This window comes from Lepidochelys kempii, chromosome 18 (genome assembly GCF_965140265.1).
Source record: "Lepidochelys kempii isolate rLepKem1 chromosome 18, rLepKem1.hap2, whole genome shotgun sequence".
In the NCBI taxonomy this organism is placed as follows: Eukaryota; Metazoa; Chordata; order Testudines; family Cheloniidae; genus Lepidochelys; species Lepidochelys kempii.
Genome location: NC_133273.1, coordinates 4,422,725 through 4,494,635, shown reverse-complemented (window position 1 = coordinate 4,494,635; position 71,911 = coordinate 4,422,725). Strand labels below are relative to the sequence as shown.

General features: G+C 45.0%; 1 protein-coding gene across 2 annotated transcripts; it reads left to right on the top strand.

Moving 5' to 3' along the window:
- The first annotated feature begins 36,506 nt into the window (after positions 1 to 36,506).
- YBX1 (Y-box binding protein 1) lies at positions 36,507 to 52,569 on the top strand. 2 transcript variants are annotated; one of them, XM_073317012.1, is made up of 7 exons: positions 36,507 to 36,834; positions 37,234 to 37,297; positions 46,552 to 46,585; positions 50,662 to 50,751; positions 50,992 to 51,294; positions 52,123 to 52,205; positions 52,292 to 52,569. In XM_073317012.1, the coding sequence occupies exons 1-7, from the start codon at positions 36,678 to 36,680 to the stop codon at positions 52,536 to 52,538; spliced, it is 978 nt and encodes a 325-aa protein (XP_073173113.1). In that variant the 5' UTR covers positions 36,507 to 36,677; the 3' UTR covers positions 52,539 to 52,569. The 2 variants fall into 2 exon arrangements, with proteins under 2 accessions (XP_073173113.1, XP_073173114.1); XM_073317013.1 differs by having other exon boundaries at positions 36,510 to 36,834; positions 52,304 to 52,569.
- The last annotated feature ends 19,342 nt before the right edge of the window (positions 52,570 to 71,911 follow it).

Here is a 71,911-nt window from a genome sequence, read left to right as displayed (position 1 = left end):
AAGACCTGGCTCAGAAGGACAGGGTGAGGGAGCCCAAGTTGGTGGAACAGGCGGGCTCAGTGGTACCCCAGTACTTCATGTGGCATCCTGGACGGGGCGCGGGGGGGTTTCAACCTCTTACACTCACAATCAACCTGGAGAAAACTGTGTTTTTTGCATGTCATCTTCACCACTCCATGCCATATCCCCCAACATGTCCATTAGTGGAATCCGACTGAAGCAATTATCAGTTTTACCTATCTCGGCAGCAACACCTCCAATGATGGCTCTCTTGACAAAGAGATCGCAAACAGGATACAGAAAGCTTCTCAGTCATTAGCAAAGTCCTGAAATCTCACAACATAACCCTCTAAACAAAACGTCATAGTGCTTTTTTGGTCACAGATCTCTTCTACGGCTGTGCAACCTGGACACCATACAAATAGCATCTCAAACAGACCTTCCATCACCGCACTCAGCACACCATTATGGGGGTCCCCTGGCAGGAAAAAATTACCAACCTGGAGGTTCTCCAACAGTCAAATTCCAGAAGCATTGAGACCATGTGGATAAAAACCCAAGTACGCTGGGTTGGATACCTTATTAGGATGCCTGAACATCAACTCCCCAGAAAAATTTTCTATGGAGAATAGGCACAAGGACATCGGAATCAAGGCCTACCCAGAAAGCGCTATAAGGACAGCATCAAGAACAGCACACACTTTAGGGCAATAAAAGTGGATGCTCTCGAGAAGGCTGGGTTAAATAGCCTGGCAACACACAGCACTCAGAGCTTTCCAAGCCTTCCAAGAGGACAGAAATAATCGATTGTTAGCTACAAGGGAAAGCATCATACTACAACTATAGCTATCAAGACTCTCACCAATGACTTTGTCTGCCCACGAGTATGCACATCATGCTTTGGACTTCAGAGTCACTCTAGAATCCACAAAAAGAGAGAGCATGAAAAGCTCATCGTCAAACACATGCACTATGCGGGAGATAAAAATAATACGCCACAGCAGTACTAGTCAAGAGAGGAAGGGCGAGTCTTGGGAGTCAGGAGATCTATGTTTATTTGCTAGCTGTATCTCGGGTGCCCTGTGTGACCCTGAGAGACTCACTGGCACAAAAAGAGATAGGCAGACAAGTCCCAATTTTGGCTTCACTGCGATGCACAAACTCATGCTGAACCCTGTAGGTGCTTAAAAACATGCAGTGCCCAAGTTTGGCTATAACAGTTCCCCTGGCACCTATGTTTCTGCCTCTGAGCATGCACAGTGCTGCCTCCCTCTGGGCTCCCAGGCAACTATCTCTCACCTCTGCCCCAAAACTAGCCATCCACAAACCAGAGAAGGCATGTGTTCGCCAAGCCATCTCGCACATCGGGCTCAATCCGATAGGCATACTCAGACCGCACCTCCCAGATCGGAAGACTCCAGCTAAGGGGAGAAGGGATTTGAACAGGGCTGTGCCAGCTCTCAGCTGAGTGCTCAAACCACTCAGATATTCTGATGTGAGATTCCCTCAGTCCCTCCTATTATCTCGCCAGATAAATAATGAAAGGTGTCCCATCTTCCAAGTGAATGCTCTAAGCAGCAGGCTTCAGAGTCATTCTCATGCCTGTGCTCGCTCTCTCTGTCTCTCTGACCCAAAAATATATATATGTGTGTCAGCGAGAGAGAATGACCCTCTATAGCAGGCTAGAGCATCCCAAGCCGTGAGTTAGCTAATCATTTCTCATTCACCCATCAATAAGCATCACGTCCACGACACTACAATGATTTTAGCACTAGTGTCAGAGATGTTAAGGACAGAAGTAGAAGCTGATCCAAAGAAAATGGGGATTTGAAAAATGTGTCCCTTTTTCCACAGAAAGAAATGTAAGCCAGGAAGGGACCGTTGTGATTTTAGTCTAATCTTCTGCAGAGCCAGGGAAGGAAACCTCACTCAGGGACTCCTGTAGCCATGCATAAGCAAGGGCAGCACTTTAAGAAAAAAATCAAATCTCAATTTAAAGCTTTTTCAACCATTAAAAAAACAAGAATTTCCAAAACCAGGAAACAAATAAAACTAATCCAAACCCCTTCCCTTGGAGGGCAATTGGTTCTGCCTTCATCAATGCAACACAACACCTGCCCCAGGGCTCAACTCAAAGTGCTGCCTTGGCCAATATTTATGCAGGGATAGCAAATCCTTCCTGACTCCCCAACTCCACTGTGGCTGTAGCCAATATTCCATTCCCAAGGCAAAATGCTAGGTCCCAACATCGCTGCAGGCCAGGGCCATCGCCAGGCTTCTAAGACCAGGAGTTCTGTTACAAGTGCATCCTTCCACCTCCAAAACCCACCTGCCTGAGGTGGCGGAAATTGAATGTCACTTCTAACTACTAACAAAGCGTGCTCTTAGTTTAAAAGTCAATGACTTAAAACACTATGGAGTTTGTTCTTACCCTCCAGCAATCTGTTCCAGTGCACAGGACAAAAAACAGAAGTCCCAGCCCTCCTACTGCCATCCCCAGTATATCCACGGCCCCTGCGGTGGTTGAGATTTCCATCCTTGCTCAGCAGGAACTATTCCTTAAGAAAAGCCCTTCCACACAGCCAGCTAAAGGGAATGCTAAGCCGCAGTTCACAGTAAATCGTCTCCTGCTGTACTGACAGGGAGCTTGCTGAAGGCATAAGAGCCCTTCTAGCGGGATAGCAAATATACATGCAAATGTTACACCAGTCAAAAGCCGAAGACTTAAACGCCCTTCATTTTGCTTAGAAAGGGCGGATCAGTGGTCATAGAAATCATTATGTACTGCTCTCTGAGTCCCTCTGAAAAGGTGGGTAACTACCATGTTCTTCATTTTCCAGGGAGCACAGCAAAGTTAATACAAGTCATGCTGCACCCATTGGGACACACTGCGCTCTCAACTCTCATTCTCTATAATTCAGACAGCGACTCTGCTCAGGATTATCAGTATCAAACAAAAAATCTTTTGTTAACGGGAGTTCTGACTGAGAAAGTATCAGTGGCTTAAAGTCAAGAACTGTAAGAGAAGATTGTTGAAAAGCCCAAACAGCTAAAACCTGGGAAATTAGAAATGAGGATTAAACTGCAAAGAAAAAAATAGCTTTTGAGGATACAGGCCTTTCCAGGGAAGGGTCCTTCTTGCCGTACAATATGAATTCCATCCCTCTTAGCTCGTTCGTAGTTCAACCCCTATTCAGGTGCCACGTTGAGTCAGTGAAGGGCAGTACAAAACCTGGATTTGTGCTGGAAATGGCCCACCTGATGATCACTTTAGATAAGCTATTACCAGCAGGACAGTGGGGTGGGAGGAGGTATTGGTTCATATTCTCTCTGTATATATAAAGTCTTCTGCAGTTTCCACGATATGCGTCTGATGAAGTGAGCTGTAGCTCACGAAAGCTTATGCTCTAATAAATTGGTTAGTCTCTAAGGTGCCACAAGTACTCCTTTTCTTTTTGCGAATACAGACTAACACGGCTGTTACTCTGAAAAAAGTACCATGTGAATTTCACTTAGGACTCATGGTCAGCTCTTTCAGGGCCATGATTTTTGTGTTGGCTCAGTGGTTTCTGGCTCAGCTGCTGCTGAGAGTGAGGTTTCCTCAAACCTCTCAAATAGCCCTCATTTGGAAGAACTGCTCTCATTTCAGTCCCAACGTCACCTCTGTTCTACACAAACGTGGTGTCCGCGCCTTACTTTTGCTCTTGTATCTCGTGATCTACATTAGCAATGCAGGCTTGTTCTCAGTCAGGCATGGACAGCTTGTAGTAACAAATATATGTACATGTTACAAAATCATGTTTGGTCTGGAAAAAGTGAATAGGGAACTATTTATCCCTTCACATAATTCAAGAACAGGGTGGGGGGGTCACCTAATGAAATTAACAGGCAGCAGGTTTGCAACAAACAAAAATACATCTTTATAAAACGCACAGTCAAGCTGTAGAACTCAGTGCGAGAGGATTGTGTGAACACCAAAAGTATAACCATGTTCAAAAAGAATGAGCTAAATTTAGGATGATAGGGCCATCAATGGCAATTAGCCAAGATAGTCAGGAATGCAACACAATGCTCTTGGGTGTCCTTAAGCTTTGACTGCCAGATTTTTGGACTGGATGACAGGGGATGGATTGCTTGCTAATGTCCTGTTCTGTTCATTCCTTCTGAAGCACCTGGCATTGGCCACTATCAGAAGACAAGAACTGGGCTAGATGGACAATTCTTCTGACCCAGTACGGCCGATCTTACGTTAAACTATTTCGATTTAAATGCAGCAGCACACAATAACTGGAGCCTGCTGTCTGCAGCAGTGTGTGTGTAAGCAGTGTCAGGATGAGCTCCACCCTGACATCTGGTGGTGAGGTGTGGCAAGTTGTGGAAAGGAACTTCAGGGGCCGATCTCATTTGCAGAGGCACACCCACCCTGCCTAGAATGAGGCCATAGCTGCCCAAATGGTCACTTTGGCTGTTGTGGGATCCCCAGTGTCTCTGTTATTGGGGCAGGAAGAATAAATTGTTATTACCCTGATTATGGGAACTTTGCTTGGAACTGTACTTGGCCTTTTGTTATGATGGAGGGACTCACCATCAACTAAGTAGCACTCGCTAGGCAAAGGTCATGGGTTCCAAAACTCTGTGAATTGGGAGAGGCTTGAGACAGGTATTAGTACTTGGTGGTATGGGCCCCTTCGTGAGGGCCTGAAACACCAATTGCACCTCTGTCTCTCTCAACTGTGGAATGTCAGAGCTAATTTTGGGTCTATTAAGAGTCTTGTTACAGGTACTGTGCTGAATTCACTTTGGCCTTATGGTGTACCAGCACTAAGGCTCCCACTACTATGAGCTGAAATCACTGAGCACTGTGTCACGTAGAGGGGAGCTGGAAGATCTAGAGTGCAGTGGTGCTGTTCGTGGATAGGCTGGCGGAGCGTTCGTGAGACGGCGAGGTGAGCTGTGCAGAGCGGAGCTGTTCGTGAGACGGCGAGGCAAGCTGTGCAGAGCAGAGCTGTTCGTGAGACAGTGGAGTGGAGCGTTCATGAGACGGCGAGCTGTGCAGAGCGGAGCTGTTCGTGAGGCAGCAGAGCGGAGCCCTGTGGGGCAGTCAGCTTCAGGTCACGTAAGGTGCCCCTTGCCTCTTTCCCCCACACACAGGCACATTTTTTAGCCAGACTGGGGAGTAACACTCTGCAGACAAACTTTTGAACTCTGGGGCTGGACTTTTTGGACTTTGGGTGATTTGTGGATTGCTGGACTTCAGAGACGTTTGGGTTCTGGGACTCAAGAACCCGAGGGAAAGGACGTGACCCAATTTGCTGGGGTGGGTCTTTGCTCATGGTTTGGTTAATGAACACTAGTGGTGGTGTTTCCCCAATTTAATGCTGATGTCGTTTACCTCATGTTATTAAAGATTCTCTACTACACCAAGACTCTGTGCTTGCGAGAGGGGAAGTATTGCCTCTTTGAGGCACCCAGGGGTGTGTGTAAGATTTTCCCAGGTCACTGGGTGGGGGCCCGAGCCAGTTTTGCATTTGCTTTGATGAGGGGGAACCCCTGTGTACTGAACCCGGCCCTTGCTGCTATCAACTTGGCCTGGCAGAAGGGTTACACGAGTGAGGTGGCAGCCATTTTGACCCTCACAGTGAGCTTGAATCAGGCCTCCAGAACTAAAAATATAAGCTGTTAAGCACTACAGATGGAAGTATAACAGACAGCCTCAGTGGATCAGGCACAGTGGGTCAACGCGACCAGTGGGTTATACACACGGAGGTTATGAAAGCAGTGACTAACGCTTAGGGTAGATATCCCTTATCCCAATGCCATTTAATGAAGAGAGTTTTTAGAAAGAAACACCTCATGTATGACAGTGTCCGAGATGGTATTAATTATTAGAATCCTTCATCTAATTTCAAGCCTAAACTTCTTGTGGTCCTCAGATCATCCTAGTAGCCCTTTTCTGCACCTGTTACAGTTAGAATTCATCTTTAACGTGGGAGAGCAGAATTGCACAGTATTCCAGGTGAGGTTTCACCAGTACCTTGTATAGTAGCACTTTCTCTACTGGAAATACCTTGCCTGATGTATCCTAGGACTGCATTAGCCTTTTTCACGGCCACAATAACATTGGTAACTCATAGTCATTCTATGATCAACCCATGTTTTTCTTCTGCACTGTCACTTCCAACTGATAAATCCCCAGTTTACAGCAAAAATTCTTGTTAGTCACTAAATGCATGAATTTGCATTATTAAATTTCATCACATTTCTATTAATTCCATTATTCAATGTTTTCCAGCTCCTTTTGTATGCCATTCCTGTCCTCCTCTGTACTTGCAATGCCTCCCATCTTTGTGTCAGCCACAATTTTTTTTAGCACACTCCTACTTTTTGTTCCAAGGTCATTAATAAAAATATGAAATAAGACTGATCCCTGAGGAACTCCATTAGTAGCCTCCCTCCAGCCTGACAGTTCATCACCTGTTTTAGTCTCTGCTTAAACGTGTACCTTATCCACCTTTCAGTGCTCATATTAATCCCCGTCTTCTCCAATTTAACTAATAATTTTCCATGTGGAACTGTATCAAATGCCTTACTGAAATCCAGGTAGATTAGTTCTAATATATTTCCTTTGTCTACAAATCGCTTATCTTCTCAAAGGAGGAGATCAGGTTGGTCTGGTAAAATTTACCTTTTGTGAAACCATGTAGTATTTTATATCAATTATCTTTCACCCCGATTTCCTCAACTATTTTCTCTTTCAAAATTTGTTCTGGGACCTTGCATACAATTCAGGTCAAACTTACAGGCCTGTAGTTTCCTAACATACATCTGATCCCTCTCTTAAAAATAAGAACTTATCACACGGCCAAAAAGGGTTAAGCAGGCTAATTGACCAATATTCAACCCGTAGAGTCATATTAGTAGTTAATGAGTGTGTTAAATTTATTATATATTGTTAGAGACTGACAATGTAATCAAACAGTTCCTGTGTATGCTGTATTCTGTTAATTAAGAGACCAAAAGAAAATTTTATCATTTAAATGAACTGTATATATACATATATAGTGATATCACTGTCTCAATTTCCCTTTGAAGTATATAGCAAATCACCTGTAATTGGTGGAACATAGGCAATTGCCTTATGTTAATCTATGTAGCTAATGCTTAGGAAATAGGTTATTTTAAAACTATATTGTTCATTCAAGGACTGGTACTGTCATAAGGCTGAAAAAAACCTCTATAAAGTCTCTTGGGGCCTCATTCTTTCATCTCATTTCTGTTTAAGCTTCATTCAGGGGAAGGTTGAGTCGTGAGACTGAGATCTCCAGTCCCCTGTGCAACGCCCTGACAGTGAACATTGGACTGTAACCTGATGAACTGATTCTAAAAAGGACTTTGCAGTTCTGAAGCACCAGCTCTAAGATGATATTGACCTAAGTATTCTCGCTCTCTCTTCTTTTTAATAAATCTTAGCTTAGTTAATAAGAATTGGCTATAAGCGTGTGTTTGAGTAAGATCTGAAATACTCATTGACCTCGGGAGTAATATACCTAATCTTGTGGGATTGGTAGAACTTTTAAAACAATGAACAAGATTCTCAGTAATCCTCATCATATTTGACTTGGCTGTCTGGGTGGGAGCCCAAGAGAACTGTGTTTTTGGCTTCTGGGTAACCAGTAAGGCATTGTAGACGCTGTTGTGTGTGGCTTGGTGAATGTAAGTACTGAAATAATCACCAGAGTTGGGGACATTCTTTGCAGTTTGCCCTAATTGAGTAATCTCAATGTGCACCCCCAGTCCCCGAGGACCCCGGTCACAGAACTATATTAGCAATTCTCCAGTGATACGTACGACCTTTGAGTTTATAGACGAATTAAAAATCCTTACTATTGAACGTGCCATTTCATGTGCCAGTTACTTTAATATTCTTGGATGGAGATTATCTGGATGCTCCGCTGCACGCCTGTCCCCCCCACCATTTAGTCTGATTAAACTGAGTTTGACGTCCAACTTGGATGTGGTAATTTCTCATTCCACGTGTAGTGCCCCCTATCCACCTCGTTACCTGCTTTAGCACCTTATTGGTTTTGACGGACAGGCCTGGGTTCTTCTGGATCCCATCACTCACTCAGCAGGGTGTAACATTTTCTTCCCATGTGAATTTTTGGAGGAAAATTCTAATCACAGGGTAACCCCCGCTTCTTAGCCAGATTGTTTTATTTTTTGGAAGTCTTCAACTAAAACATATAAAGTATTTAAAACAATAATTATATTAAACAGGAGATAAATATAACATAGGGTAAAACACTATTCTCAGGGTCAATTGGCCCCATGTTGATACCTGTGAATTTCCTCAGTCGCGTGATCTGATATAGCAAACATCAAATTAATATCCGGTTGGTATGCATACTTTGCTGGGACCCTTGAAGACCTGTGACGACCGTATCTTCTGTGCAGTAGTTAACAATGTGGTTGACTGGGTACAGTACAGCCTAAAGGACTCACAAATGAGATAAGGTGGATTTCTTTGTTACCTCAAAGCGTCCTGACAACAATCTAAAAGGTAAAACAAAATCTAATGATAAATGTGTACCAGTATCATTGCAATGTCATCACTCCCGTGACGTTTCCAGTCAACATATCACTACTGTGTTAATCATTATCTCTGCCATAGAGTTATGTACAGAGAATATTGTTCTGACTACAGAGACAGATGATTGTGCAGTGACCCGGGACTGGTACAGGCACAATTATGCTCAGACAATGGTGATCCAGTATCTTATCTTATGTGCGAAAACATCCAAATCTTTCTTTGCTGAGATGCTTTTTTAACATGTTCTTCAGAACTGTCCCATTGGCCTGGTCGAAGTTCGGCCAGTGATTTTTCTTTTTTGGTGGCTAGATTGAGGCGCAAGCAATACAGGTTTCTGCGACTCCTTTCTTGCTCAGGTCACACAGCATTGCTACTAATGTCCTTACTGTAGTAATTGTGGCACTCTGACATTCTCTCCCAGTTTGACAATATCTCTGAAGCACTAAGATCCATTCATGTATAGCAAGAACTATGTTGCAGAAATCAGGAAGGAGTGTGTCACAAACATGGTGTCATGGTGCCTGTTTCAATGCACGTTATCTTTGCTCTGTTTTTGGAAGGCATGAACAGGAAGGGACAAAACGTCGGTGTCAGGTGACCTAATTATTATGGTTCTTTGACACCAAAAGACCCAAAAGCCATATTGGTACACACAGCAAGCTGAAGAATGCTTGAATCTGCTTCCTCTTAAGTACTGTACTTAAGGCTTCTTCAGCACCTCTGCTGGTGATGGACTTTGCTATTATTTGCTATTTACCCACCACACAGGGTGTTCACCAATCTTTTGTTATTTCTGGTATCCAACATTAGATTGTGTCCGATGTGGTCTTTCTGAGATTTTCATTGAATTACTGTTGTATCTGTCAATGACTTTAATGCCACAGTTAGCTTTGTCAAGTCCTTTTGGGACCTTGCTCAACTACTCATCAGCGAATTCATCAAATGTGTGGGATTTAGCTACAGCCGTCATTTGTATGACAGCCATGGCATCTCCGATGTAATCTGTGGTTTATTTTTTTGCATGCTTTTAGCTCATGGGTTCCTTCAGCTTGCCTTCGAGCTTATGCCCTTATTCAGTTTTGTCTGTTCTTCTCATTGTTCTATGAACATGGAACAGGGACATAGGCACATGTCCTAGAGACTGACTAAGAACAGTTGCTAGTGAAACATAGCCACATCATGCAAAGGAAAGGACACTGTGAAAAGCAATTCCTGGACTGATCGCTGCTGTGATTGTCCCTTCCTTGCCATACTTAAATTTGATGAATCAATGTTTTGATACTAGATTTCTTGATAAGGCACCTCTCACAATCTCTTTATTGGTTCATCAACAGCTGATATTTTCAGTGGAGACTTTTGTACATATGATTTGAAAAGCACTCCTGTAGATAGGTTGAAAAGCACTTCTGGATGTGATTCATGGTGTACCTCAGTGGAACACCCAGCACCCTCATAGTCATCCATGTAAAATGACTGTATGGTATCCAATGCATAGTTTATCATGTCAGATATCTTCGGAAGGCATATGATGCACTGAGCACTGCTGTTGTAGTGACGTTATAGTAATCGTTGTTACAGTAATGTTATAGTAAAGTTGAAGGTTGTAATTTTGTGTAAAATGTGTCCCCATGGCTTAAACCAAGCCCAGAAAAAAGCTCCCAAGAGCAGAGAGGCAGCTCACACCTCATCAGGGTATGCGTGGGACAATCCCAGCCCAGCATCACAGGAAAAAAGGACACTAAACTAGGCAACAACAAAGGTGCTGTTGGAGTCTCGAGTGAGTCGCCCACATTCCTTCGGCCAGTTTGGATCTGTGATGAGATAATGCTAACCTGACTGGGGGGCGGGGGAAAGCCAAGATGGAAGAAAGGACATGATAAAAAGGAGAGCTGTTTTCCAGGTTCTTCCTCTCTCTCTTTCACCTCCATCTATACACATCACCACCAAGCAACTGACGTGCAACCAGCCTAGCTGAAGAGCAACTAGCGTTGTGATGAGACGCATCTAAATTTGCAAGGATACCGAAAGTGTTAAGATCAGTTTGGAATGTGTTTTGCTTTTATTTCATTTGACCAAGTCTGACTTCTTGTGCATTAACTTATAATCACTTCAAATTGACATTTGTAGTTAATAAATCTTTGTTTATTCTACCTGACGCAGTGTGTTTGGTTCGAAGCATGTCAGAGACTCCCCTTGGGGTAACAAGCATGGTAAATTTCAATTTCTTTGTTAAACTGAAGAATTCATATAAACTTGCCGTGTCCAGCAGTCATAACTGGACACTGCAAGATGGAGATTCCTAGGGTTGTGTCTGGGACTGGAGGTATTAGCTTCTGTCTTTCAGTTGCATAATCCAAGGAGCAGCTTACATGCCAGAGGCTCTGTGTGAACAGCCCAGGAGTGGGGGTTCTCACAGCAGAGCAGGGTAAGGCTGACTCCCAGAGTCAAGGATGGGAGTGATCTAGCAGATCACCGGTCCAGATAACACCAGAGGGGACCGTCACACATGGTCAAATGGGTTAGTAAGAGCTGTAAATACGCTCTTCATCACACTTCAGTGCAGAGAAAAGGACTTTGGTTGTGGAGTTTACGACTTTGTTTTAGGCCACGTGTTTCTGTCATATCTTTTGCATACTCATAATATGAAGCTGTGTATTGTCATCACTAACATGAATACTAACCTCTGCATAAGTGTCACTGAAATAAAAAGCTAGTTTCTACAGTATTTCAAGGGCTAGTACTGCATGAATAGACAATTACAAATGAAAGCCTGCTACCAGGTAGGCTACATTACATTATAAATTCAAGTAGATTTGTATCTATGAACTATGCAGTAGAATCTAGGGACACTAAGTCTGCCACTACAGCTGCTCCACCTTCAGCGTGAGACTGTCTGGTCAGCAAATGTCAATTGAAAACGTAGAAAACGATTAACAGTGGTGAGATACATTGAGACTTGGGTATATGCAATATGCAACCATTCCATATTAGTGTATCCCAAAATGTTGATATTGGCCATTTTTCAGCTTCAGCATTCTTGGGAGAAAAAATAAAATTTGCTCAAGCAAAGCCAATATAAATTTGTCAAGTGGTAGCTTTGACCAATAAATCCCACATGAAGGTATAGAAATTAACTTAAACAGTAATAACTATACTGATAGTCATGTTGCAGTGTTTCTGGCACTGTGGGGAAAAAATTACACTTTCCAGTGTTGGGTAAAATTGTCTAACCTTGCTTAGAACACTACTTAGAGCTCCACATGAGACCTCATCATATAAAATAAGCTATAAAAAGGTATGTATCGTGGATACACTAAACTCCAAAATATGGAGACTTGCCGCACACCTATAAGAACTGATTTCCTAATAAAGTATATCCAGAAGAACTGGTAGTGCATAAGAAAACAGTTTACATTACTGGTTAATCGTTCTGTTTGCGAAAGAGCAACTTGACAGAGTTCAGAGCGTTTTGATATTTATATCGTAGTTGTCATTGCAATACCATTTCACAAGCTGTATTTTTATTTCAAATTGTATGCAGCTAAGTCAAAGATCTACTGATTCAGCTTAATCAATAGCCTAATTGCAAAGCACTCTGGTCCAGTTTGGACAATTAGTGTTACGAGGCATTATGTGTTTTAACTTTGTTGACCAAAACTATCTCTTCTGCTTTTAAAATTGTCCCAATTCATTGTTCAGTCTCTTGGGAATTCTTGTGTCATCTGTAGCTACCTTAGAGTGGAATGACAGAGCTGCTGAGCTGCTACCCCAACAGGATTCCACAGGATTCCAGTGACTAGATAGCTAGCAGCGCACACAGAATTATTCACTAACAGCTCCCCTCCAAGGCTAAATAGGAAACCAGAATGACGATGCCACTCCCTTGTCAGTTGGGATTCAGGATCTCCAACACCAGACTTCTACTCTTTGAAGCAATGTAGCAAGTAGCGAGCTCTTAGTCTTTTATGTAGAATATCCATGAGAGGAGAACTCCATGTGCACCCTCATGGAGTTCTCAGTCTTTTACCTAGAGGAAGTATGGATCGATCACACCCTTCTGTGGATAGCGGCAGATTCAACAAAATCACTTCTACTACAGACACATTTCAATCAGTCCCCAGTAACACGAACTCACATCCATCGTGGCTCTTGAAAAGATTAAGCTAATTGTCTGTGCGTGGCTATAATATCTGCAGACTCAGTCCTGCACGGCATTCCAAGACACAGGAATTTGGCTAGCAATTAAGTTCGGTAATTCCATGTCTGTGTAGTAAATGAGGTAGAGAGCTGCACAAAAGCAAAAGACTTAGACCAAGAAGAGCTGGTGTTTAAGGCCTGGCATGACAAAGCCCTGGTTGGGCTGATTTAGTTGGGGTTGGTCCTGCTTTGAGCAGGGGGTCGGATTAGATACCTCCTGAGTTCTCTTCCAGCCCTAAGATTCTGTGATTCTATGATTTCTGGCTCTATCAGAGATTACCGAAATTCACTTCAAGTTTTGGTTTTTATTTCTCAGTGCCTTAGCTTCCTCTCTGTAAACCATGATTAGGGTGCCTGTGTCGCTAAGAACTGTCCATAAAGACCCACATGCCCCTTTCCCTCCCCTTCTGAGTGTGAGGCTATAAAAGGGGGCATTGCTGTGTTTGCCACCTCAGTTTGTTCACAATACTGTTCTCTCAAAAGCCTGATTATTTACCACACAAGTCTTTGGTGATGTTACCACCACCTCCACCACACCTACTGGGTCACCTCTGTCTTGACTGTTTTGGATCCCTGCCTCAGTGGTATCCCCAATTATTTCATTGTCGGATCTGGGCTTGGATCCAGATTGATGAACAGGCGGATCCAACGGTTCATCTGGACCTGCGACCTCAGGGCAGTTCTTTTGACATGAACTATCACAAATACATGTATTTCCCTAACTATGATATGGTACCAGACTGGACAAATTGGCAGGAGAGGCAAGAGACTTTTCTAGATGTCTTGGCCTTATTGTTTAACTCCAGATTTTCCATATCAACCACCTTCAAGAGCTAGAACCTTAGTTCTGTAGCAAGGCAGAGATGTTTTCAGAGATCAATGACATTAAGATCCCAGACACTCTGCTCCTTCACCAAGTGATGAGATAACAAGAGATAAGTCCCCTACACTGATCCAAAAAATCTTACATGATAAAGAAGTGCAAGCTGATGCATCTCAAAAAATAAAAAAATAAAAATAAGTGTTTTGATCAGAAGCAGGAACGTACAGCCAACTCCTTTCCAGATGGAAATCATCAGAGGAGCCTCAGCTCCCTCAGCATCTGAGGACGCTCCCATTTCCAAGAGTTAGTCAGCAAAATTGTTTCTACTTTAACTTTAACTCATCCTGTTTTTAATATTCTTGGGTATACCTCTACAAAGTTTCTCTGCCCCTTCTGGAGGGTCTCCAGCAGGCAGAAAAATCCTTATGGAATACTTCATCTTCCTGTTAATCAACAGCTAAAAAAGCAGATAAGCTTTATCATATCCCTTAGAGGGTTTTCTTGTTTCTACGTATATCCTCCTCCTAATTTTCTTGTGGTAGTTGCAACAATGCAATTCTACTCTCAATGACAGAGGGCAAACAAAATAGATTATCTGGGAAGTAAAGTTTCTTTTCATCGTCTGTAAACATTCAGAGAGCAAACTACCCCAGATATCATGGCTAGATATCAGTTTCATCTGTGGGAAAAGGGGTCACTCTTTACCTAGACTATTCCTTATGAACACTGCAGTCTGATTAATGCCCTCTTTAAGGCGGACCATAATTTTGCTAAACACACACTGTGAGTGTCCTCTGATGTCTCAAATACATCTGCAGGGTCAATAGCTGTAGCAATAAATCTTGAACATATGTCTGGTTATGCTCCTTCTCTACTCTCCATGAAACAAGGTCAGCGAGTGAACAAGTTCCATTTTAAGGAGGGGGGCTGTTTAGTTCTAAACTGACAACGTTCTAGAGAAAAGAGCTAGGTCTCGGGTCTCTTGCAGCCTCTCAAGAAAAGTATTTCTACACCTGCTTTCAGCCAGCAGAGACAATATTATCCACCTTCTTTTTCATCTATCAGAAAACACTACCACCAGCAGCAAGAGCAGTCGTCTTTTTCTCAGTAGCAGCATAAGAGAGTCCTCTAAATCCAAGATGAGGCAAAAGAATTCATCCGACACTTCTTCTTTACCTGCGTTTAGACTGTAGGTTTCACATGATGTTTGAGAACAGAGAACTGACTTTGAATTCTGTTCCCTTAATATTTATGCCAATGTTAAGCTGAGTAGCAAAAGATCATCATGGGTAGATGGGTTCTAGACACCAAAAAGGATGGTTATTTCATTCAGTTCAAGATGCTCCCTCCAAACCAACCTCCCGCTCACTCCCGATTCAGGGACCCTTCTGACAGAGCAATAGAGGTGTTTCCAGTAAAACTCAAGAATCAGGATTCCTACTAGTGCTATTTCCTAATTCCCAAGAAAGATTGAGATCTTCATCCAATCCTGCACCTGAGGACAGGTTCACTTCAGAATGTTAATTTAAGGATCTATTATTCCCTTCTTCTCCTAGATAGGTTTACTCTTTCAACCTTAAAATAAAATCCTATTTTCAAGTTTTGGTAAAAGGGTCACACAGGAAATACATTTGATTTGCAAGAGGACAAGACCATTCCCAATGCAGGGTCTTCCTCTTTGGCCTTTCCACTGCACCCAAAGTCTTTACAAAATGTTTCTCTGGAGTAGTAGCTTTTCTGAGAAAACTGGGGATTTTTGCTTTTCTGTATTTAGACAATTAGCTTGTAAAGGCAGCTTCTAAAGACTAACTGAAGGGATTCATGGAATTCTCATGCTCTCTGCTCCAAAGGTTAATGTTTTTGATCAACAAAATAAAATCCTTACCTACCCCAACACAAAATATCCTTTTCATAGGAGCTCTTCTTGACTCCAGAATGGCGAGGGCTTACATGCCAGAGGAGACATGCCTGAAAATGAAATCTTTACTTCTGAGTCCATTTCAGAAAAAACGGTTACCTACCTTCTTGCAACTGTTGTTCTTCAAGATGTGTTCCATTCCAAATAGGTGTGTGTGTGCCGCGTGCACAGTTGGAAGGTTTTTTTTCCCCTAGCAATACCTGTTGGGTGGGCTACGGCACCCCCGGGAGTCACGCCTCCATGGAGGTTTATATAGGTCTCTGTGGACCCGAGGCCTTTTCAGTTCCTTCTTGCCAGATAAACAGAGGGGAAGGTGGGTGGGTCTTGGAATGGACATGAGGAACACATCTAGAAGAACAAGAGTTATGAGAAGGTAGGTAACCATTTTTTCTTCTTCATGGACTTGCTCATGTATTTTCTGTTTGAGACGTTGTTCATGAGAAGGGTCCCTGAAGAGGGAAGGGGTGGGAGGGAGGAAACTAACAGTTTTGGACAGAATATCTCAATTCTACCATGTATAAGACCCATTGGTCCGAAGTGATCCAGGCCCAGCCGTGGCAGAAATGGGATAAGATGTTTCAGAAAATGGGGGAAAGGATCTGCGATTCAGCCTGATGTGTCACCCCCGGGTAAACCTTCAAAAGTTTTGCTTGCAGGCTAAAGACTCCCTTGTCGAGCCGTGGCCTTGGTTGGAAGAGGGCTGCGAGACTATTATCTATTACTCATTCATCTTGTCTGGGATGAGCACGGTAGAAGCGTGGTGGAGGCTGAGATTTAAAATGCTCCCTCGGTGGGTATGGTTTATGGAGCCCCAGAGATTTCAGTGCTGCTCGCGAGTCCTTGAGACTATGGAGCATAGAGTCTGTTCCGAGACCAAACCCGAGCCATTGAATGGCAAGTCTCAAATTGTTCGTTGGACCTCATGCAGGAGGCTTTTGCAGTCAACACTCATGGCTTTTGCAGTCAACACTGTGCAGGTCACCAAGTCCACCGAGTCCAGTGTAGCTTGCAAGGAGGTCCTTGCGATTACCTTCCCTTCTTCAAGGACGGCTCTAAAGTCGGACCGAAAATCACCTGGGACTAACTCCTTGAAATTGGACAAAGCATGCCAAGAGTTACAATTCCAGTAGCTGAGGACAACTTGGTGGCTGGCAATCCGAAACTGGAGCCCTCTGGTGGAATGAGCCTTACAACCAAAGAGGTCCAACTTTTGTCTCCTTAGGTTTGGGTGTTGAGCCCTGCTGTCTTTGTCTCTCTTTTTAGTTTGCCACCACCACAAGAAGAGGAAGGTACTCACCTTGTGCAGTAACAATGGTTCTTCTTCGAGATGCGTCCCCGTATGGGTGCTCCACTTCAGGTATCTGTGTTCCCTTGCATCTCTAATCGGAGATTTTTGGTAGCAGTGTCCTGTTGAGCCCGCGCATGTGCTCTCCCTCCCTCGTGGTCTGCCTCAAGGCTATTTAGCACTGCTCGGGCAAACCCCCCTCACTTCCTTGTCTATCGCAGAGCCCTATAGAGAACTCCAAAGTAGAGGGGAGGAAGGCGGGTTGTGGAGCACCCACAGGGACACACATCTCGAAGAACCATCGTTACTGCACAAGGTGAGTAACTTCCTCTTCTTCTTCGAGTAGTGCTCCACTTTAGGTGACTGGAGGCTGAGACTTCGGGGCGGAGTCTTTTACTACAGAGAGTACTGTGGAGTCGAAGATGGTGTCAGCGGCCAAAACTTCAGTGATCGCATAATGTTCTGCAAAAGTATGGACAGCAGCCCCAATCATTGCTCTATAGATTGGGGAGAAAGGGGTATCCCTATGGAATGCGATTGAGGTAGGAACTGATCTCATGGACTGCGTATGGATGGAAGCAATTTGCGCCCTTGCTCAGTGATTAATGCCACTAGAGACCCATTTGGATCTGAGGAGATATTACAGGGCTTTTGGATCTTTCTGTGGACAAAAGGAAGAGTTTAGGGGATTTCGTTAAGTCCTGAGTCCTGTCCATGTAGAATGCTAATGTCCTTCTAATATCTAGCGTATGCACAATTGTCTTCCAGTTGTCACAATGTGGTTTTGGGAAAAAACAGGGAGATGGATCTGTTGATTCATATGGAAAGTGCAGAAAAAGTAGGGAGAAACTTGGGATATGGCCTTAGAGTTAATGTTTTTTAATTTTTTTTTTAATTTTAACTTTTTTTTTATGAGACAGGCCGTGATTGATGGGTGTGCATTAAGGCTGCTATTTCGCCTATGTACCTAGCTGAGGTGATGGCAATTAGAAATGCTGTCATCATGGACAGATGTAAAAGAGAACAAGTTGCCCCGGACTCGGAGAGAGGTCTAGTCCAAGCCCTGAGAACTAGATTAAAGTCCCAGGCTGGAGCGGGTGGTGTCACATTGGAGAAGAGAGTCCCAATGCCCTTAAAGAGTTTACGCATTAGTGGTTGAGCAAACTCCAAGGAGGAAGCCATTTTCGCCATGAGATGTACCTTAAGGGAGCTGAGTCAGAGTTTAAAATGTAGTGCAAAATCAGAAGGAGGAAAGATGAGATTGGGTCTGTCCGTTTGGAATGGTACAAACGTGGAGTCATTTCCATTTTGTAGATGGGTATGTGGAGTGGTCAACTTGTGGTTGTGTTGCAACATGTGTTTCAGCTTGTCAGAGCATTCTGCTTCTAAGCCTCGGAACAAAGAAAGATCCAAGCCTGGAGGAGGAGGACCCATGGTTTGGGGTGAAGGGTCAGCCCATTGTTTTCAGAGACCGGGTGAGGAACGGGCTGACGTCAGAGGAACAGGAGGGCATATTGCCATCTGCGTCAGGTAAGGGAGCCAGACTTGTCATAGTCAAAAGGGGCAATCACAATAACTGTAGCTTTGTTTCGTTGAATTTTCAACAGAATCTTCGATAGGATAGGAAACTGGTAAAAGACATACATGTGGGCCCTGTCCGCTGGGAAGATGAGGGCAACTGCCAGTGAACGTTTCCCCAAAGGGTGGCTATATCTTGAAGCACCTGTGAATTCAATATACACTCATTCTCGTGAGAAAATTCCAACTGAAACTGTTGGTTATCCCATTCTCTACCACTTGTAGACAGACAGCTGATGAGCACATTGTGATGGGTGCATCAATTCCAAACTTTGAATGCTGTCTTGCAGAGGGAGGGAGCTCTGGCAGCTCCTTGGCAGTTTATACAAAACATACAGGTCACATTAAGTCCATCATAACCTTTGTGTGTTGTTTTTTGATGAAAGGCAGAGTTTGTGCACAGGCACTTCTGACAGTCCCTAGCCCCAAAAGAGTGATATGGAAGGTCATTTCTGTGGAAGGCCATTTGTCCTGAACCTTGTTGTTGTGTAGGTAAGCTCCCCAGCATATTAGGGAGACATGGGTCCCAGGGTGGTGAATGTGGGTAGTGAGAGGAGCGTTCTTGCTTGTACTGCATCAGGTTGATGCTGATAAAGTCCAGTCACTGTACCGGGGTCAGTATGCCACTACAATGAAGTGAACCTTGGAGACTACCCTGTGTGGAGCAGTCTGTACCTTTCATGATCCTGCCCCAAAGGTAAGCAGTAGGAAATCTCCTGTACTTTGGTTGTATTGTGGCTCAGAACAGCACAGAGATGGTGAGTATTGAAAAGATTGTGATCTCTGGTGTGGTTGAGAGGTATATATTCTCTTCTTGTCCACAGTGTAGCTTCCTAAAGAGTGTGGTGCAGTGCGAGAATCCTTCAGGATGTGGAGAGAAAAATCTGTCTTCTCCGCAAAGTGTTTGGCCCTTCATATTGGAAGTCTGTAGCTCTTTGGGCAATCTAGAGAGGTGTAGTGAACAAAAACAAACAAACCCATAATCCACCTCAGTACAACTGTCATGGAGACTGGGTGGGCAGCAGTTAGAGCTACATCCAGTGGCTAAGACTGGTCTGGCTCTAGGACTGGTCGGGTATTAACTGACCTTCTCTAAGAATGGTCTGAATCTGTTCTTTTTGTGTTTCCAGTAATATTTAAAAAAAACAAAAAAAAATAAAAACAAAACATAGAATCTCAGGGTTGGAAGGGACCTCAGGAAAATCATCTAGTCCAACCCCCTGCTCAAAGCAGGACCAATCCTCAATTTTTGCTCCAGATCCCTAAATGGCCCCCTCAAGGATTGAACTCACAACCCTGGGTTTAGCAGGCCAATGCTCAAACCACTGAGCTATTCCCCCCATTTTGGCTATGACAGTTTGGTAATTTATGACTCTAAACAGTAATGCTGCTGATGAACATGCCATCTTGCGAAGCCTGATCATGGTGTTGACTTAGTATTATGTTGCTTGCTTCATGCATTAACAGTCTTGCCTCACTGAATAGAGATGTAGCGTTGGTTTTGTTTATACTCCGTTGCTGGTTGGTGTGATGGAGGCTGGCTCTGCCAGATGATTTTGGTATGAGCTAGAATCAGCTCATTAATTGGGAGGACAGTTCTAGATGACACGGTAATGTGCAGAATTTCCACCAACTTGTGATGTGTATCTGCCCACCTCCTATAAGGGAATCTGCAGCTCATTTGCCACCCTCTTGGTAACATCCAGAAAGTTCTTAAATCTTCACCTAGTGATGATGGGTGTGCAGCACAGTCTCATCTGGGAGAGATTAGGAGAAGTGTACTGAAGAGGGAGCTTTCTCTTCAGGTTTGTTTTGTTTGTCCCTGTCATGGTTCCTTCCCCACTCTGAACTCTAGGGTACAGATGTGGGGACCTGCATGAAAACCTCCTAAGCTTACTTTTACCAGCTTAGGTTAAAACTTCTCCAAGGTACAAATTAATTTTATCCTTTGCCCTTGGAATTTCCACTGCCACCACCAAACTTTAACTGGGTTTACTCGGAAACATAGTTTGGACACGTCTTTCCCCCCAAAATCCTCCCAACCCTTACACCCCACTTCCTGGGGAAGGTTTGGTAAAAATCCTCACCAATTTGCATAGGTGACCACAGACCCAAACCCTTGGATCTTAGAACAATGAAAAAGCATTCAGTTTTCTTACAAGAAGACTTTTAATACAAGTAAAGGAATCACCTCTGTAAAATCAGGATGGTAGATACCTTACAGGGTAATTAGATTCAAAACATAGAGAATCCCTCTAGGCAAAACCTTAAGTTACAAAAAAGACACACAGACAGAAATAGTCATTCTATTCAGCACAGTTCTTTTCTCAACCATTTAAAGAAATCATAATCTAACACATACCTAGTTAGATTACTTACTAAAAGTTCTAAGACTCCATTCCTGTTCTGTCCCTGGCAAAAGCAGCATACAGACAGACATAGACCTTTGTTTCTCTCCCTCCTCCCAGCTTTTGAAAGTATCTTGTCTTCTCATTGGTCATTTTGGTCAGGTGCCAGCGAGGTTACCTTTAGCTTCTTAACCCTTTACAGGTGAGAGGATTTTTCCTCTGGCCAGGAGGGATTTTAAAGGGGTTTACCCTTCCCTTTATATTTATGACACTCCCCCCAAATCACAGCTAGGGTGAAACACTGGCTGGGATTTCTTCCTGGAGATCTAGGAAAAACAGAGTTAATAAGACACATGCACCTCTAAATATACTACCAAGTACATAAATACTAACAATATTTTCCATATCTCAAGGACGATTTTAACCAGTTGAATCTGGGAAACTTTCACGGGAGAGTGCATCAGCCACTTTTTTAGAAGCTCCTGAGATGTGTTGGATGTCGAAATCAAAATCTTGGAGACCTAAACTCCACTGAATAAGTTTTTTGTTATTTCCCATGGTGGTATGAAGCCACTGTAGCACAGCTTGGTCGGTTTGCAGGTGGAAACGCCGTCCCCAAACATATGGGCGTAGCTTTTCCAGGGCGTAGACAATGGCGTAACATTTCTTTTCACTGGCTGACCAGTTGCTTTCCCTCTCAGACAGTTTTTTGCTGAGAAACACTACAGGGTGGAATTCTTGATCAGCTCCTTTCTGCATTAAAACTGCTCCCACACCATGCTCGAACGCATCTGTGGTTACTAGGAACGGTTTGTCAAAGTCTGGGGGCCTTAGTACAGGGTCAGACATGAGTATCGCTTTAAGTTGGTTAAAGGCCTTCTGACACTCTTCGGTCCACTGAACAGCATTTGGCTGTTTCTTTTTAGTTAGGTCTGTCAGTGGGGCGGCGATTTGGCTGTATCGCGGTACAAATCGTCTGTAATAACCAGCCAAGCCTAAGAAGGATTGAACCTGTTTCTTTGACTTTGGGACAGGCCACTTTTGGATAGCATCCACTTTGGCCTGTAGGGGTTTGATAGTTGCTTGACTCACCTGGTGTCCAAGGTAAGTCACTCTGTTTAGGCCTATTTGACACTTTTTAGCCTTAACAGTTAGTCCTGCCTCCCTTATGCGCTCCAAGACTTTTGGTAGATGTTCCAGGTGTTCTGCCCAGGAATCCGAAAATATGGCCACATCGTCAAGGTAGGCGACTGCATATTCTCCTAATCCCACTAGGAGACCATCTACAAGTCTTTGGAAGGTGGCGGGTGCATTCCGCAGCCCGAAAGGGAGTACATTAAATTCATACAGCCCGAGATGTGTGGTGAAGGCTGACCTTTCCTTGGCGGATTCATCTAGTGGTACCTGCCAGTACCCCTTGGTTAAGTCCAAGGTAGAGATGAACTGGGCCCGTCCCAGTTTCTCTAATAGTTCATCTGTGCGTGGCATTGGATAGTTGTCTGGGCGAGTTACAGCATTTAGCTTATGGTAGTCCACGCAAAAACGTATCTCCCCATCTGGTTTGGGAACTAGAACTACTGGACATGCCCATGCACTCCCAGAGGGGCGGATTATACCCATTTGTAACATATCCTGGATCTCCCGTTCTATAGCAGTTTTAGCTTGAGGAGACACCCGGTAAGGTTGGACTTTAATTGGGTGAGCATTACCTGTGTCAATGGAGTGTTATGCCCATTCAGTCAGTCCTCGGGTGGCTGAGAACGTCGGCACATAGCTAGTGCACAGCTCCTTGATCTGTTGTCGCTGCATACACCCAACGGTCATGGAGAGGTTCACCTCTTCCACACCACCAGCACTTTGCTCTTCGTAGTAGACACCTTCAGGCCACTCAGTGTCATCTCCTCCCTGGGCTGTAAACTGACAAACCTTTAATTCTCTGGAATAAAAAGGCTTTAGAGAATTAATATGGTACACTTTAGGCTTTCGGTTGGAGGTGGGGAATGCTATGAGATAATTAACAGCTCCCAGGTGTTCCTGGACCATGAATGGTCCTTCCCACAATGCTTCCATTTTATGGGCCTGGAACGCCTTTAAGACCATGACCTGGTCCCCTACTTGGAAGGAACACTCTCTGGCATGTTTATCATACCAGGCTTTTTGTTCTTTTTGAGCATCCTATAGGTTTTCTTTAGCAAGGGCTAGAGAGGTTCGGAGGGTGTTTTGTAGGTTGGTTACAAAGTCCAGGAAGTTAGTTCCTGGAGAAGGTGTAAATCCCTCCCATTGCTGCTTCACCAACTGTAATGGCCCCTTAACCTCATGGCCAGATACAAGTTCAAATGGTGAAAACCCTAAACTGGGATGTGGTCAGTTCTGTAGGCAAAGAGCAACTGCTGCAACACTAGGTCCCAATCATTGGAGTGCTCATTTACGTATCATGGCCCCCAAAGTTCCATTAAACTTTTCCACCAGGCCATTTGTTTGATGGTGGTAAGGAGTGGCAACCAAGTGATTTACCCCATGAGCTTCCCAAAGGCTTTCCATAGTTCCTGCCAGGAAATTAGTTCCTGCATCTGTGAGGATGTTGGAGGGCCAACCTACCCTGGCAAAAATGTCTGCTAGTGCCTGGCACACATTTTTAGCCCTGGTGTTGCTTAGAGCTACTCCTTCCGGCCATCGGGTGGCAAAATCCATGAAAGTCAGTATGTACTGCTTTCCTCTGGGTGTCTTTTTCGGAAAAGGACCCAGAATATCCACAGCTACTCGCTGAAATGGAACTTCAATGATGGGGAGTGGCTGGAGAGGGGCTTTGACCTGGTCTTGGGGTTTTCCCACTTTTTGGCATACCTCACAAGTCCGGACATAGGTAGAAACATCCTTGCCCATTCCCTCCCAGTGGAATGACCTCCCCAACCGGTCTTTGGTCCTGTTCACCCCAGCATGGCCACTAGGATGATTGTGGGCTAAGCTCAAGAGCTTGATCTGGTACTTAGTTGGAACTACAAACTGTCTCTGAGGATGCCAGTCTTCCTGGTGTCCACCAGAAAGAGTTTTCTTGTATAAAAGTCCTCTTTCTACAACAAACCTGGATCAATTAGAAGAGCTGAGAGGTGGTGGATTGCTCCGTGCCACTGTTCAAGCTTTCTGGAGGCTTTCATCTGCTTCCTGTTCGGTCTCGAACTGTTCCCTTGATGCTGGAGACATCAGTTGCTCATTGGATTGTAGACCTATGCTTGGTCCCTCTGGAAGCAATGTAGGGGATGGGGCTGTTTCCGTTGACTTTGAACCGCTCTCCGCTGATGCACTATGTTGGGGTTCAGGCTCCGGCTGAGCCTCTTGGTTATCGGCTGCTGCCGGTTCAGGTTCGGTGGGGTCCTCTGGTGTTGGGGTTGCAAATACTGGATTCAGTGCGGGCAAAGGGTCTGGTGCTGTTTGTTCCGCTGGTTCCGGTTCTGGGACTGGCTCTGTCTGGGTCTCTGGGACTGGATCCACTACTGCTGTTGCAGTAGTAGATCCATTGGCCTGGGGTCCGGTTCCATCACCTCTGACTGGGTCCTGGTAGAAGTTTCCGGAACAGAGCTAGGCGTGATGGCTTGTTTAGCCTGGCTGCGGGTGACTATTCCCACACTCTTGGCTCGCTTCACATGATTGGCCAAGTCTTCCCCCAACAGCATGGGGATGGCATAATCATCATAGACTGCAAAAGTCCACGTTCCTGACCAGCCCTTGTACTAGACAGGCAACTTGGCTGTAGGCAAATTGAAAGAGTTTGACTTGAAGGGTTGAATCATCACTTGGATCTCTGGGTTGATTAAACTGGGGTCCACTAAGGAAGCGTGGATAGCTGACACTTATGCTCCGGTGTCTCTCCACGCGGTGACCTTCTTCCCACCCACACTCACAGTTTCCCTTCACTCCGAGGGTATCTGGGCCTTAGGATCTCTGGGGTGTTTCCGGTGCAATGAACTGTAATCTGTTGGGGTTCTTGGGGTAGTTGGCCTTTCCATGCTCCGGCTCGTTACATTTAAAACATCGTCCAGTTGACAGGTCACTGGGGCGAGGTGGGTTGCTGGAGAACGGTGTGGCGGGACGATAAGGTGTCTGGAGGATTCCTTGGGGGGTAGGTGGGGCCTTGGGCTGCCCCCGGTAGTAGGGTGTGGTCTGAGGTCGTCCCTTCGGGTATCCACTCCAACTGCGACCAGTTTTTTTCTTCTCTGCCACCTCCACCAATTTGGCTCCAATCTCCCCCGCCTCGATTACAGTTTTGGGCTTCCCATCTAGAATGTATCTTTCTATTTCCTCAGGAACACCCTCTAAGAACTGTTTCATTTGCATTAGGAAGGGCAAATCTGCTGGAGATTTAACACTTGCTCCTGATATCCAGGCATCCCAATGTTTCACAGTGTGGTAGGCATGTCGGGTAAATGACACGTCTGGTTTCCACCTTAGGGCTCTGAACCTCTGACGAGAATGCTTGGGTGTTATCCCCATTCTGACTCTCACATTGGATTTAAACAGTTCATACTTGTTCATGTGTTCTTTAGGCATTTCAGCCGCCACCTCAGCTAAGGGTCCACTGAGCTGCGGCCTCAGCTCTACCATGTATTGGTCTGTAGAGATGCTGTACCCAAGGCAGGCCCTTTCGAAGTTTTCTAAGAAGGCCTCGGTATCATCGCCAGCCTTGTAGGTGGGGAACTTTCTGGGATGGGAAGTGGTACCTGGAGAAGGATTGCTAGAGTTTGTTGGTATATTCTGCTGAGCCTTTCCCTTCTCCATCTCCAGTGCATGTTTCCTCTCTTTTTCCTTCTCCTCCAGTTCTTTGACTCTTGCCTCCATTTCTCTGTCCCTTGCCTCCATTTCCCTCCTGTGGGCAGCCTCCATTTCTTTTTCCCTGGTCACATGTGCATCCATCTCCATCCGCATGAGTTCTATTCGTCTTTCATATTCCTTTTGTTTTTCCTCAGCCTCAAATCTGGCTAATTCCAGCTTTTGTTGAACCGTGGAGTCCGTCATCCTAACCTCTCTGTTTTTAACTAACTTTACACCCGAGAGTTAGAAAGAAAATCAAAACAAAAAAAAACTTGGCTTGTAAAATTTTGCTGTGCTGTCCGGATACCTATGTTCTCTGATAGTGATTGTCAGCCTACAGAGAAATCCTAAAAAAAAACAAAAAAAAAACCACCACCTAACACCTTTGTCTCCAGGCAAATAGGCAGAAAACCCCTCTAGTTGCTCTTAGGTTAAAAAAAAAATCTTCTTCAGGTCTGTGAAGACTGGTGAATTTCCCTGCAGGAGGTTAACTACCCTGCCTTTAGGCAGAGAAAACTCCAGCTCACAAAAGACAATTCCCTTTTGTCTCTGCTCTGGCCCCAAAGCAAAGAAAAAAACTCCAACTGCTTCCACTTGGAAACCTGCTTTCCAGCAGCCCAAAGGGAAAAAAAGAATTCCCTTTTAAAATCTGTTTCTGGTTCAAAAAATCTCAAATTGATCTCAAAATGATTTCAAGTTAATCCCACCGCTCTGCCACCATGTCAAGGTTCCTTTCCCACTCTGAACTCTAGGATACAGATGTGGGGACCTGCATGAAAACCTCCTAAGCTTACTTTTACCAGCTTAGGTTAAAACTTCCCCAAGGTACAAACTATTTTACCTTTTGCCCTTGGACTTTCGCTGCCACCACCAAACGTCTAACCGGGTTAATTATTGGGAAAGAGCCATTTGGAAACGTCTTTCCCCCCAAAATCCTCACCAAAACTTTGCACCCCCCTTCCTGGGGAAGGTTTGATAAAAATCCTCACCAATTTGCATAGGTGACCAGACCCAAACCTTGGATCTTAAGAACAATGAAAAGAAGCATTCAGTTTCTTACAAGAAGAATTTTAATAGAAGGAAAAGTAAAAAGAATCACCTCTGTAAAATCAGGATGGTAAATACCTTACAGGGTAATTAGATTCAAAACATAGAGAATCCCTCGAGGCAAAACCTTAAGTTACAAAAAGACACAAAGACAGGAATATCCATTCTATTCAGCACAGCTTATTTTCTCAGCCATTTACAGAAACCAATCTAACGCATATCTAGCTAGATTACTTACTAAGTTTTAAGACTCCATTCCTGTTCTGTCCCCGGCAAAAGCATCACACAGACAGACCCAGACCCTTTGTTTCTCCCCCCCTCCAGCTTTGAAAGTATCTTGTCTCCTCGTTGGTCATTTTGGTCAGGTGCCAGCAAGGTTATCCTAGCTTCTTAACCCTTTACAGGTGAAAGGGTTTTTCCTCTGGCCAGAAGGGATTTTAAAAGTGTTTACCCTTCCTTTTATATTTATGACAGCTAGCTAGTATTTTTCAGTTAACCAGTTGTTTTAATCAATTTAATGTGTACCATGTTGATTTTGTATCTTTCCAGTTTCTTAATCAAAATGTTGTACCATACCAAGTCAAATGCTTTAGAGAAGGCTATACATATTACAGATGCTCCCCGGGTTACACAAACCCGATTTACGCAAATCCGAGCTTATGGAAAAACTTGCATAAGCGAGAAATAGGAGAGGTTTTTTTGTTTGTTTTTTGTTTTGCATAATGGCTGGAGATACATTTCCGACTTACACAAAGTGTTCCGGAACGGAACACTTTGCGTACGTCGGGGAGTGTCTGTACATCAATACTATGACTTTTATCAACCAAACTTAGTATCATAAAAAGCTATCAAGTTAGTGTGCCAGGATCTATTTTCCATAAACCATCTGAAATGGGGACAAACCATCCCGATGAGTCGAAAGAATAGTAAATATGGCAGGCGACCAGCTTGGCTTAATGGTGAAATCCTAGCGGATCTTAAACATAAAAAAGAAGCTTACAAGAAGTGGAAGGTTGGACATATGACCAGGGAAGAGTATAAAAATATTGCTCGGGCATGTAGGAATGATATCAGGAGGGCCAAATCGCACCTGGAGCTGCAGCTAGCCAGAGATGTCAAGAGTAACAAGAAGGGTTTCTTCAGGTATGTTGGCAACAAGAAGAAAGTCAAGGAAAGTGTGGGCCCCTTACTGAATGAGGGAGGCAACCTAGTGACAGAGGATGTGGAAAAAGCTAATGTACTCAATGCTTTTTTTGCCTCTGTTTTCACTAACAAGGTCAGCTCCCAGACTGCTGCGCTGGGCATCACAAAATGGGGAAGAGATGGCCAGCCCTCTGTGGAGATAGAGGTGGTTAGGGACTATTTAGAAAAGCTGGACGTGCACAAGTCCATGGGGCCGGACGAGTTGCATCCGAGAGTGCTGAAGGAATTGGCGGCTGTGATTGCAGAGCCATTGGCCATTATCTTTGAAAACTCGTGGTGAACGGGGGAAGTCCTGGATGACTGGAAAAAGGCTAATGTAGTGCCAATCTTTAAAAAAGGGAAGAAGGAGGATCCTGGGAACTACAGGCCAGTCAGCCTCACCTCATTCCCTGGAAAAATCATGGAGCAGGTCCTCAAAGAATCAATCCTGAAGCACTTGCATGAGAGGAAACTGATCAGGAACAGCCAGCATGGATTCACCAAGGGAAGGTCATGCCTGACTAATCTAATCGCCTTTTATGATGAGATTACTGGTTCTGTGGATGAAGGGAAAGCAGTGGATGTATTGTTTCTTGACTTTAGCAAAGCTTTTGACACGGTCTCCCACAGTATTCTTGTCAGCAAGTTAAGGAAGTATGGGCTGGATGAATGCACTACAAGGTGGGTAGAAAGCTGGCTAGATTGTCGGGCTCAACGGGTAGTGATCAATGGCTCCATGTCTAGTTGGCAGCCGGTATCAAGTGGAGTGCCCCAAGGGTCGGTCCTGGGGCCGGTTTTGTTCAATATCTTCATAAATGATCTGGAGGATGGTGTGGATTGCACTCTCAGCAAATTTGCGGATGATACTAAACTGGGAGGAGTGGTAGATACGCTGGAGGGGAGGGATAGGATACAGAAGGACCTAGACAAATTGGAGGATTGAGCCAAAAGAAATCTGATGAGGTTCAACAAGGACAAGTACAGGGTCCTGCACTTAGGACGGAAGAACCCAATGCACAGCTACAGACTAGGGACCGAATGGCTAGGCAGCAGTTCTGCGGAAAAAGACCCAGGGGTGACAGTGGATGAGAAGCTGGATATGAGTCAGCAGTGTGCCCTTGTTGTCAAGAAGGCCAATGGCATTTTGGGATGTATAAGTAGGGGCATTGCCAGCAGATTGAGGGACGTGATCGTTCCCCTCTATTCGACATTGGTGAGGCCTCATCTGGAGTACTGTGTCCAGTTTTGGGCCCCACACTACAAGGAGGATGTGGATAAATTGGAGAGAGTCCAGCGAAGGGCAACAAAAATGATTAGGGGTCTGGAACACATGACTTCTGAGGAGAGGCTGAGGGAACTGGGATTGTTTAGTCTGCAGAAGAGAAGAATGAGGGGGGATTTGATAGCTGCTTTCAACTGCCTGAGAGGTGGTTCCAGAGAGGATGGTTCTAGACTATTCTTAGTGGTAGAAGAGGACAGGACAAGGAGTAATGGTCTCAAGTTGCAGTGGGGGAGGTTTAGGTTGGATATTAGGAAAAACTTTTTCACTAAGAGGGTGGTGAAACACTGGAATGCGTTACCTAGAGAGGTGGTAGAATCTCCTTCCTTAGAGGTTTTTAAGGTCAGGCTTGACAAAGCCCTGACTGGGATGGTTTAACTGGGAATTGGTCCTGCTTCGAGCAGGGGGTTGGACTAGATGACCTTCTGGGGTCCCTTCCAACCCTGATATTCTATGATTCTATGATTCTAACCCATGTTGATTAGCATTTAATTCTTTATTAATGGAGTTCTGTATCAATCATTCCATTATTTTGCCTGGCATCACTGTCAGCTGCCAAACCTATAATTTTCCAGGTCATCCTATTTATCCCTTTATTTGGTGGCACTCTCTCTCTCTCTTCTGTAGAACATTGCCTACCTCTGTGGTCCCGGGAGACAGGAATTTGTCTAGGTCCCTCTGTAGCCTATCCCTACCCTCCAGTGTATCTACCACTCCTCTCAGTTTAGTGTCATCTACAAATTTGCTGAGGGTGCAATCCACACCATCCTCCAGATCATTTATGAAGATATTGAACAAAACAGGCCCCAGGACTGACCCTTGGGGCACTCCACTTGATTCCGACTGCTAACTAGACATGGAGCCATTGATCACTACCCATTGAGCCCGATGATCTAGCCAGCTTTCTATCCACCTTATAGTCCATTCATCCAGCCCATACTTCTTTAACTTGCTGGCAAGAATACTGTGGGAGACCATATCAAAAGCTTTGCTAAAGTCAAGAAATAACACGTCCACTGCTTTCCCTTCATCCACAGAGACCATTATCTTGTCATAGAAGGCAATTAGATTAGTCAGGCATGACTTGCCGTTGGTGAATCGATGCTAACTGTTCCTGATCACTTTCCTCTCCTCTAAGTCCTTCAGAATTGATTCCTTGAGGACCTGCTCCATGATTTTTCCAGGGACTAAGGTAAGGGGCCCACACTTTCCTTGACTTTCTGGTTGTTGCTAACATACCTGAAGAAACCCTTCTTGTTACTCTTAACATCTCTTGCTAGCTGCAACTTCAAGTGTGATTTGGCCTTCCTGATTTCACTCCTACATGCCTGAGCAATATTTTTATACTCCTCCTTGGTCATTTGTCCAATCTTCCACTTCTTGTAAGCTTCTTTTTTGTGTTTAAGATCAGCAAGGATTTCACTGTTAATCCAAGCTGGTCGCAAGGATTAAACATGGGCCTTCCAGAGCCACCGTTCAGCCTTTTAGCACCAGGAGCCTAACACACATTTTTGCAATGAGTTATACAGCTAGCTATTGGCTAGACAGAAGTAGAACTTTGGGAAGCAGGATTCCTGGGTTCTATTCCTGGCTCTGGGATGGAAATATTTATTAGGGGCTAAAACAATGGTTACACACAGGCTAGCCACATAGTCAGTACAAAAGGCAATGTTGATGAGATCTGGTCTCCCCTATTAGAGATCTGGGTTCTGTTCTTAGCTCTAACAGTGATGACTGAGAGCAATTGTTCAGTTACCTTATCTGTAGAATGGAAACAATGATAATTGGTTTTGCATGCAGCATGGAACTATGAGGCTTTGCTCAGTAATAAGGGTTGGAAAGTTCATAGGAGTAACAGCCGCCAGTGGAAGAGAAGGCTTGAATTCACTGATCTATGTTTTCAATATGATACATATTGCATCTGAGCCTCTGCAGTGAAAATACTGTTGCCTGAAATCTCTCTGTGCCACCAGAGGATAAAACAGCTGATGAGCAGTACAAAACAGAAGGCAAAACTGGATGCTGGTGTCAGATTCTGGGGTGCAATCCAGACCAGCGAGGGGGTCTGTCACCACCTGCCTCACAAACTTGGGTGCCTCACAAAGCTTTGCTGTTGTAGCTCCCAACCTAGGCCACTCACAACCAGCCAAAACGCATGCAGGTCAGACCCTGAAGGTCTGTGTATAGCTGCAGCCTTGGTCCAGCATCTCTAACCTCAGCAGCCTGTCAGCAACACTCCAGTCAAGCAGCCTTGGTTACTATTGGTAGGGTGACCCCAACACACTCCCAATCCCGAGTTTTCCGCAAAACGTTTGTTCTGCACAGTCCAACCCTCTCCTGGACAGTTCAGATATTAAGATCTGTTGCCCCTGTCCTTACGCTAGTCAAGTTTGCTATTTTAACTAGAGTTACCAAACAGTTCAGTTTAAACACCACTGGATTGGTTTAGATTGAAAATAAAACAAGTTTATTTAAAAAAAATTGGATTTTAAGTGAAATCACATCTCAGAGAAAGTTAGAAATGGTTACAAGCAGATAAAAGTGAAAATGCATCTAAAAGTCTAAAATTTTATCGAGCAAGTTCTGGTTCAAGACGTTGTTTAAGATGACCTTTCTCACCCACAGTGTTCCAGCACTTTCCTTGGTCAGGATCTCTCCCAGAGACCCCAAGGTGCTGGTGCCTTTGTCTTCTTAAGTGAAAGAGAAAATTTGGGATTCTGCACTTTTTTATAGTCCAGTGAACCTTTGTGGGTTACCATTCAAAGTTAGGTTTATTCAAACAGTAAAGAAGGTGATATGGAGTCTGGTGGTGAAGGGGAGGCTCCATGCCTTTTCTTCCCCACCTGTGTTTGCTGAAATGCAAATTTGCTATGTCTCCTGCCATCTCCTCCCCCTGCTGTCTGAGGACCCTGTTTACTACTTATATGTAAACTGAGGTAAACACACATGCCTTTGTTTAGGATAGACCTGTTTAACAACTTTTGCATAGGCAGGATTATGTGGTTTTGGACATGTGCTAATAATATCATACTGGGGGATTTCATGATATTACATATAATATTGCTACATACATTTCACTATGATATTATTGATCAGTGAGTTATTTGTTTTCAAATGATACCTTACAAGCCATATTTTGCACAAAGATTATTACAATAGTCATGTAGGGTGTGAATACAGAGATGCTTTTAGTCATAGCTGGTTGGTAAAAAATGCTCCCCTATCAGATCTCAAGGAAGATAACCAAGTATAATCCTGGTCTTTAATATCCTCTACGGAAGGAGGGAGTATCAACTTTATGGGAAATTAGTGTTCAATTAAATATTCCCTGTTCCACAACAAATTGAAAGGGCCAAGTCTGCACTAGTCAGCCAGACCCTGTAACACACTATCGTCTTGGCCCCAAGACAATTTCTCTTGAAGAAGAAAGGACTTCTCAGATCTTAGACTGTGAACTGGTTACACAACATTCTCCTGTCCCAAGATGACTGTTATGGGGTTCCCAGGGTGCAACCTGAACTGTGGGATCGCTAAGCCCTCTCTCCCACATAAGAATGAACATACTGGGTGAGACTAAAGTGCAGGCGCCAACTTTTCAAAGTGCTGGGGTGCTCAACCCTTTCCTCCAAGGCCCCACACATGCCCTGCCTCTTCCTGCCCCTGCTCCACCCACATCTGCCTCTTCTCATCCAGTTCAGTGCCCTCCCCTGTGTATACTCTATCCTGGCTCCTCCCCCATTCCCCAACATGCTGCGAAACAGCTGTTTGCAGCAGGAAAGGGGAGGAGGCGCTGAGCTGCAGGGCCTGCTGGTGGGTGGGAGGTGCTGGGGTGGGGGTAAGGGGGAGCTGATGGGGGGCTGCTGGTTGGTGCTCAGCACCCACCATTTTTTCCCCTTGGGTGCTTCAGCCCCGGAGTACCCACACAGTCCACGCCTATGGATCAAAGGTCCATCTATCCCAGTATTCTGTCTTCTGACACTGGCCAATGCCAGCTGCTTCAAAGGGAATGAACAGAGCAGGTAATCATCAAGTAATCCATCCCCTGTCGTCTATTCCCAGTTACTGGTAAAACCGAGGCTAGGGACCCACCAACCTGAGGTATCCTTCACACTGTGATGCTGTTGGCAAGCTACAAACCTCTAGCAAGTACTGTACTTACATAAACATCCACAGGCCGGGGGACACTCAATTGAGTTACATGAATGCTTCTCCCAGCCACTCATGAATCAACAATAGAGAGGCCACAGCCAATTCCCCCCAGCTCCTCAGCCTTGTACTCCAGAACTGTGCCAACTTGCCTTAGTCAGAAGCCTGACCAGTGTAAGTTCATTACCCAGTCTGTCCCCCCTCGATATGCAGAGGACACACACTAGCCTTTGTAATTGAGCTGAGATTTCCCAAGCACTTCAACCAAAACACATGGTTTTGGATAAAATATAAAACAGACTTATTAACTACAGAAAGATAGATTTTTAAGTGATTATAAGTAGTAAGCGTAGTTTCCCCACTTGGTTAAGCATTCTCCATTGTCTCCGTGCTCTCTCTGAGAAGTCTCCATTGTATACAATTCTTGGGCTAGTGGATTCTCAGCATGTCTGGCTACTCCACTGTTGTACCTGAAAGGCTGGTTGTGGGTGTTCCCAACCTCACAACCTATTTCAGTTGCGCACACATAGCAAAACTTTGTTAACTCCACATACAACAATAGCACATACAATCCAATAGGATATTGATGTTCAAAGATCAAGACTTTCAAAATGATACCTCACAAGGCATACTTTATACAAAACAAATCATAATTAAATGACAGAAGTGAATATGGGGGTTCCAGGGTGCTGATTTGAAGTACAGAGTGCCACAATGACCTTTGCTGCACTTGTCAAATGACTCCTAACTTGCACATAATCACAGACTTGTCTGTTGATATCTCAGAGACAGAGACTTGCTGTGATTGTACAGACCGATGCCTGAGAGGTTAACTGAAGAGAATGAGCGTGCTGAAAATCCCTCACAGTTGGTGTGGTTTGAGATTCTCTCCCAAGTATATACAGAATAATGGGATTTTCAGAAGCACTTAGTATGGGCTGGATGAATGAACTATAAGGTAGACAGAAAGCTGGCTAGATCGTCGGGCTCAACGCATAGTGATCGATGGCTCCATGTCTAGCTGGCAGCCGGTATCAAGTAGAGTGCCCAAAGGGTCGGTCCTGGGGCCGGTTTTGTTCAATATCTTCATTAATTATCTGAAGGATGGCATGGATTGCACCCTCAGCAAGTTTGCAGATGACACTAAACTGGGAGGAGAGGTAGATATGCTGGAGGGTAAGGATAGGATACAGACGGACCTAGACAAATTAGAGGATTGGGCCAAAAGAAATCTGATGAGGTTCAACAAGGACAAGTGCAGAGTCCTGCACTTAGGACAGAAGAATCCCATGCACCGCTACAGACTAGGGACTGAATGGCTAGGCAGCAGTTCTGCAGAAAAGGACCTAGGGGTTACAGTGGATGAGAAGCTGGATATGAGTTAACAGTGTGCCCTCACTGCCAAGAAGGCCAATGGCATTTTGGGATATACAAGCAGGGGCACTGTCCGCAGATTGAGGGACGTGATAGTTCCCCTCTATTCAACATTGGTGAAGCCTCATCTGAAGTACTGTGTCCAGTTTTGGGCCCCACACTACAAGAAGGATGTGGAAAAATTGGAAAGAGTCCAGCGGAGGGCAACAAAAATGATTAGGGGACTGGAACACATGATTTATGAGGAGAGGCTAAGGGAACTGGGATTGTTTATTCTGCAGAAGAGAAGAATGAGGGGGGATTTGATAGCGGCTTTCAACTACCTGAAAGGGGGTTCCAAAGAGGATGGATCTAGACTGTTCTCAGTGGTAGCAGATGACAGAATGAGGCATTACTCTCAAGTTGCAGTGGGGGAGGTTTAGGTTGGATATTAGGAAAAACTTTTTCACTAGGAGGGTGGTGAAGCACTGGAATGCGTTACCTAGGGAGGTGGTGGAATCTCCTTCCTTTGAGGTTTTTAAGGTCAGGCTTGACAAAGCCCTGGCTGGGATGATTTAGTTGGGGATTGGTCCTGTTTTGAGCAGGGGGTTGGACTAGATGACCTCCTGCGGTCCCTTCCAACCCTGAGATTCTATGATTTATATGCCAAATGCAAAAGTGAGGTCCAAAACAACTTCCATCTCCTAGAGCACACAACAGTTGGATGCATGCTACATGTGCTGCAAAAGCACTTGCGTCAACCTAGTCCTGATGCTCACAGTCTAGGTCTCAGATTCCACTGCCAACACCAGCCTCTACCGTGGCCTGACATCCCATCTGAAGCCACATTCGACCTCGTTACGGAAACCACCTCCCTTCCAAGCCTGGAGGAAGTGCTCATGCCTCAGGGGAGTCGCCTCAGAGTGGACTGAGGGTGTCTCTTCATGGCAGTGCTTTAATGTGGCTATGTAGTCGCTCCCCAGCGCTGTAAAAAACCCACGCCCAGGAGGAGAGTAGCTCCTGCTGGTGCACTGTCTACGCTGCCACTTTACAGCGCTGAAACTTGCATTGCTCAGAGGGGTGTTTTTTCAGAGCTATAATACGCCAGCGTAAACAAGGCCTGATGCCGAACTGCCCAGAGTCGCAGCAGGGCCCTCAGCGACGCGTGTGTGAACGGCATCGGACCGGCGTGAGGCTGGTGAACACCCTGGGGTGGGGGGCGTCTCTGTGCCGGGCTGGGGGACACCCGGGGGGGGGGGTCTCTGTAGGCCCTAGGTACCCCCACCTGCACGCCCTATCCCAGCCAGGCGCCCAGCGCTCACACAGACCCAGCTGTTTCCCACCTAAAGGAAAGCCAGGCCCCTTCCCCGCAGACTGGCCAGGGAGCAGGGCAGCCCCAGGGGAACACCAGTGAGCTCTAGCTCACAAAGCTTCTGCTCCAATAAATTGGCTAGTCCCTGAGGCGCCACGAGTCCTCCTGTTCTTTCTGCACATACAGACTAACAGGGCTGCTGCTCTGAAACCAGTGCAAGCCAGGGCACGTGCTGCGGGCCGCCGGCTCCCCACCCCCTGCTGTAACCCAGCGCTCTCCCACCCCGGCCTTCTCCAGGCGGCGGAACCAGCGGCGCTGCTGCACCAATCACGCTCCGCAAGGGAGGAGTAATGAAACTGGCCGAAAAAAAGGCCCGGCGGCGCTGATTCGTACAGCCAATGGGTGTGCGCGTTATATGAGAGGCCGGCTCTGCGGCCAATAGATGTTAGCGAGCTGTGTGTGCGGGATAGAAGCACCCAATAACTGAGAGCGTTCGATGAGGGGCAGGCGCCGTATCCAATGGGTGCGTCAGTGACCGCGTGGGCGGATTTTTAGAAGCCAATGAGTTTGCACGTCGCGTGACGGTCAAGCTCCGCAGCCAGTGAATGAGCTAGTGGGCGGTGCATGCGGGGTGGCTAGCCGGTGCGGGCCGCCATTGTGGTCAGTTCGATCGGTATCGGGAGCGGAGAGCGGAGCCCAGCGAGCCCGGAGCAGGGAGCAGCCCCCCCCACGGCCGGCCCCAGTCACCATCACACCGCGGGAGGCGGCGCAACAGCCAGTCACCACCACCGTCCGCACCGAACAGCCGCCGCCATGAGCAGCGAGGCCGAGACCCAACCGCCCGCCGCCCCTCTCCCCGCGGCGGCCCCCACCGCCCCCGCCGAGTCCAAACCCAACGGCGGCACCGGCAACGGTGGCAGCGGCCTGGCCTCGGCGGCGCCCCCCGCCGGCGGGGACAAGAAGGTCATCGGTGAGGGGGGGTGATGTGGAGGGGCTAAAGGGGAGGGGTCTGTGGGCGTCATCTCTCCTCCCCCACAGGAAGGCGCGAGACCCCTTCCTGGTGCGCGCGCAGTGGCCGTTAGGCCCCGCGCGCCGCCTGAGTCGTTGGGCCCCGCGTGCGGCGGTGGATGGGGCGGGGCTGGCGCGGAGAGACTCAAAATGTCCGCCACGCGTGGCCTTTGTGTGAGACCCACTTAGCCACGTGCCCTCCCGGGACCCCAGCGCGCAACGCTCCGTGAGGCCTGGCCGTCCTGGAGTGCGCTGGCCGAAGGGTCCGGCCGGTGGGGAGGGGGCCGAGCCCGTCTCACTGGCTCAGCTGCCCGGAGATGGGGGCGATGCGTCATGTGACATGTTCGGTTTTTTCTTTCAGCAACGAAGGTTTTGGGAACAGTAAAATGGTTCAACGTAAGAAACGGCTACGGTTTCATCAACAGGTGAGGAAGGAGGTGCCATGTGCTCGCTGACCAGGCGTTCAGGGGCGGGATGGTGTCCTGAGAGCTGGGTGGGGACCGTGGGAACACTTTAGACAGAGTCACTGTATCTGTCACTCTGTTCGCTGACCAGGCCTCATCTGACACATCTACTGGCTTTCAGATGAGTCTTTACGAAGCTTTTCAAGTGGCTTAGTGCTGAGATGACTAGCCTGGGGAATGGACTGAGACTGGGTTGGTGGGTTTGGTGGCTGCTGCAGAACTTCCCCAGGGAGACGTTTTGACTATTCAAGTACATTGTAGTCATGGCTTTTTTTCTTCCCAACACTACTCACATTAGGTTTATTCTTTCACATTTTTCTGTCTTTAGTTTTCCACCAAACCAGGTAAGAAATCCAATCATAGTAATTCCCTGTGTCCCTGCCTGCTTTCCCTCAGGACAGCAGGACTAGAGCAGTGGGCTGTCATCACAGCGTCCTCCTTTGGTATGTGGCAAGACGCTTGTCTGCAAGTGTTGTTTTGGCTGATGTTCTGGATATTTCCAAACAAACATTGGACCCAAGTGTAGTTACAGTTTCAATAACATTTTTGGGAGCTGTAGGGAATAATGTGTGTGGATCAGGTGTGACCTGATCACTCTGTCTCATGGGGCTTTTCACAGAAGTGGTAAGTTGTTAATGCAGGTATCCCCTCTGTATTCCACTTTTGTTCTCTTGCAGAGTTTTCAGTAAAGTGGTTTTAACAGGGATATTTAGTCAGTGTTGGAGGTAGTTGATTTTCATATGTAGTGATTTGTGTCTTTGATCCTTTGAGATGAGGTTTAAATGTAAAACAGGTTCATGCCCTGTGTTAATACTTTTTTGATTCTAAGCTGTGTTTAAATGTACAAAAGTGATAAACCTTAGTAACTGTTTTGCATTAGGTATTGATACTTGCATTGGTATTTTTGAAAGTCATTTGACTATAAGCATAGTAATTTATACTGAACCTAGTTTCATTTTTAATTACACCACTCTCAGAAATGTCACTTCTAGAACAAAAACGGAGCGTATCAATGCTAACTGAACTACAAAGAGTACACTTAGTAAAATGGTCTGGTCAATAGTTTTATTTTTTAAACTCGTTCAGTTTGCCCTTCTATGCAAAGTTAGATAATTTTTAAATGATCTGTTTTAAACCTGTTGCAGGGAACTTCTAAGATGTCTAACAAATTAGAATTTTTTTCTCCATTTGACAACACTTTGTGTAAATTCCATTTTCACTGTTTGCTCTGTGTTGTCAGTTAGAAAGGGAGACTAACTGAGAAGTCTCCTGTAAAAATACCTCATTAGATTAAAAATGAGCATAAGGAGTTTTCTGAATGAATTTTAAAAAGACCAGCTATATTTTCTAAAGTGTTCGCTATCAGAAAATGAGCTACTTCCAGTTTTTTAAAATATACTAATTTAAAGTATTCCTTGTATCTTGGATTATTTTAATAAGAGCTATGTTTGTTAATACTTGAGATGGAATCTCTAGCCGTGACTCAGTAGAGGTGCTTAAATGCTGGTTGCATTTTAATAAGATGCCAAGTTCCTTTACAGCTCAATTCTGGAAGCCTTCTGCGTGTAGGACTCTCATTGAAGTCAGTGGGTGTTTTGCAAACAGAGCTTGCAAAGAGCCCTTAGAGCAGTAATATGGAGGCAAAGAGAATAACTATGTTGTTAATCCATGTATTGCTTTGAAAGGTGTACAGTAGAACCTGCGTTATCTGAGAGTCTCAGAATACCTGCCCTCCCCAATAGGGTAATGTGAAATAACACAATGAGCAATTATAATAGACAACAGTTAGTTTTATTGTATAAATAAGATGTTTATTTACTCCTCTTAGTGAACTAGAGCACACACTTCTGCACCATACCACTTTTTGACATCCTAACAGGTTATTGTCTCATTTTTCCTCCCAACACTCCCAATTGTTTTTGCTCTAATTTTTCTTAATAGGATATGTAGGAACTAGTGTTGACAAAGCAAACTACTTTGAATTCCTTATTTATCCAGGAGGGCGCAGGTGTAGGCTCTGATGTGTTCATTCATAAAATTGGCTGGATCATGTAAAAGGTCTAGTAGATTATGTTTAATTGGTTTTGCACATGTATCATTTAAATGTCTGGGCATTCCTATAGTTCAAGTGTAAAACACTTCTTATGTACAGCCTTTTAATTCTGTGGCTGAATCTTAAACACCAGACCAAGGAATAGCTGTTTAAATTGTAAGTGCTAGGAACTCTTGACCGTTGCAAGTTCAAAACAGTGGGTTATACATTCTACTTGTAGGGAAAGTATTTACAACTACATTCATTAAAGAAAATTTCACTTAAAAAGAAAATGTAAGTTAATCAAGGAAATTACAGCACATAATATTCTGAACATTCAGATGCCTTTTAACTAACTAATATGAATTGGGCAGCTTCTTCGTCCCTGGAGCTGCTAGTTTAATGAGAAACCCCGCATGATCACATGTTACCAAGACAGGAAGGTTAAAGTTGCAAAAACTAGGAACTTCATGACATTTCCACAACTCTTAGAACAAGACTGTTCTTTCTGGGATCTCTCGTTTACTGTAAGAAAAACATTTCATAAACAGAGCACTTCAGCTATTGCTTGTATTTAATTGCAGATTTTGTTTTTGTAACTCTGATCATCCGGTTTTGATGCAAATATATGTTAGCTTAATGACAGTATGGCTGTCTATTTTATATTTAGTGTTTTACTCTGCAGTGTCATCTTGGGTTCTAAGGATCTTATCAAATGTTTCTCTGTTATAACAGCAATTAGGTCTTCAATGACAGAGGTTGCCCCATTGCCTCAAATGGGGTTGCACATGTATCTGATGATGTATTTGGAACTCCATAGAATTTACTTTGAATACCCACAGGGAATAGACCTCTTAAGTAAGAAAGTGCCACTTCTAAACAGTATCTGGATTGTGTAGTGCAAAGAGGAGATGTACACCATAATTAATGGTCTAGAGAACGCAAACAGAGTACTCAGACTTTTAACAAAAACACAAGGCGACTTCAGATTATACCAAAAGAGAAGTTTAAAATTGTAAAATTTGTTTACACAATGCATAATTGTGGGGCCAAAAGAAATCTGATGAGGTTCAATAAGGATAAGTGCAGGGTCCTGCACTTAGGACGGAAGAATCCAATGCACCGCTACAGACTAGGGGCCGAATGGCTAGGCAGCAGTTCTGCGGAAAAGGACCTAGGGGTGACAGTGGATGAGAAGCTGGATATGGGTCAGCAGTGTGCCCTTGTTGCCAAGAAGGCCAATGGCATTTTGGGATGTATAAGTAGGGGCATAGCGATCAGATCGAGGGACGTGATCGTTCCCCTCTATTTGACATTGGTGAGGCCTCATCTGGAGTACTGTGTCCAGTTTTGGGCCCCACACTACAAGAAGGATGTGGATAAATTGGAGAGAGTCCAGCGAAGGGCAACAAAAATGATTAGGGGTCTAGAACACATGACTTATGAGGAGAGGCTGAGGGAGCTGGGATTGTTTAGCCTGGAGAAGAGAAGAATGAGGGAGGATTTGATAGCTGCTTTCAACTACCTGAAAGGGGGTTCTAAAGGGGATGGCTCTAGACTGTTCTCAATGGTAGCAGATGACAGAACGAGGAGTAATGGTCTCAAGTTGCAGTGGGGGAGGTTTAGATTGGATATTAGGAAAAACTTTTTCACTATGAGGGTGGTGAAACACTGGAATGCGTTACCTAGGGAGGTGGTAGAATCTCCTTCCTTAGAGGTTTTTAAGGTCAGGCTTGACAAAGCCCTGGCTGGGATGATTTAACTGGGAATTGGTCCTGCTTCGAGCAGGGGGTTGGACTAGATGACCTTCTGGGGTCCCTTCCAACTCTGATATTCTATGATAATTAACTTGGTCTCATTGCCAGATAATACCACTTGAGGTAGTTATTTTAGGAGTTAAAGTATTAATGTTTATATGGATAATTAGCAGATTTAGAATTACATTAGGATTTGCAAAAAACTTTTATAAGGATATAAATCTTATACTTCAGGGTGAGCAAACTTCAAAGCAGTGGGTTAGGAAGAAATTTTCCCCAAGGGGAGATTATATTAACTGTCAGCTACTGAATTTCTTGTGGCTTCTTGTGAAGCATTTGGAACTAGCCACTGACAGGATATTGGATTAGATGGTCTGAGGAATGGCAATCCAGAGAAGTGTACTGCACTTTGAACTTTAGGAATCTGTTTTAAATTCTTTGTAGTGATTTTTGACCCTGATCTTGTATACACTTATGCACATGCCTGAGGATTGTGATCCTGTTTGACCCTAAGGCAGTTAACTTTCAGTTCACTGCGATCTTCCTTTAAGGTGACTGGGGGAATTCTAGATCATCTCAAGCCAAATAGGCAGCTGTTGCATATTTCAAAGCCAACTGTGGGTGTTAATCTTGCCAGAAGTAGGCACAAATGACTTTGGCTGGTGAATATGAGAATTCAGCACTATGATCCTGGGGCAGTGCTTTGAGAAGGCTGTCATCTCAGCAATTGGGAAGAGATGAGGTTCTGGGATTTCTAGAAGGATCTTGTCCTGGGACCCTGCTTGAAGGTTTCATATCTTCTGGCCAATAGGTATCTTATTAACTTGAAGCATCACTAACTGTTGGTAAGGTGAAAGTGCTTGTGCTCCTGGAGGCTGTGGTGTGTTGTGACTTTTTCTCTGCCTACTGAAACAGTAAAGAGGCTTACAGTGCAGTGCTCTTCCTAGATGTTCTCAGTTTCAGTTTTCCTGCTCCATTAACCCCTGAAGCTCACAACACTCCCAAGGAATAGCATCATGAACTGTCATATTTGTCCACAGAGTGTGTTTTTCTCACAGTTGCTATATAATAAAAATGGTTCTACACCCATACGTAGCATCAGTATAATATTGGAGATCAGTGTGATGTAAATTATGACCACAAGTGGTCACTAAAGTTAAGTTTATTAGATGCTCTAAAAATACTAAGTATTTCATATCACAGTGCCTAAGGTGGTCACAGCTGAGAATGCCCAACTCAGGACAGACTGCTGAGAAACAGGGCAGACACATCTCAAACTAGTGGTCAGTCTGTCTTTAGAGTTCACCAAGCCAGTGACAAGATGTGCTCCTGTATCAGAACAGTGGTTAACAAGACAAAAACAAGTCCACTTAGGCATTCCAGCACTTGGCTCACCACCCATACAATTGGACTCTGAGAGGTTACTGAAAACCAGATTCATCTCATATAAAGTTCTTCCAATCCCAAGGGACCAGGTCAGTATATTACCCAAAAGTCACTCTTAGAGTCAACCCTTTAGTAACTAACAGCTAAAGATTTAATAATACACATATAAAAAAGTTATAAATGGCTAAGGAAACAGATGCATTACAGTTGATTTCAGAGATTGCAGGTCAGGGTCATAGGCGCAGACTCCATGGGTGCTCCAGGGCTGGAGCACCTATGAGAAAAAATTAGTGGGTGCTGAGCATGCACTGGCCACCAGCTCCCTCTCTTCCCCCTCAGTGCCAACTGCCCATTGCAATTAGCTGTTCAGTGGCATGTGGGAGGGAGGGGGAGAAGAGGGGATGTGGCATGCTCATGGAGGGATGGAACTGGATGGGAAGAGATGAGGTGGGGGCAGGAAGGGTGGGGCTTGAGGTTCGGGTGGAGTTAGGGTCTGGGGCAGAGCAGGGGTTGAGCACCCTTGGGACTGGAGGAAGCTGGTGCCTATGATAGCAGTGATGTAGATCTGCCATCTTGTAAAAGGTATGGATTCACCCAAACAGATTGGGGATCATTCAGTTCCCTGTTTTAAGCTTCCTTGTTAGAAATCCATTCCAGATATGCAAAGCAGGAGATGAAGAGACAGCAGTGATGTTACGGCTTGCAATTTATAGCCTAACCCCCGTGCATGGAAAGTTAATGGCCTGATATGGAGTCCAGGGTCACATGAGCATGAAAAGTTAATGGTAAAAGATGCCGTCTTAGGTCACGTGTCCTTACGTGGTTTGCTGAATTGCAGGGGGCAGCCGTTGGTAAAGAAAACTTACTGCGTGGGATGAGTTTTTTTCAATGGGCCCCTCCTGAGAGTTGAGTGTTCTTAATGAACTATCAACACATAACTGGCTACCCTTGATGTAAATTTATTGGGTGGGGCGAGGTGTAACTCAGGAACACAACATGTTTGATAGAAATGCATAGCCAGTATTCATAACTTCAGCCACAAAGATGCATATAAACAGAATTATTGTACTTAATAAATCATATTTTTTCTATTGATACCTTACATGGCATACTCTATTAGACAATGCAGTTGCACAGTAATGGTGATACATTAGTGATTGTAACAGTGGTGATACATTAGTGTACACTTGGTTATCATTCCTTACATCACATTTCAGTTTTAGATGAAATCACATGAGTTGTATTAAGACTACTCCCTCCTTGCAGTGACTGTGTCTCTTGACTGCAGAACAGACATTGAAGTGGCTTTATTTGCTGCTGTATTGCAGTACATGTTCAGATCTTACTTGTGCACTTTCATTACAGCTTCTGAAGTGACTCCTTTCTACTGAATATTGCTTTGGGGTTTTTGCAGATGTATTGACATACTGAGCTATCCCTCCCCCTGTAGTTTGAGCATTGGCCTGTTAAACCTAGGGTTGTGGGCTCAATCCTTGAGGGGGCCATTTAGGGATCTGGGGAAAAAATTGGGGATTGGTCCTGCTTTGAGCAGGGGGTTGGACTAGATGACCTCCTGAGGTCCCATTCAACCCTGATATTCTGTGATTCGATGACTTGGTTGTCCAGATCAGATCTTTTAGTGTCTTCCCATATTTCTGATTTCTTTAGGTTCCTTTGAATAGTGTTTGAAATGCCTCCCCACTGCAAATTTAACATACTACTTTATCTGAAGGGCAGCACACTCATGTCTAGGGAGGAGCTTTGACTAGTGCTATCATTCACTGTCCATAAAGACTCATGAAATAAAGGGGGAGTGGGGTGGCAAATGCAAAACTAAATAAAGTTGAATAGGTAGTGTGCCTTTTCTACATTGATGCTACCTTGTCTATCCGTTTGCCACCATACAAATGGCTTATGCTGTCTTCTGTGCAACCCCTGTGTACTGAATGTTTTCCCTGATCTGATCGACAAGGCCATTAGCCTCTACATTCAGGTTTTCCTGAAAGACCCACCATTGATGTAACCTGTGAGAGAACTAGCTGGCAATGAAAATCGTGAGTAATTGGGAATAGCAGATAAATTCTATTTTAGTTAAATAACAGTAACTCTGTATTAAGATGACATGGCCAGTCATCAGCTTAATCATGCTCCTCTTTTTCTGAGGATTGTGAGCTTGCTGGGAAAAGCACTGTGATCTTTGTTGGAAAGTATCTAGACACTGGGGCACTACCAGAAATGATTGATTTTAACCATTACCATGCTAAAATTCCCTCCAGTTCTCCTCGCCATATCTCCTTTGGACCTGAGTGGGAGTGGGGAGAGAAATGCTATCTGTTAGGAAACTAGTGAACTGCAGGGGGGTTGGAAAGGAAGTGGAGGGAAAAACCAACTGAGTTATGCATTATGGAGGGGTAGGAGGGAGATAAACTTTGTGTGAAGTGATTGAAAGAGCATGAGGTAGAGGGCAGTGTGAACACACAAGAGTAAAGGGAAGGAATGATTTTGTTGAGAGATCTCTAAGGCCTAGTGTGCCTACTTTTTAACTAAAGCACCTTGTATGCTTGAACTCTTTGAAATTGACTTATCAGATATTTTTAAAGCACTCTTTTACTTAGTATGTCTTCAAAATGTTTTCTTTTTTCAAAAATATTTGCCACTTTATGCTTCCTGTGTGTAAAGGGATATCAATTTATCTACTTCTCCCTGCTTAACCTGATGAGTTAGTGCTGGCAAACACTTAAACTCCCAACAACCTCATGTTTCTTGCCAACTTTTTAGTTACAGAAAATTGAAGTGGGGTAGGGTGTTCAAAATATGGCACTTGGGTTGATATCCTTTTAATTTGAACACTAGAATGCAGTTAAGGGGTAGGGACATCACATACAGTGACTCCTCGCTTAACATAGTTATGTTCCTGAAAAATGCTACTTTAAGCGAATCCAGTTTCTCCAGAAGAATTAATGTAAATAGGGGGTGTTAGGTTCCAGGGAAATTTTTTTCGCCGGACAAAAGACATTATATATACACAGGGACAGTATAAGTTTTAAACAAACAATTTAATACTGTACACAACAATGACAATTGTGAAACTTGGTTAAGGTGGTGGAGTCAGAGGGTGGAGTATTTCCAAGGGAATGCCTTGTTGCTAACTGATGAACTAGCCCTTAGCTAAGACCTCAAGGGTTAACACATTGTTAATGTAGCCTCACACTCTACAAGGCAGTAGGAATGAAGGGAGGAGACACAACAGACACATGGCAGTGTCTGCAAATGTTCCCTGTGGAGACTGAATGTTATGATGAACCCACGCTATCCCACTGGAGTGCACCACTCCCTGCACTTTCCAAAATGCTGGGGCTTACGTCTGTGTGAGAGAGAGAGACGTGCGCACACACCCTGTGTGAAGGAGAGACTCGCATTGCCCCTTTAAGTACGCTGACCCCACGCCTTTTTAAGTAGATCAGCAAGTTGAGACAGCAGCTGCTGCCAGCAAGCTCCCTCTGTCCTGAGCCCTGTTGTGTGCCCCTCTGCCCTGTGGAGACAGGGTACAGGAATGGGGGAAGGTGGGACACCCTGACATCAGCTCTGCCCCCCCACCCTCCCAAGCAGGAGGCTCCTGGGAATAGCTCCAAGGCAGAGGGCAGGAGCAGCACACGGCAGTGAGGGGATGGACACCTGAATTGCCTGGCAATTCATAGCCTGCTGCGGGGCTGCCGGCCCACCCTGGTTCCAAGCCTACACCAGCTATCTCCAACGGGCTGGTCTTCCTGCAAGCAGTAGACAAAACTGGCGGCTGCCAAACAACGTTATAAGGGAGCATTGTGCAACTTTAAACAAGCATGTTCTCTAATAGATCAGTGACATAACAATGTTAACCCAGACAATGTTAAGTGAGGAGTTACTGTACTGATAGCCAATGTGGTCTTTGGCAGTACCTCAGGTTAGCATTTGGCCCCATGCCAAACATTAGTGAGTCTAGAAAATGTGTTGGTTTTGTTCACCACACCCTTCTGAATCTGAATTTTTTTTTTGTATTGCAGGAATGACACCAAGGAAGATGTGTTTGTACACCAGGTGAGTTACTTTTCTGCAGGTGGTAGTGCAGATACCTCTTTTTAGAACTAAAGCTTATTATGCTGACTTGGTGAACTGTACGAGTTGAAGCTTAACTGAAGGGAGGGGGAGCATATTAGATGCTGTGTTCACTGAAGAAATCTTAGTTCTCCAAGGTCATCTGCCTTAACACCATGGATTTTCATTCTGTGGGTACAAGTAGTACATCCGTATAGTTAAGGTTGCCAAACAGTCTCCATTGTAATCCTATATTTTTCATGCCTGGACAGTTTTATATTTACATATTTTATACTTAACTTGAAAACCTCATTATGTGCAAGTGTACGCTTCTTCCTTTAATCTGTTAAGATATTTTTGAAGAATTTTCAAAAGGATAAAGGAGAACTAGCAAAAAAAAAAAATTAAAAATCCAAATAAATGTTTGACTGTCCTTCATGAAGCTATTAAAAGTAGTCATGGGGGGAGAAGTAAAATTCTGTCATCAGTTAGAAACTGTAAGAATAAATGGAAAATTCACAGCATTTAAGTTGTGGAACTTGCTGGTGCAAGGTATTCATGAAAGCTTAGTAGGATTTGAAAACTGCTTACACGAATGAGTGCCTGCACTTATATTTGACTAAAATCTTTGAGATAAGAACTTTAATCCCTTAAAGCATAAAGCAATTCACACCTGTTTAAATATTAACTAACAACCCAAAGGGCAGGCTCTTCCATAATGAACAAGCATGGGAGTTTTACACCTTCCTCTGAATATGATGCTGGGCAATCAGTAGAACCTGTTTAAAAAGAAAAAATGGACAGGTGGTCTGATGCATTATGGTAATTCCCATGTTCTACACACCCAAGAGGACAGAACTGTGAGGATTCAGCTGTACTGTTTTATATTTCCTGACTTAAATGTATAAGTTATTTAAAATTCAAATTGTATTGAAGGACCCATGGCAATCTGAAAATCATACTTCTAGCTAAAAATCTTGAATTTAGGAAAGTTATAACACTTATAAGTACTACAGCTGAAAAGTTAGCAGTATTTCAGTTAACCTTGTGCAACTTACAAAACTTATTTACTATTTTCTGTGGCCAGTTAGCCAGGAATAAACTAACTGCAATGATAAAGGGAGCAGAATACCCTTCCTGTTTTTTAAGTAATTTCAGAAAGTGTATTGTGATATTTCTATTTTTTTTGGTTAACTAGTAAGTTTTGGTCAGTTTCTGAGTGTCCTGAAATCTTCCAAAAAGTGTGTAACAGGATATATGACTGATCATCAAGAACATAGTAAAGCTTGACTGTATGCAAAGTGCTAGAAAATGAGCGAAGTAAATGGAAAATAAACTGAAACTAAATTTCAGTCTCTATAATTACTTCTAAGATTGTGAAGTGAGAGATACTGATGAAACACTATATGAGAGCTAGTTATTAGGGTTTGTTTTGTTTTTTTAAATGTAATTTGATGGTGTTCTTTTAATATAGGCAGTGAGTACATGGTAACTAGCAATCAGTTTAGATCCAATTTGAAATAAATATAAAATCAGTGACTTTATAAGGTAAGAAGAAAAGGAGTACTAGTGGCACCTTAGACTAACCAATTTATTTGAGCATAAGCTTTCGTGAGCTACAACTCATTCATTGGATGCTGTAGCTCATGAAAGCTTATGCTCAAATAAATTGGTTAGTCTCTAAGGTGCCACTAGTACTCCTTCTCTTTTTGCGAATACAGACTAACACTGCTGCTACTCTGAAACCTGTCTTTATAAAGTAAATCTCTAATTTGATAGGTGTTTGAGGAAGATATAAGCTCTCTCCCATCCTGTTACAAATTTGGGTTCTTTTCAGGCATCAGTTGTGCAGAGAAACTAGGGGAGCAGGCTCTCCTGGTGTCGTCTCAACACAACAGTAGATCAGTAGACTGAAAATTTGCAAATGTATTGTTACAGTGGATTTCATTCCCTGTGGGGCATGAAAATGCTGGGATGCTGTCAGCACTATTTCACTTTTGTGAAGTTCTCATGCTTGTGCTCTACTACTGAGCTCAAAAAGTGTTTGGTAAACAAAATGTGGTTTTGTGAGGGATTAGTGTGTACTGAGCATTTACAGGATTTATTAAAAATCTCTTCTGACTCCAGAAAACGTGGGGATTTTCAGTAGTTGCACAGTCTGTTAGAAGCTGTAGGCTTGTTTCTGTAGTGTTGCAAGGTTAGACAGCCTAATCTTTATTTTAAAATATACTCAGAAATACAGGATTGAACACTTTTTCTGATCAGGGTGTAAACTAAGCTTTTTAAGCAGCCTTGCAATGTTGTGGCTACAACTGATTTAAGAGGGAAGCAGTGCCTCAACTTCAGGCTGTCTTCAAGTTTGAACTGAAATGAGATCAGGCAATTGTTTTCCTCAACTGTAATTGTACCATTGCATGTAGTACTTAGTGTGGTTTTACATTAGCTTATGCTCTTTAATTTTAGACCTCAATAGACTATATAGTAGAATAAACACTGCTGTGGAAACTTCAGTGTCTCTTGCAAATTCTCAGCTGTAACAAAGGTTTTAGAATTTATAATCCAATAACAGCTATTTTCAAACTGATGGGCACTTAAATAGCTACACAGATACCCAAATAAGTGGCCTGACTTTAAAAGAGGTGAGTTCTCACAATTACAGACATGCAATGCCCCTCTACCATGTACATTGGTCAAACTGGACAGTCTCTACGTAAAAGAATAAATGGACACAAATCAGATGTCAAGAACTATAACATTCATAAACCAGTCGGAGAACACTTCAATCTCTCTGGTCACGCAATTACAGACATGAAAGTTGCGATATTAGAACAGGAAAACTTCAAATCCAGACTCCAGCGAGAGACTGCTGAATTGGAATTCATTTGCAAATTGGATACAATTAACTTAGGCTTGAATAGAGACTGGGAGTGGCTAAGTCATTATGCAAGGTAACCTATTTTCCCTTGTTTTCCTAACACCCCCCCCTCCGATGTTTTTGTTAAACCCTGGATTTGTGCTGGAAATGGCCCACCTTGATTATCATACACATTGTAAGGAGAGTGATCGCTTTAGATAAGCTATTACCAGCAGGAGAGTGGGGTGGGGGGAGAGAAAACCTTTTGTAGTGATAAACACCCATTTTTTCATGATTTGTGTGTGTAAAAACAAACATCTTCTGTATTTTCCACAGTATGCATCCGATGAAGTGAGCTGTAGCTCACGAAAGCTTATGCTCAAATAAATTGGTTAGTCTCTAAGGTGCCACAAGTAATCCTTCTCACAGTTTCAGTGACTTCAGTGGGAGTTAAATGCGCTCAGTGCTTGGAAAAAAGGCCACTGATCTGGAAGTGTAAATTTGGGGCTGTATTTGGCCATATGCTTTTTTTAAAGTAGTCTTAGTTTTGTGGGAAATAATACAGTGTGATGGAATCCTGAATACACAAATTCCAGGGGCAAAGCGAACCGTTTTTTCTTTTGTATAGATCAGCATTGATTATTGAGAATCTTTTAAAATATTCCTGACAGTGATTTGGTTTTATCAGTTTGATTGCTTTATCTCATTTTTTTTAATTCTTCAAGGCATGGCAGTTAAGTGGAGCAAAGCTTGCTGACAAGCATGCTCCTTGTTTTGACAGTACTGGACATGAGCAGGCTATTTGTTGTACTAATCCTGCATGCCCTGTTATATTGTCAGACTTATGGGAACCCTCATAGGCTAGTATCAGTGGCTTTTGACACTTATCTGGTAGGTCTGCCTCCAATTAATTTAAATATTTGTAGCATTATTTTAAGATATATTAGAATGTTGCCACTGTAGTTGAATTTACATGTTACTGTAGGCAGTTTTGGGCAAGCACTTTTTGTTAGACATTTTCCCCTGTGAAATCTAGCATATTTCTGTTGAAACTAAAAGTTAGTTTATATGCTGATATTGCTGAATTTCTAGTTCAAGGAAGCACATTCTACCAAGGAAAACAGAATGTTCAAGTACATCCAAAATCTAGGAAATCTCTTCATATATCTTTACAATCTCTGCATACTGTGCGTCTAAAGCTAATTCTGGAATATTGTGTTACTAGACTGCCATAAAGAAGAATAACCCCAGGAAGTACCTTCGCAGTGTAGGTGATGGAGAGACTGTGGAGTTTGATGTGGTGGAAGGTGAAAAGGTGAGCATATTCTCTAATATTAAAACTCACAGAAAAATTGATTTGCCATTTGGGCTGGTGTTTGGTGGCTTCTTCTTAGTAGGTGGCTTATGAGACAAGTTCAAGGAGGTTAAATTTTTTTCTCGCTTTCCAATATGTATGCTCAGTTAATCGTGATTTACTTACGAGTCAGTTATGGCATGAGAATGTAACTTTTTTTCCTCTTCTGATCATTACTTAACACTATCACGCTGTTTTTAGGGTGCAGAGGCAGCTAATGTTACAGGTCCTGGTGGAGTTCCAGTACAAGGCAGTAAATACGCAGCAGACCGTAACCATTACAGACGGTATCCACGACGTAGGGGTCCTCCACGCAATTACCAGCAAAATTACCAGAACAGTGAGAGTGGGGAAAAGAACGAGGGATCAGATAGCATACCAGAAGGGCAAGCCCAACAGCGCCGTCCCTACCGCAGGCGGCGGTACCCACCTTACTATATGCGTAGACCCTATGGGCGTCGACCACAATATTCCAACCCTCCTGTGCAGGGAGAGATAGTGGAGGTAATTTTTGTATAACTTTTGATACTGTACTATCTTGCTTATAATGGAAGGGGTTGGGGCTTTTCAGCTACCTATATGTAGGATGTTGGGTTTGTTTCCTTTGACTGTGTAAGGTTTAGCAATACAAATGAGCTAAAGAGCAGAAATCTTGTTTGCCAGCAGACTGTCAATTCAAAAATGCTATAATTTAAGTATGAAATGTGAATCAGTTATTTTTTCAGATAGTTTTTTAATTATTTAAAGGTAACCGCCTAAACTAGACTCCACACATAATGCATCAGTTTGTGCCCCAGGACCTCTTTGGCGCTTACCAGATACTTTGCTCTTACCCAACAAAGATTCAGTGTGCCAAACTGTCACTATGGCTAATAGTGACTTCTAACTAGTTGGTTTAAGTCATTTAGTTCAGGGGTTCTCAACCTTTTGTTCCTGAGGGGGCCCCTGCCCAACCTGCTATAAAAACTCCACAGCCCGCCTGTGCCACAACAGCTGATTTTCTGCATACAAAAGCCAGGGCCGGCATTAGCGGGTAGCAAGTAGGGCAATTGCCTGGGCTCCCCACAAAGCTTAAGTTGCTTGGGCTTTGGCTTCAGCCCTGCATGGCAAGGCTCAGGACCCCAGGCTTCAGCCCTATGCAGTGGGGCTTCGGCTTTCTGCCTTGGGCCCCAGCAAATCTAATGCCTGGCCGTGCTTGGAGGACTCCCTGGAAACCTGCTTGTGTTCTCTTCAAACCCCCGCCGCCCCCCGGGCCCGTGACCCTTGCTTGAGAACCATTGATTTCGTTCGCTCTTGTAGCTGGCTAAGTTGTCTTGATGTACATTATTTCAGGGTGCTGACAACCAGGGTGCAGGAGAACAAGGCAGACAGGTCAGACAGAATATGTATCGGGGTTACAGACCACGATTTCGCAGGTATGCTGCAGATCCACTTGTTATGTTATGAAATTTTGTTTATGTGCTAGAACACAGTGGTCAGAAGGTGCATCCTTAAAGCCTAGCTTGATTTTCAGGGGTCCTCCTCGTCAAAGACAGCCTAGGGAGGAAGGAAACGAAGAAGATAAAGAGAACCAAGGGGATGAGACCCAAGGTCAGCAGCCACCTCAACGTCGGTACCGTCGTAACTTCAACTACCGACGCAGACGCCCAGAGAACCCTAAACCACAAGATGGCAAAGAGACGAAGGCAGCCGAACCACCAGCTGAGAACACGTCCGCTCCCGAGGCTGAGCAGGGCGGGGCTGAGTAAATGCCGGCTTACCATCTCTACCATCATCCGGGTGGGTATTCTCATTCTTGTTTAAGATATTCTACTATAATAGAGTTCCTTCAGAAGCTTTTTTTACTTCTAACCTACTTCAGGTTTTAACTGTTACAGCAGTTGTTTTCACTCTTGTACTTGTGATCCCTTTCACATAGCAAGCCTCTGAGTGCAAACCCCTAATAAATTAAAAACACTTTTTAATATATTTAATACCATTATAAATGCTGGAGGTAAAGCAGGGTTTTGGGTGGAGGCTGACTGTTAGCGACACCCCAGGTATAACCTTGTCAACCCCCTGAGGGGTCCTGACCCCCAGTTTGAGAACTCCTGTGTTATAATATGCATTTCTTGCCATTTGGATTTGGTGTGAATGCACATGTTGGGTAAAATGTCTTGTAACAGATTGCAGGTTCAAGTTCTTTCAACAGGACAGCTATAAACTAGGGGACTTAGCTGCAGGAGGTTTCTGATTTTAGATGGGATCTTAGCCATGTCCTGTACAAGGCTAGGCTTGGATGTGTTCAGTGCTTTAGCCTGGTGGCAGATATTTAGCTCTCATGTATGTTGCAAATAAGAATCATGTAAGTGCAGGAGTGGTTGTAATTGTATGTGAATGAGATCTTAGTCGCACCTTACAACTATATGGAACAAATATTGAAATAACCAAACATCTACAGGTAAAAGCAGCATTGTTTGCTAATTCTTTAAAAGATAAACCCTATTCTTGATGGACTTTTGGTAGAATTATGTAAGTAGTAGATGAATGGAACAGTGTTGGGCTAATTTTTGTATTTTAGTTACTCAACTGAAAAATTAACTCAAACTGGCTTGGATAGGGTCACTTTCAGATGGTCTGAAGACTGGTTGAAACACTTCCCACAAGGTCACAATAAGCACAATGTAGTGACATGTGGGAGATGTTCTAGTGGGGATATTGCAGATGCATTAGAATCAGTCTTCATCTGGAGGAGAGAATAGCAGTACATTAAACTTCTAGATAATACTAGATTGAGGAGTTGCTAAAATTGACTAGGATTGAGGAATAACCTAGGATGCTAGAGAGATGTGGACAGATTCAACTTGGAAAAACTAATACCTAGAGAATGTGAAACTGAATCTTGAGAAAGACCTAGCAATCATACGCAGCCAATTAGGAATAGTCTGCAATGTGGTATGCCAACAAAAAGCCAATGTCATGTTTGGCTGCATGTGCAGAGACATCACATCAAAAAGCAGGGAGGCAACAAACAGTGCTTGGTGTGGCTGCCCTTTTGATACTGCATTTAGTTTTGGCCTTTGCTCTACCAGAGAGGAATGTTTCACTGGCCATGGCAAAGTTTGTAAAAATGAAAATTGGAATATGGCCTTTATTTAGTAACTAAACTTTTAGTTATCGTGAGAATAGGTCATTTCTAGGACCATCACTATTCCTGCCCTTTGTTTGTTTTCCTCAGATCTGCTTTTCTGTGTTTCTGTCCTTGTTCCTTGTCTTTAGATGTCCTCTGTTCTTTTTCATCTGTTTCCTCCGCTGCACCAACCTTTAGTTCCCACCCCATGGACTGCCACTCACCCTTCTGTGAAATAGTTATGGTAGACCAGTGGTCCTCAAATTTTTTAAGTCACGTCCCCCCCATTATCCCCAATTGTAATTTTCCAATGCTCCTTCAGTTGCTGGGAGTGGGGCTATAGTCAGGGTTGGGGTGGAGCTGCATCCGGGGCTGGAGGCCGGGGTGGAGCAGGGCTAGGTGGTGCTCCCTCCCTGCCCCCCAGACCACACTGCACCCCCCCCGAATGTTCCCCTGTGTCCCCCCTGGGGGAGGGGGGGACAGGCCTCGCAGTTTGGGGACCACTGATGTAGACACTCGTGTCATCATTAGTCTTCAGTATCAACACACCAAAGGGATTATTAGGGAATGCAGGAGTTTGCATCTGAGTTACTGTTTAAGGCCTTGTGATTCAGAAAGGCAAGACTGAGAGTCTGTTGTTCAGTTCACACTTTCAAGGTTGTACTCCTAACCATGAGGGCTAGAGACTCTTTTTAAATGAAAGTTTAGATTGTTGAATTTGCATGTCATACAGGTCCAGTTTACTTGATTGGACACCCCTGCTCTAGTTGTTCCTAGCAAAGAGCTTTCTATTAGCTGATAGATATGAACTCCCGTCATTCAGCGATGTGTTAATCTTAACACCTTTTGAGATGAAGTCAGATGGCGACTTTAGTTTCTCCTTAGCATGGACAGTAGTGCTCATCTATTCCTTGTATACTGAGAGATCTTTGGGCTCTTAAATGGCACTGCAGAGATAGCGGAACCAGGTTCTTTATTTCATTCTTCTCCTCCAGAAAAATTCCTCACCTGTGCCTTAAAGGGGAAAGAGATGCAGTATTTAAATGTCTTCTCGACAGCCACCAGGGGCCAAAAGCCTTAGGCTTCCACAGCAGCCAAAATGTTAGTCTTTCACCTGATCTATATGAGAGCTGCAGCACACTGTGAATTTAAAACATAGTACCAGTGTAAAATCAATTTTGGTACAGTCCTTCTCAAATAATATTGTAAGTCTCTGGAAACAGAGGATGGGAATGAGGGGAGAATCGGGAAGGGGAAGTGCGCTGCCACATAGCCTAGGGTCAAATGCAGCGTAGGACCCAATAGATAAGTGGCTTCCTAACAAAGTAGGCTGTTTTGATATGCAGTGAGTAACATAGTGGCACGTAGTCAACTCCAGGCTCTAGTCACAATAATGGGGAAAAGGTCTAAGCTAACACTGCATAGGAAGGATGGCAAGAGACCACCAGGGATTAACCAGGAGATCTTCAGTGATCTGAAACTCAAAAAAGAGTCCTACAAAAAGTGGAAACTAGGTCAAATTACAAAGGATGAATATAACAACACAAGTATGTAGGGACAAAATTAGAAAGGCCAAGGCACAAACTGAGATCAAACTAGCTAGAGAGACAAAGAGTAAGAAGAAAATGTTCTACAAATACATTAGAAGCAAGAGAAAGACCAAGGACAGGGTAGGCCCATTATTGAATTGCGGGGGGACAATAACAGAAAATGTAGAAATGGCAAAGGTACTTAATGACTTCTTTGACTCAGTTTTCAGCAAGAAGGTTGGGGGTGATTGGATGTCTAACAGTGCATGCCAGTGAAAATGGAGTAGGATCAGAGGCTAAAATAGGGAAAACAAGTTAAAAATTACTCAAGACGAGTAAGATATTTTCAAGTCACCAGGGCCTGATGAAATGCATTCTAGAGTACTCAAGGAGCTGACTGAGGAGATAGCTGAGACATTTGCGATTATCTTTGAAAAGTCATGGAAGACGGGAGAGATTCCAGAAGATTGGAAAAGGACAAATATAGTGCCCATCTATAAAAAGGGAAATAAGGACAAGCTGGGGACTTACAGACCAGTTAGCTAAACTTCTGTACCCAGAAAGATAATGGAGCAAATAATTAAGCAATCAGTTTGCAAACACATAGAAGATAATAAAGTGATAAGTAACAGCATGGATTTGTCAAGAACAAATTGTGTAACACTGTTGCCAAAAAGTGAACATTAGTAGGAGTGTTGTAAGCAAGACATGAGAAGTAAGTCTTCCACTCTACTCCTCTCTGATTAGTATTGTGTCCAGTTCTGGGCACCACATTTCAGGAAAGATGTGGACAAATTGGAGAAAGTACAGAGAAGAGCAACAAAAATGATTAAAGGTCTAGAAAACATGACCTATGAGAGAAGATTTGGGGGTGCAGACTGACCTATGAGAGAGGTTGGGGTGGGGGAAATGGGTTTGTTTAGTCTGGAAAATAGACTTAGAGGGGACATAAGTTTTCAAGTACTTAAAAAGTTGTTACAAGAAGGAGGGAGAAAAGTTGTCCTCTTTAACGTCTGAGGAAAGGACAAGAAGCAATGGGCTTAAATTGCAGCAAGGGAGGTTTAGGTTGGACATGAGGAAAAAATTCCTAACTGTCAGGGTGGTTAAGCACTGGAATAAATTGCCTAGGGAGGTTGTGAAATCTCCATCATGGGAGATTAAGAGTAGGTTAAACACACCTGTCGGGTGGGCAAACTATGGCCCTTCAGACATTTTAATCCGGCCCTCAAGCTCCAGAGTGGGGTCTGGGGCTTGCCCTGTTCCGCGCATGCTGGGCCTGACTCCATGTGGCTTCTGGAAGCAGTAGCATGTCCCTCTCTTCCCCGCCCCCCCACTCCTCCTACATGTAGGGGCAACCAGGTGGCTCCGCACATTGCCCTTGCAGTTCCCATTGGCTGGCAACTGCGGCCAATGGGAGCTGCAGGGGCAGTGCCTGCGAACGGGGCAGTGCAAAGAGTTGCCTGGCCACACCTCCGCATAGGAGCCAGAGGGAGGATATGCTGCTTGAGGTAAGTGCTGCCTGGAGCCTGCACCCCTGACCCCCACCTACGCCCCAACCCCCTGCCTCAGCCCTGATCCCCCTTCTGCCCCCCTGGAACCCTTTGGTTCCAGCCCCACCCCAGAATCCACACCCCCAGCCAAAGCCCTCACCCCCTCCTGTACCCCAGTCCCCAATTTTGTGAGCATTCATGGCCCACCATACAATTTCCATACCCAGATGTGGCCCTCAGGCCAAAATGTTTGCCCACTCCTGGTCTAGATACTACTTAGTCCTGCCATGAGTGCAGCTGATTGGACTAGATGACCTGTTGAGGTCTCTTCCAGTCCTACAATTTGTGCACCTTTCTTAAGCGTTCTACGAATCCATGTTGAATTAATATTGCAAATGATCTTATCACCAGAAACACTTAAGCCTCCAACACACATCTTTGATAGTCTTTTTCCTTTCCCAGTTTAGTCATCAAAGAAGAAAAGAATATGAAATAAAGAGAAGAATATGAAATTCCAGCAATAAGAAATGAACAAAAGAATTGGAACTGAAGACCTTAAGTGCTTGCTTTTTGCTGTTGACCAGATAACTAGACTATCTGCATTATCTATGCAGCATGGGATTTTTATTATTTTTACCTGAAGAAGTCTCCTTTTGGGAACGACAAACGTTTTTTAAAAGGCCTGTTTTTTCTCAATACACCTTTAAAGGTTTTTAAATTGTTTCATATCTGGTCAAGTTGAGATTTTTAAGAACCTCATTTTTAATTTGTATGAAATGTACACCTAATTTTTTCAAGTCAAACTGCAAGCATCTGTTAATAAAGGTCTTAAAGAAATGCCGTGTGTTTCAGCTCTGCTTTTCCTTTTACTGAAGGGTTACAGGCTGCACCTTAAATGTTAGTCCTGGTCTACACTATGAGTTTAGGTCAAATTTAGCACACGATGAAGCCATTTTTTTTTACTTAAAGGGCTCTTAAAATCGATTTCTGTACTCCTCCCCCAACAAGGGGATTAGCTCTGAAATCGACCTTGCCAGGTTGAATTTGGGGTAGTGTGGTCGCAATTCAATGGTATTGGCCGCCGGGAGCTATCCCACAGTGCTCCATTGTGACCACTCTGGACAGTGCTCTCAACTCAGATGCACCAGCCAGGTAGACAGGAAAGGGCCCACAAACTTTTGAATCTCATTTCCTGTTTGGCTAGCGTGGCAAGCTGCAGGTGAGTGCAGAGGTGCCAATGATGGAGTCGCAAAAGAGCTCCAGCATGGATTGAACTGGAGGTTCGGGATCTGATCACTGTATAGGGAGACAAATCCATGCTATCAGAACTCCATTCCAAAAGACAAAATGCCCAAGCATTTGAAAAAATCTCCGAGGGCATGAAGGACAGAGGCTATAACAGGGACCTGCAGCAGTGCTGTGTGAAACTTAAGGAGTTCAGGCAAGCCTACCAAAAATATAGAGGCAAATGGCTGCTCAGGGTCAGAGCCCCAGATATGTCACTTCAATGGTGAGCTGCATGCCAGTCTAGGGGGTGCAGCCACCACTACCCCACCCCTGTGCTTTGACTCAGTCAGTGGATTATCATGCAACAGGGATGTGCATTTTGGGGATGAGGAAGATAGCGCACAGCAAGGAAGCAAGGAAACCATTTTCCCAGAGAGCCAGGAACTGTTTCTCACCCTGGACCTAGAGCCAGTACTCTCCGAACCCACCCAAGGTGGGCTCCCGGACCTGCCAGGCAGAGAAGGGACCTCTGGTGAGTGTACTGTTTTAAATATAATACATGGTTTAAAAGCAAGCTTGTTTAATGATTGATTTGCCCTGAAGATTTGGGATGCATTCACAGCCAGTACAGCTACTGGAAAAATCTGTTAACATGTCTGGGGATAGAGCAGAAATCCTCCAGAAACATCTCCATAAAGCTCTCTTGGGTGGTCACTCCTCATGGTCACCTGGTTAAAATAGGGTAATTTCATTAAGGGAACATTCAGAGGTGGCCGTTCCTGCTGTGCTGTATGCCTGTGGCTGCATGCCTGTGGCTGCACAGAAATCTTCCCCACTGTTAGCCACGCGGTGGGGGGAGGGGTGAAGCGATCATCCCAGAGAAGGGGGAGGGGGGGTTAGTTGGGTTTGTGTTGCATGTTAACCGGAAAACCACAGCCCCTCCTTTTAAATGGCCAACCCAACGAGTGCTTGGTATGGGAAATGAGGGTGCTGCTGTTTGAAGCCATTCCCACATGTTATTTAGGTTAAAGAAGCCAAAAGACTGGCTTACCATGGCTGCCTGCAAGCCAAATTCTGTTGCCCGGCCCTGCATGTGGGATCTCTCACACCAAACCGGCAGACCCTCAATATAAGAGGCAAAATGCAACCTTGTACCAAAAGCACATGTGCTATGTAATGTTAACAGCAAGGTTCACCCTGAAAGAATCTACCCATTGTTCTCTAAAATGTGTCTTTTTAACTACTACTCTCCCTTTTTTTCCCTCCTGCAGCTGCAAATGTTTCAATGCTCCCCCTATCATTTCTGTAGCAGAGGCTAGCGAAGATTAGAAGGCAAAAAAAAACACACTCATGAGGAAATGAGCTCATGCAGTCCTCCCACACTGAAAGAGCCCAGCAGAATGCGTGGAGGCAAGCAATGTCAGAGTCCAGGAAAGCACAATATGAATGCAAGGACAGGTGGCAGGTTGAAGGTGATAGGTGACATCAGCTTGCTGACAGAAGGCAGGAGGCAATGCTGAGGCTACTGGAGGATCAAACTAATATGCTCCAGCATATGGCTGAGCTGCAGGAAAGGCAGCAGGAGCACAGACTGCCACTACAGCCCCTGTGTAACCAACTGCCCTCCTCCCCAGGTTCCATAGCCTCCTCACCCAGACACCCAAGAACGCAGTGGGGGGGCCTCCGGGCACCCAAGCACTCCACCCCAGAGGACTTCCCAAGCAACAGAAGGCTGGCATTCAATAAGTTTTGAAGTGCTGTGTGGCCTTGTCCTTCCCTCCTCCCCCACCACTCCCAGGCTACCTTGGCAGTTATCCCCTATTTGTGTGATGAATTAATAAAGAATGCATGAATTTGAAACAACGACTTGCCTCTGCAAGTGGTGATCTAAGGGGGAGGGGAGGGCAGTTGGCTTACAGGGAAGTGGAGTGAACCAAGGGGGCAGGTTTTCATCAAGGAGAAACAAACAGAACTTTTACACTGTAGCCTGGCCAGTTACGAAACTGGTTTTCAAAGCTTCTCTGATGTGCACCATGCCCTCCTGTACTCTTCTATGTGCAGCCAGGCAATTTGCCTCAACCTCCCACCCCGCCATAAACTTCTCCCCCTCTCTCAGATATTTTGGAGTGCACAGCAAGCAGTAATAACCATAGGGATATTGGTTTTGCTGAGGTCTGAGTCAGTAAACTGCGCCAGCGAGCTTTTAAATGTCCAAATGCACATTCTACCACCATTCTGTACTTGCTCAGCTTATGGTTGAACAGCTCCTGACTACTGTCCAGGCTGCCTGTGTATCGCTTCATGAGCCATGGGGGAGGGATAGCTCAGTGGGTTGAGCATTGGCCCGCTAAACCCAGCTTTGAGAGTCCAATCCTTGAGGGACTATTTAGAGATCTGGGGCAAAAATTGGGGATTGGCCCTGCTTTGAGTAGGGAGTTGGATTAGATGACCTCTTGAGATCCCTTCCAACTCTGATATTCTATGATTGGGTAGGCTGGGTCCCCAGGATAACTATAGGCATTTCAGCATCCCCAACAGTTATTTTCTGGTCTGGGAAGAAAATCCCTTGCTGCAGCTGTTGAAACAGACCGGAGTTCCTGAAGATGTGAGCGTCATGTACCTTTCCTGGCCATCCCATGTTGATGTTGGTGACACATCCCTTGTGATCCACCAGTGCTTGCAGCACCATTGAAAAGTACCCCTTTCGGTTTATGTACTCACTGCCTTAGTGCTCTGGTGCCAAGATAGGGATATGGGTTCTGTCTATCACCCTACCACAGTTAGGGAATCCCATTGTAGCAAAGCCATCCACTATGACCTGCACATTTCCCAGAGTCACTACCCTTGATAGCAGCAGCTCAGTGATTGTGTTGTCTAGTTGGATCACAGCAGCCCCCACAGTAGATTTGCCTGCTCCAAATTGATTCCTGACTGACTGGCATTGCAAGCTTCCAAAGGGCTATCGCCACTTGCTTGTGAACTGTGAGGTTTGCTCTCATCTTGGTATTCTTGCGCTTCGGGGCAGGAGAAAACAAGTCACAAAGTTCCATGAAAGTGCCCTTAGACGTACAAAAGTTTCGTAGCCCCTGGGAATTGTCCCAGACCTCCAACACTATGTGGTCCCACCAGTCTGTGCTTGTTTCCCAGGCCCAGAATTGGTGTTCAATGTGTGAACCTGCCCCATTACCACCAGGATGTCCAAATTGCTGGGGCCCATACTTGGAGAGAAGTCTGTGTCCATGTCCTCATCACTCTCGTCACCGCGCTGCTGTCACCTGCTTTTGCAGGTTCTGGTTCTGCATAAACTGCTGGATAATGCGTGTGGTGTTTACAGTGCTCATAATTGTGATCCCAGTGGCCTCCATGCTTGCTGTGGTCTGGCATCTGTAGGAGAGCAGAGTGGCAGCGGAAGCGGTGGGTGGATGACGATACTGACAGCAATATGTCACCCACACGGAAAAGGTGCAAAATATTGTTGGCTGTTGCTTTCACAGAGGAAGGGACGGGGGAGCAAGTGGTAGGCTGGCAGCAGACAGTGCAGTATGACTGCTAGCTGTCATCGTCTCCTGGGTGCTCACCAGCAGACAGTGCAGTACGACTGTAGGCATCATAGTTTCCAGGCAGACTGAATCTTCATGAGATGAAACTTAAGAATAGAAGGATGTGGAGTCACTCCCATTTATGTCTAGGCACCCCTGAGGAACCTCACCAAGGTCTGTCAGGAGATCCCATGTCTGCCCAGGCACCCCTGACTGACCTCACCAAGGTCAGCGAAGAGCAGCCAGGAGACGACAACAGCTACCAGTCATACTGACCGCTGCTGCTACAAGGCAATGAGCTGCTTCTGTGTAGCAATGCAGTACCCCATCTGTAAGCACTCAGGACACGTATGGTGACAGTGAGCTGAGTGGGCTCCATGCTTGCCGTGGTATGGCATCTGCACTGGTAAGCCAGGAAAACAGGCACAAAACAATTGTCTGCAGTTGCTTTCACGGGGGGGAGCCTGACGACATGTACCCAGACCACCCGTGACAATGTTTTTGCCCCATCAGGCGTTGGGATCTCAACCCAGCATTCCAATGGGCAGCAGAGACTGCGAGAACTGTGGGATAACTACCCACAGTGCAACGCTTCAGAAGTAGACGCTAGCCTCGGTACTGTGGACTCACGCTGCCGACGTAATGGTCTTTGGGGAATCATAGAATATCAGGGTTGGAAGGGACCTCAGGAGGTCATCTACTCCAACCCCCTGCTCAAAGCAGGACTGATCCCTGACTAAATCATCCCAGCCAGGGTTTTGTCAAGCCTGACCTTAAAAACTTCTAGGGAAGGAGATTCCACCACCTCCCTAAGTAACGCATTCCAGTGTTTCACCACCCTCCTAGTGAAAAAGTTTTTCCTAATATCCAACCTAAATCTCCCCCACTGCAACTTGAGACCATTACTCCTTGTTCTGTCATCTGCTACCACTGAGAACAGTCTAGAGCCATCCTCTTTGGAACCCCCTTTCAGGCAGTTGAAGCAGCTATCAAATCCCCCCTCATTCTTCTCTTCTGAAGACTAAACATCCCCAGTTACCTCAGCCTCTCCTCATACATCATGTGTTCCAGTCCCCTAATCATTTTTGTTGCCCTCCGCTGGACTCTTTCCAATTTTTCCATATCCTTCTTGTAGTGTGGGGCCCAAAACTGGACACAGTACTCCAGATGAGACCTCACCAATGTCAAATAGAGGGGAATGATCACATCCCTCGATCTGCTGGCAATGCCCCTACTTATACATCCCAAAATGCCATTGGCCTTCTTGGCAACAAGGGCACACTGTTGACTCATATCCTACTTCTCGTCCACTGTAACCCCTAGGTCCTTTTCTGCAGAACTGCTGCCGAGCCATTCGATCCCTAGTCTGTAGCGGTGCATGGGATTCTTCCGTCCGAAGTGCAGGACTCTGCACTTGTCCTTGTTGAACCTCATCAGATTTCTTTTGGCCCAATCCTCCAATTTGTCTAGGTCCCTCTGTATCCTATCCCTACCCCCCAACATATCTACCACTCCTACCAGTTTAGTGTCATCTGCAAACTTGCTGAGGGTGCAATCCACACCATCCTCCAGATCATTTATGAAGATATTGAACAAAACCGACCCCGGCCCTGCGGCACTCCACTTGATACCGGCTGCCAACTAGACATGGAGCCATTGATCACTACCCGTTGAGCCCGACAATCTAGCCAGCTTTCTATCCACCTCATAGTCCATTCATCCAGCCCATACTTCTTTAACTTGCTGGCAAGAATACTGTGGGAGACCGTGTCAAAAGCTTTGCTAAAGTCAAGAAACAACACATCCACTGCTTTCCCTTCATCCACAGAGCCAGTTATCTCGTCATAGAAGGCAATTAGATTAGTCAGGCATGACTTGCCCTTGGTGAATCCATGCTGACTGTTCCTGATCACTTTCCTCTCCTCTAAGTGCTTCAGAATTGATTCCTTGAGGACCTGCTCCATGATTTTTCCAGGGACTGAGGTGAGGCTGACTGGCCTGTAGTTCCCAGGATCCTCCTTCTTCCCTTTTTTAAAGATGGGCACTACATTAGCCTTTTTCCAGTCATCTGGGACCTCCCCTGATCGCCATGAGTTTTCAAAGATAATGGCCAATGGCTCTGCAATCACATCCGTCAACTCCTTTAGCACTCTCGGATGCAACTCATCCGGCCCCATGGACTTGTGCTCGTCCAGCTTTTTTAAATAGTCCCGAACCACTTCTTTCTCCACAGAGGGCTGGTCACCTCCTCCCCATGCTGTGCTGCCCAGTGCAGTAGTCTGGGAGCTGACCTTGTTCGTGAAGACGGAGGCAAAAAGAGCATTGAGTACATTAGCTTTTTCTACATCCTCTGTCACTAGGTTGCCTCCCTCATTCAGTAAGGGGCCCACACTTTCCTTGACTTTCTTCTTGTTGCTAACATACCTGAAGAAACCCTTCTTGTTACTCTTAACATCTCTTGCTAGCTGCAACTCCAACTGTGATTTGGCCTTCCTGATTTCACTCCTGCAAGCCCAAGCAATATTTTTATACTCATCCCTGGTCATTTGTCCAATCTTCCACTTCTTGTAAGCTTCTTTTTTGTATTTAAGAGCAGCAAGGATTTCACTGTTAAGCCAAGCTGGTTGCCTGCCATATTTACTATTCTTTCTACACATCGGGATGGTTTGTCCCTGTAACCTCAATAAGGATTCTTTAAAATACAGCCAGCTCTCCTGGACTCCTTTCCCCCTCATGTTATTCTCCCAGGAGATCTTGCCCATCAGTTCCCTGAGGGAGTCAAAGTCTGCTTTTCTGAAGTCCAGGGTCTGTATTCTGCTGCTCTCCTTTCTTCCTTGTGTTAGGATCCTGAACTCGACCATTTCATGGTCACTGCCTCCCAGGTTCCCATCCACTTTTGCTTCCCCTACCAATTCTTCTCAATTTGTGAGCAGCAGGTCAAGAAGAGCTCTGCCCCTAGTTGGTTCCTCCAGCACTTGCACCAGGAAATTGTCCCCTACATTTTCCAAAAACTTCCTGGATTGTCTATGCACCGCTGTATTGCTCTCCCAGCAGATGTCAGGAAAATTAAAGTCACCCATGAGAATCAGGGCCTGCAATCTAGTAACTTCTGCGAGTTGCCGGAAGAAAGCCTCGTCCACCTCATCCCCCTGGTCTGGTGGTCTATAGTAGATTCCCACCACGACATCACCCTTGTTGCTCACACTTCTAAACTTAATCCAGAGACTCTCAGGTTTTTCTGCAGTTTCATACTTGAGCTCTGAGCAGTCATACTGCTCTCTTACATACAGTGCAACTCCTCCACCTTTTCTGCCCTTCCTGTCCTTCCTGAACAGCTTATATCCATCCATGACAGTACTCCAGTCATGTGAGTTATCCCACCAAGTCTCTGTTATTCCAATCACATCATAATTCCTTGACTGTGCCAGGACTTCCAGTTCTCCCTGGTTGTTTCCCAGGCTTCGTGCATTTGTATATAGGCACTTGAGGTAACCTGCTGATTGCCCCTCTTTCTCAGTATGAGGCAGGAGCCCTCCCCTCTCACGCACTCCTGCTCGTGCCTCCTCCCGGTATCCCACTTCCCCACTTACCTCAGGGCTTTGGTCTCCTTCCCCCGGTGAACCTAGTTTAATGCCCTCCTCACTAGGTTAGCCAGCCTGCTTGCGAAGATGCTCTTCCCTCTCTTCGTTAGGTGGAGCCCGTCTCTGCCTAGCACTCCTTCTTGGAACACCATCCCATGGTCAAAGAATCCAAAGCCTTCTCTCCGACACCACCTGCGTAGCCATTTGTTGACTTCCACGATTCGACGGTCTCTACCCAGGCCTTTTCCTTCCACGGGGAGGATGGACGAGAACACCACTTGTGCCTCAAACTCCTTTATCCTTCTTCCCAGAGCCACGTAGTCTGCAGTGATCCGCTCAAGGTCATTCTTGCCAGTATCATTGGTGCCCACGTGGAGAAGCAGGAAGGGGTAGCAATTTGAGGGCTTGATGAGTCTCGGCAGTCTCTCCGTCACATCGCGAATCTTAGCTCCTGGCAAGCAGCAGACTTCTCGGTTTTCCTGGTCAGGAAAACACACGATCAACTGTATAAAATCAATTTCTAAAAAATCAACTTCTATAAATTCGACATTTCGTAGTGTAGACATACCCTTCATGTAAAGCAATATAACAGCTTATTTAAAGATACTTATAAGGGGGCTTTAGACTGAATCGATGGTATTAGTTTGTTGTATTCATTGGCTATCATTTTGGATTACTTGGCGGGCTTTATCAAAAGTCATCTTGAACATCTGTGCTAGTCAGTCTATTCAAAGCTCCCTCAACTGTTGCCCCAGTGAGCACATCTTCATATCCAAAGTCCATGTACTTATGCATTCTGTAGCCAACCACTTGACTGTTCTGCCTTCTACCTGCCCTGCTGCAAGCTATCTGTCACTACTCTTTTCTTCAGCTTTCCCATAAGTGAAGTTAACTGGATTATCAGCATATGTTTCTGCACTGAAAAAATTGCAGCAGCAAAATACTGATGGGCAAGGAGCCGCTAAAGCTTCCTGCATCTCTGGCAGCACAGTGGTGGGTGTGGGGCATAAGCTGAGTTAACTAGAAAACACTGAAGTTTGTGGAGTTGAGGCCCAGGCAACTAGAGATCCTTGGAATAGTTTATTCAGTATTTCCCAGCCTTTGGTGACTCCATATAGTCTGTATCAGTCTTCTCTCTCATGTGTGCCAACTGGAATGGGAGAGAGCCTTGAGCCACTGAAGCCTGCTAGGAGACAACCCCATGTCCTGTGAAAGTAGAGGGACCCAGGTACAATAGCCATCCAAGTTAGCCTAGATCTGCCCTCATTCCAAAAGATAACGCTTGGTAGGCAGTTTCAGTAAGTGGTGTGTAGAGAGGAAGAAACAGAGCCCGTGTTGCTAGCAGCTAGATAAAAGGGGCAGGAGGGAAGCTGCCTTAGGCAAAACCAGAATGTGTATTCCAGAATATAACAATTTACATTGTTTCAGAATTTAGTTTCCTGCTGTAGGACTTGGGTTCATTCTAGCATGAAGTACCTGCGTCCCTGACAATTGTAACCAGTAGCCTACTATGCACAATGCACATTTTTTTTTGTTTTTCACCAAAAAGTTTAGTAGCAATTAGACATCTCACTTAATGAATGCCAGTGAAAATGGTAAAAAGAAAAGGAGGACTTGTGGCACCTTAGAGACTAACCAATTTATTTGAGCATAAGTTTTCGTGAGCTACAACTCACTTCGTCGGATGCATACTGTGGAAACTGCAGAAGACATTATATACACAGAGACCATGAAACAATACCTCCTCCCACCCCACTCTCCTGCTGGTAATAGCCCATACAAAGTGATCACTCTCTTTACAATGTGTATGATAATCAAGGTGGGCCATTTCCAGCACAAATCCAGGTTTTCTCACTCCCCCCCCCCCCAAAAAAAAAAAAAAAAAAACCACACACACATACAAACTCACTCTCCTGCTGGTAATAGCTTATCCAAAGTGACCACTCTCCTTACAATGTGTATGAAAATCAAGGTGGGCCATTTCTAGTTTTTTCCTACCCCCCCCCCAGACGTTCTGGTTAAACTTGGATTTATGCTGGAAATGGCCCACCTTGATTATCATACACATTGTAAGGAGAGTGGCCAGTTTGGATGAGCTATTACCAGCAGGAGAGTGAGTTTGTGTGTGTATGGGGGTGGGGGGGGTGAGAAAACCTGGATTTGTGCTGGGAATGGCCCACCTTGATTAACATGCACATTGTAGGGAGAGTGGTCACTTTGGATAAGCTATTACCAGCAGGAGAGTGAGTTTGTGTGTGTGTGTTTTTGGAAAAAAAAAGGGGGGGGGGTGAGAAAACTTGGATTTGTGCTGGAAATGGCCCACCTTGATTATCATACACATTGTAAAAAGAGTGGTCTAGGGACCGAATGGCTAGGCAGCAGGGATCGAATGGCTAGGCAGCAGTTCTGCGGAAAAGGACCTAGGGGTGACAGTGGACGAGAAGCTGGATATGAGTCAGCAGTGTGCCCTTGTTGCCAAGAAGGCCAATGGCATTTTGGGATGTATAAGTAGGGGCATAGTGAGCAGATCGAGGGACGTGATCGTCCCCCTCTATTCGACATTGGTGAGGCCTCATCTGGAGTACTGTGTCCAGTTTTGGGCCCCACACTACAAGAAGGATGTGGATAAATTGGAGAGAGTCCAGCGAAGGGCAACAAAAATGATTAGGGGTCTGGAACACATGACTTATGAGGAGAGGCTGAGGGAACTGTTGCTGCTGTCCAGGTTTCCTGTGTAGGGCTTATTGACACATGGGAGTAAGGGTCTCCCCAGATCACGATGGGCATTTTAATATCCCCCACTGCAATCTTCTGGTCTGGAAATAAAGCCCCTGCTAGGAGCTTTCTGTACAGGCCAGTGTTCTTGAAGATGTGTGCATCATGCACTTTCCTGGACCACCCCGTGTTGTTATGAGTGAAATACCCCCTGTGAATACCTGAGAAGCACCTGCAATACCAGAGAAGTACCCCCTTTCTACTGATGTACACTGTCGCAAGATGGTCCGGGGCCAAAATTGGAACATGCCCCTCCAAAGTTAGGGAAGCCCATTGCCACAGAGCCATCACATTTCACACACATTGCCAAGAGTCAGTCCTTCATCGTAGGATGTGATAAATGGCCCTGCACACTTGAATTAATGCAACCCCAACAGTCGACTTCCCGACTCCAAACTGATTTGTGACTGACCAATAGCAGTCTGAAGTCACCAGCTTTCACACAGTGGTTGCCACGTGCTTCTTCACCGAGAGGGCAGCGCTCATTTTGATGTCCTTGTGCCGCACTCCTGAGGCAAGCTCTGCACATAGTTCCTGGAAGGTGATTTTTCCACATCCAAAAGTTCTGCAGCCACACTCTTCATCCCAGACTTGCATAATGATACAATCCCATCACTCAGTGATTGTTTCCTGAGCCAAAAGCAACAGTCCACCATGTTCAGCTACTCTGGGAATGCCAAAAGTAAACTGGTGTTGTTTCTTTCCATGGCACACAGCAGGTCAGGCAACTCTGATTCCTGTTCAGAGCTCAAAATATACTGCTTGACCATCCACAATGTGTTCATAACAGTGACTACAACAGTAGAGAACAGTGCACCATCCATCCTTTCAGACAGAGATGGCGGGAGCACAGTAAACAAGGGCCATTGAAAAATGCTGCAAAATGCAGTTGGAAACCCATGGAATCCTGGGACAGAAAGAACTGCATCATGGGACATTGAACCTGCACCTATGATGGACGCACTGCGATCCACTCTGCCTTCCCACAACTCCTAGCTCCAGAAGGTGGCAAGTAGCACAGTGATAGAGCTACCTCTCACTGCTGTAGTTCCCGAAAGCTTATGCTCAAATACATTTGTTAGTATCTAAGGTGCCACAAATCCTCCTGTTCTTTTTCCTTCAGTCTCCACTCCCTGTGTTTTCTTTTTTTCAGCTTCTGAAGATTGGAGTACCTCTCAGAACATGTCCTTGGTCCCCTCGGTTGCTTCCTTGTCTGGTAGAGGCACTCCGTCAGTGTGTAGGAGGTTCCCCTGAAAGCCACATTTAGAAGCACAAGAAAAAATACACAGAATCATGATGGTTAGTTTATGCACAGCACTGAATGATTACAGTAAAATACACCTCTTTTTATGTATGAATCACTTTCTCATTCTCCCTTGGCAGGCACACATCTCAGTGAACACCCTAAACATGGTGAGTTCATCCTGGCTTGTGGGTTGGGCAAAGTGTCTGTATTGCTTTTTAAGGGGATCAGTACAGGCAAATAGGGACAGTATTGTAAATTTTGCCACCATTTTCCATAGGCGGGAGTTATCAAAGCCAACACCTCACTCCTGAGGGTAAGAAAGGATGCAAGAGTGCATCTACATATGTGCGGCTTCAGACCTGAGCCCCATGCTGCTCACCTGTGTGCTGCTTTTGTCCCTGCACAAGCAATTGACGATTGGTGCAGGAAAGCTTCCTACAATGGGGGGAAGGAACAAAGCAGCTTTGCCAAAGAACCTTCGGCAGAGGATTCAAGAGTCCCTCCAGGAAAGTTTCCTAGAGATCTCTCTGGAGGATTCCCGTTAAATCTCGGCGTGCATTAGCACACAGTTGCACCACGCTGCTTAGTTACACAGGGGAATGTGGAGTACAGTCAAACACAGCTAGTCTTGTTCATTTCTATCCCTGCACCCACTCCTAGACTATAAAAAGACCAGCTCTACCTCATATAACTGAGCAGCATCAACTCAAAAAGATCACTTACCAGGGCCCTCCTCTCCTGCGTCATGTGCGCCAGAGACGGACTGCTGGGACTGGCTCGTCCCCTCGAGTAGAAAAGAGGTCCTGACTCGCCATGTCACCCTGCCGTGTGCTCCACATTGTTCTCCAATTCCACATCATCCAGAACTTTGTTGTCAGGGTTGAGTCTGCTGCCTCCAACCACACTGAAGTATCCACAGGGCTCTTGGGGGTGGAGGTGGGGTCGCTGTGAAGGATGGCATCTTGCCTCTTATAGAAGTAGCCGGTCTCCAGCGCAGCACAAAAGCGACAGTTTGCCTTCTTTGCCATCTTGTACACCTGCCTCAGCTCCTTCATCTTCGCATGGCACTGCTGCGTATCCTGCTTGTAGCCCTTCTCCAACAATCCATGAGAAATCTGACCATTGGAATTGAAAGGATGCATTTCCGGGGAGGGAGAGCTCAGTGGTTTGAGCATTGACCTGCTAAACCCAGGGTTGTGAGTTCAATCCTTGAGGGGGCCATTTAGAGGTCTGGGGCAAAAACTGGGGATTGGTCCTGCTTTGAGCAGGGGTTTTATAGAATCATAGACTGTCAGGGTTAGAAGGGACCTCAGGAGGTCATCTAGTCCAACCTCCTGCTCAAAGCAGGGTCCCTTCCAACCCTGAGATTCTATGATTATATGAAGTCTCTACTGCAAGAGCAGAGTTGGGACTGCACAGCCTCCTCTCCGCACAGTACCAGCAGATCCAACATCTCAGGTGTGCTTCAAGCAGGAGAGTGTTTGCTTTGTAGAGCCACCATAGTCAGCTGGGAAGATGGGTTGTGAGCTATCCACCTGGAGCAAATAGGAAGTGGAATTTCAAAAATTCCTGGGCCTTTAAAGGGGGAGGGGAAGAAGCCTGTGTACAGTCCCTAGGTGCAGGTCAGCAGAGTTTGAACTGCTGACCAGAGCAGTCTGGCTTACCATTGCAGGACACCTCTTGGAGGCCATTTCCAGTGACATAATCAAGCACGGTATCTACACTGACTGTCTATATAACTTTGCTGCAAAAGGTCTATGCCTCTCGTTGAGGTGGTTTTATTTTCTTAGCAAAGCAGGAGAGTTTTGTCAGCAGAAGGAGCATTGCAGTGTTTACACCTCCACTCTTTTGTCAATGAAACTTGACCCTTGTCAACAAAATTGAAGTATAAACCAGGCCTTAGACAAGTTAGATGTCTTCAAGTCACCATGGCCTGATGAAATACATCCTAGAATACTCAAGGAGCTGACTAAAGAGATATGAGTCATCAGTGATTCTTCTTCAAGTGCTTGCTCATATCAATTCCAATTAGGTGTGTGTGCACCATGTGCACGAGCGTCAGAGAATTTTTACCCCAGGAACACTCATTGGGTCGGCTGTGGAGCCCCCTGGAGTGGTGCCTTCATGGCGCTGGATATATACCCCCCCCCCAGTTCCTTCTTACTTCCCGTGATGGTCGTTGGAACTGTGTCGTCCACTCTCCCTAGGTTTTTGCTTCCTATTGTAAGATAGTTGTATAATTAGTATAGTTGCAGCAGTTACAGAGATAGTGATAAGTTTAGGCTTAATGTTGGGTTGGACGGGGCCTTTCCCCTCCTCCCTGCCCACCGCTTGGGCTCATGCCCAAGTCTCCGGGTTTCAAACCTTGCTTAGCCTGCTCAAAGCCCATGCCAACGGGGAGACCTCCACAACTCCTGTTTGAAGTGCCTCGGAGAGTCTCATCAGGCTGACAAGTGTAGGATCTGTAAGGCGTTCAGACCTCGGACCAAAAAGGAGTGGGACTTTAGACTCAAGCAGCTCCTCATGGAGGCAGCCCTTAGCCCAGACCCTCCATCGGCATGCCAAGTTCTGGTACCGGGCGCTTTGGTGCGCAGCGCCCCGGCAGCAGCATCAGGTACTGCACCG

What these genes read in the sequence shown, in the direction of transcription:
- YBX1 (XM_073317012.1), top strand. Translation starts at nt 36,678, where the DNA reads ATGAGCAGCGAGGCCGAGACCCAACCGCCCGCCGCCCCTCTCCCCGCG. An exon ending in AAGATGTGTTTGTACACCAG is followed by an intron (nt 46,586 to 50,661) that starts GTGAGTTACTTT and finishes TTGTGTTACTAG; the next exon opens with ACTGCCATAAAGAAGAATAA. An exon ending in ATGTGGTGGAAGGTGAAAAG is followed by an intron (nt 50,752 to 50,991) that starts GTGAGCATATTC and finishes CGCTGTTTTTAG; the next exon opens with GGTGCAGAGGCAGCTAATGT.